This window comes from Eptatretus burgeri, chromosome 3, assembly GCF_056783735.1.
Source record: "Eptatretus burgeri isolate ZD-2024b chromosome 3, Ebu_testis_v1, whole genome shotgun sequence".
NCBI classification, from domain to species: Eukaryota; Metazoa; Chordata; class Myxini; order Myxiniformes; family Myxinidae; genus Eptatretus; species Eptatretus burgeri.
Window position 1 is genome coordinate 14,097,769 of NC_140963.1, and position 72,089 is coordinate 14,169,857.

The 72,089-nt window shown below is 43.8% G+C and overlaps 1 long non-coding RNA gene across 2 annotated transcripts; it reads left to right on the top strand.

The window, feature by feature from the left end:
• The first annotated feature begins 3,991 nt into the window (after positions 1-3,991).
• LOC147029428 (uncharacterized) lies at positions 3,992-43,386 on the top strand. 2 transcript variants are annotated; one of them, XR_015055902.1, is made up of 4 exons: positions 3,992-4,228; positions 25,159-25,197; positions 39,215-39,330; positions 40,508-43,386. It is a non-coding gene; the product is annotated as an uncharacterized LOC147029428 (long non-coding RNA). The 2 variants fall into 2 exon arrangements; XR_015055901.1 differs by lacking the exons at positions 3,992-4,228; positions 25,159-25,197 and adding an exon at positions 26,799-27,124.
• The last annotated feature ends 28,703 nt before the right edge of the window (positions 43,387-72,089 follow it).

The following is a 72,089-nucleotide window of genomic DNA, read 5'->3' on the forward strand; positions in this document are numbered from 1 at the left end:
TGACGCCAACCCTGGTCGCCTCTTACGACACACAGGGATATGGTACACCTATTCTAACCGGGGCATACACCGGGACCAGTACAATGGCACTCATTTCGCCGACCTCGGAAGGATGGCAGGCTGAGTCAACCCCCTGGTGTTAATTCAGCAGCCAACGGGGCTTGAACTCAGGACCCTGGGATCCCAAGCCGCCACCCTAACCACTAAGCCAACACCAGGCTCCAGGTTAAAAGGGGAGACAAATAAATATACCTTGGGTTAAAAAGGGGATTTATTTTTTTAGGGGAAAAAAAAGAAAAATTTCATGGCTGAAAATCCCCCATTCATTTACATGGGGAAAAGTGAGCCAGAACCAGTATTCTTTCCCTACTCACGTCAGGTAAGCCATGGTTGGCAAATGTAGACATCAGTCTCTCAATGGTCGAGGTAGAAGTGGTGGTTGTAGAAATATGCAGGTCAATACACTTTGAATAAGCATCGATGATGACCATCAACATTTTGTTTCCAGGCAACAGACCAGCATAGTGAATGTGAATCCTGCTCCATGGGTGACAGGGGTATTCCCAAGGATGGAGTGGTGCTTCCTCCAGAGCTGGACGAGCACTTTGACATGACCCTCATGTCTGCACCGTTCGCGCAATCCATGCATGACCAAAAACGTAATTTTGAGCAAACTTCTTCATCTTGACAATGCCTGGATGGGTATCATGCAGCTGTTGAGATCGGTGGATCTTAAGGCAGTGGGTATCCTGACGTGGTTTCCCCAGGGAATGCATCCTTGCTGTAAATTTAACTCTGTCTTTCATGTGAAAAATGGACATAATTCTTCCTCAACAATGTCAGGCCACCACAACATCAAAAACATCAGTACCTTAGCCAGCACTGGATCTGCTTTGTTATGGGATGCAACTCGTGTTGGAAAGGAATTTCATAAGATATACCGTCTCTACTAGAATGGGGACATAGGCTGGAAACTCTTGAAGTGGAATGTGGCTCGTTGCATCCCCATGATACGAACAACTGCAGTCCTGGCTTGTACTTGAAATGACAATTATATGCCAACAGAGACAAGGCCCATTGCTGAATCCTTTGGATGGCATAGTTGGTATCGCTCGAGGGATGGCACACTTTGTGATGCAATGCTCTACCCGCGATGCATCAAGCTGACAGTTTATAGCTCAGCTGAGAATTGAACCCGGGATAGACATCTTAAAGGTGAGTTTGCAAACTCTGCACAATCCTGTCAAGACATCATCATAGTAAAGAGGTGAACAAGGGTTAAAATTTAGACACCCAAATTTCGCAATTTCTGACACATAAATTATCTCAAGGTTGACCTGTGTTCAGACCATGTAATATCATCACTGGTGAATACAATAAAGATCTTTTCTGATGACAAATCAATGCAGTTTGGCCTATAAAATATTCAAAGATCACAATTAACAGAGGAAAAATTATATCAGCAGGTGTTAAACAAGAGTGTGAATTGCTTTGCCATACATGTCCCCGACCGATGTGATATTTTCTAGGTCCAAAAAAGGGCATAACTGTGAGAAAAAAACTTAATGAAACGCCATGAAACTCCAAACTTGTTCTGTAACTTATTATAATGAAGCCATGTACCAAGTTTCAGTTGAATATGTTAAATGGTATGGGAAAAAAGTCTGAAAAACTACAGGTGTGACAGACAGACAGAGAGCAAACCTTTCGTCTGCTCTGGTGAACCGGTAGGGGACGAATTAATCAGGCAGTATGGAATTCAAAATGTTACAACTTAATGAAACATGCAAGTACTTTGGATGCAACATGCTGATAGTACCAAACATAAATAACTAAAATGATAGTTACAAAATAGATGAGGAAAGGCAAGAGATAAGGATCTATCTTAAAGTGTAAATTAATTGGATATCTTGAGTAATAAGTGTGTGTGTGTGTGTGTGTGTGTGTGTGTGTGTGTGTGTGTGTGTGTGTGTGTGTGTGTGTGTGTGTGTGTGTGTGTGTGTGTGTGTGTGTGTGTGTGTGTGTGTGTCCTCCATAACTCCAAAACCATAAAACCGAACAGCCTGAAACTTTGTATGCATACCAAGAAAACTCCAAGGAAGTGCAAGAGTGAAAATTGGATGTTTGGGTTAATTAAATCACCCCTTTTGAAGATAATTAGTGACCTTATTTAATTATAATGAACGCAGTGAGCTTCATACTTAACGCATACACATGAGAGAATAGGAAACAACAACAAAACAACAACAACACCCCTGGCAATGTGGAATCCGTGTCGTTGGCTATGACCCTTTTGCTTACGGTTTTTTTTAAAACGCTGTGCGGTGTATAAACACGATTGGGTTTTATTTCTATCTTGTGAATATTACTTAACGCGTGCACATGAGAGAATGGGAAACAACAACAACAACACAATACCCTGGCAATTTGGAATCCGTGTCGTTGCTTATGACCCTTTTGCTTCCGGTCGTTTTTAAACGCTGTGCGGTGTATAAACACGATTGGGTTTTATTTCTATCTTGTGAATATTACTTAACGCGTGCACATGAGAGAACGGGAAACAACAACAACACAATACCCTGGCAATTTGGAATCCATGTCGTTGCTTATGACCCTTTTGCTTCCGGTCGTTTTTAAACGCTGTGCGGTGTATAAACACGATTGGGTTTTATTTCTATCTTGTGAATATTACTTAACGCGTGCACATGAGAGAATAGGAAACAACAACACAATACCCTGGCAATTTTGAATCCGTGTCGTTGGCTATGACCCTTTTGCTTCTTTTTTTTTGCTTCTGGTTATTTTTTGTTTCCGGTTTTTGTCATGGGAAATGATGCATGTCGGGAGATAAAGGCATCATCGGAGACATGAAAGACCCAAATATCAGACATGGTGTATATTTCCTCCACTGATTTTAATAAAGATATCTCCCGCATCATCAAATAGCCTGGTGTTGGCGCAGTGGTTAGGGCAGCGGCTTGGGATCCAAAAGGTCCTGAGTTCAAGCCCCGTTGGGCCACTGAATTAATACACCAGGGGGTTGACTCAGCCTGTCATCCTTCCGTGGTCGGCGAAATGAGTACCAGTATACTGGGCTGGTGTATACCCCGGTTAAAATAGGTGTACCATATCCCTGTGTCGTAAGAGGCGACCAGGGTTGCGTCAGGAAGGGCATCCGGTGTAAAACGTGTGCCAAATCACGATGCGGATCATACGGATGATCTGCTGTGGCGACTCCTAACGGGAGCAGCCGAAAGTAGAAGAAGAAGAAGAAGATCTCCCCCATCATCAAAAAATAATTTTTAATCGTGATTTAAATTATTTGATCACTGATCCCGAATCCAGGCCGAAGTAACTGGAAATTGCGTATACAGTTGTGAACAAGTTATAGGTAAAGTCAGAAGCGAATGAAAGAACAATTTTACGTTCAATCTCGTATTCATGTTTTTCGATGAGATCCTGTTCTAGGCGGTGTAGTTGTCGTTGTGAAGGTAATGCTTCAGGATTTTTTTTTTCAGATGAGATCCTGTTCTAGGTGGTGTAGTTGTTGTTGTGAAGGTAATGTTGAGGTAATATTTATTTTTGCAGATGAGATCCTGTTCTCGGTGGTGTAGTTGTTGTTGTGAAGGTAATGTTGAGGTAATATTTATTTTTGCAGATGAGATCCTGTTCTAGGCGGTGTAGTTGTCGTTGTGAAGGTAATGTTGTGGAAATATTTTTTTTTAGATGAGATCCTGTTCTCGGCGGTGTAGTTGTCGTTGTGAAGGTAATGTTGAGGGAATATTAATTTTTTTAGATGAGTCCTGTTCAAGGCGGTGTAGTTGTTGTTGTGAAGATAATGTTGAGGAATTTTTTTTCTTTCAGATGAGATCCTGTTCTCAGCAGTGTAGTTGTTGTTGTGAAGGTAATGTTGAGGTAATAAAGATATCTCCCGCATCATCAAAAAATAATTTTTAATCGTGATTTACATTATTTATTCGCTGATCCCGAATTCAGGCCGAAGTAACCGGAAATTGCAGCATCGAATGCAAGAAGAATTCTACGTTCGCTTCTCGGCTTTCCCAATTACATATTATCCTTCATCAGGCGATCCTCGGCCACCTCGTTCTCTGGGTCTTCAGGCACTTCCTGGGTAACGTCGATGGGATCTGAAGCCGCCATGTTTTTTTTGGCCTACTCAACCATGCCTTGACTTGGAACAGGCCACAACGATTTCTTCACGATAAAGGTTTTTTTTCACTTCCCTCACTCATATTATCGAATGCCTGTTCATCATAGCTACGAATCACTGGGTACATTGCAATGCTTATAGGCACCCGGAGATGGCAGCGTTCGTTGCTTTATTTCATTTCCACAGGATCACCATGAGTATCTCTTAAACTAAGGAGAATTACAAAATTTAACCTCCAGAATCGAATTTGCAAGCAGTTTCCACTGCCAAAAGAAGTGTTCATTTGTCCAATTCGGACATGTTTGATATTTCAGGTGTCTCTGGGAGGTGTTTAATATGACAGTTCGGTGATCAAGAGAGTCGTTCTTTATCAACCGTTTTGTTTGAGTGCTTCAGCCACTTGGCGAGCTCTCCACAATATTCGCCTTGTCACTGACTACTCTATACCTTGGGTAAATTCGCTGGGGTCTGAAGCCGCTATGTTTTTTACCCTGCTCAACCATTCCTTGATTTGGAACAGGCCACAACGATTTCTTAACGATGAAGTTTTTGTTTTTTTTCACTTTTCCCACTCATACAGAATTCCTGCTCATCATAGCTATGAATCGCTGTATACATGACTCTTGTAAATACTTTAGTTTTCAAATTAGTAGCTTGGAGCGATTTCATGTATTGGATGACACCATTTTCCACGATCAACTCTCACAGACTAATTCAAGTATATCATCGAAATAATATTGAATTGGCAAAGCCGAGAAGCGAACCTAGAATTCTTCTTACATTCGCTTCTGACTTTACATAAAACTTGTTCACAACTGTATACTTGCCAACTATACCGTGGTACGTGGAAACCCCGCGCAGCTGATGATTTTGACGCAATTTCCAGTTACTTCGGCCTGGATTCGGCATCAGCGAACAAATAATCTAAATCACGATTAAAAAAATTTTTTGATGATGCGGGAGATATCTTTATTAAAATTAACTTTGGGGAAAAAAAAATAATTGAATAAATAAATAAATAAATGATCACTTCTGGTCAGGAATAAAAGAATAAAAGAAAAGGTTGACTCAGCCTGTCATCCTTCCGAGGTCAGCGAAATGAGTACCAGTGTACTGGTCCTGGTGTATGCCCCGGTTAGAATAGGTGTGTCATAAGAGGCGACCAGGGTTGGCGTCAGGAAGGGCATCCGGCCATAAAACATTGCCTCAAGAAAAAGCCCAACCCCTGCACAGCAGGGAAAAATGGCTGTAAAAATGGTTATTTTTTTATTATGATATATATATATATATATATATATATATATATATATATATATATATACTGAACAAAAATATAAACGCACCAACCGAAATATCTAAGTCAAGATTGACATTATGGGAAAATGGTCAAACCGATGATATGTTTGAGCAATGGTTCCTTTGTTTTGCTCAAGACAGATGTTCCCATTGAAATTGACCACTCTGAGTGTGTGGACTCACACGTTGAGTAATCCTTCCCATGAGCACCATGGGGCTTGACAGAGCGATGGTCAGTGAGCGTGACCAGGACACAAACACTCCCTATAGCTTGCCCTATAAAAGGCCTCCCCAAAATGTGGACTGGTGCCAAATGTCAACATGCCATTGGCATGCTGAATGCTGGGACGTCAGTACGGGCCGTTGCAGCACACTTCAATGTCCACCACTCCACCATTAGCCGCCTGAGAACGCGCCTCAGAGAGACTGGAAGCACCGTGAACCGCCCACATGCCCGGCGACCACGTGTGACCACCGCCGGTCAGGATCGTCACATGAGGCTGCAACATCTCCGGGATCGACTCCGACCGGCCACGAGGACTGCCGATGAGACTGTCGGGCTGCATAACAGGCGCATTTCAGCCCAGACGGTGCGTAACCGCTTGAGGGAGGCCAAGCTTGAGGGAGGCCAACACCCGCTACTGACTGTGTGAACTCTGACAGTGACACCTCGGTTGTGTCGGCTGTTGTAGCGCAAAGACTGTCGCTAGAATTCTCAAGGAACTCTTTGAAATTTAATGCTCAATTGTCATGGATTCGATAACCAAATTGTTGTGAAGATTTAGTATTAATGAGTTCGAGGTAAAATAGTAACAATCGCTTGGTGCGTTTATATTTTTGTTCAGTATATATACTAACCCAGCATGCATCATGCATCAATGAAGCTTGTAAATACTCGCCCTAACAGCTTGCAAAATAAAGATAGTAAAAGAAAAACGGCGAACTGAAGATTCACAGCCCTGCACACGAATAATTATAATTTCCCATTAAACATCGGTGGGGAAATCTAACAACACAGACTTATCGACATAACTGATGTGAGGACCTATATGGTGTCCTGTGAATTTCCACATCCGTCACAATATATATATATATATATATATATATATATATATATATATATATATATATATATATATATATATATATATATATATATATATATATATTGTGTGTGTACGTATATATTTGCATTATCATTTGTCGGTGCATAACATTGTATAATGGTCACCTTGGAATGGTTGATGTTAAATCTGGTGGATGGAATCTCATCATTCACTGGATTCCACCCAACAAGACATGTAGCTATATTGGAATTTCTCAGAAGTGTGACTCCTCCCCTGTGAATGCCATCATCTCTGCCTGAGTGGAGAAGGGTGTTTCCTTGGACAATCTCTCTCCCTGTACCAGTCCATATAACCTCACTGAGACCAACAACATCAAGGTGATAATTGCTGAAGATTTTACATAGTTTGCTGACCTTTAGAAAGATCGCTTCGAAATATAAGCTCCCATTTTAGCAGATTTTTTGTACATCAAAAAATATGTAGGCTATATTTATAAAAAAAATATATATATATTTCCAAAGTTCATTTAAACCTAAAATTTTATACAATTCCATTGCCGTACGAGACTTAACGAAGGAAAGTACCAAAGGAGAGTCACATGTGAGCAGCTGAGTGCATCATAGCATTCTCTTTTGCCTTTGCCAAAGGAGAGACATTTTGGGGTTGTGCAAATAGCTGAGCTGAACATGCAAACAGGTGTGTGTGTGTGTGTGTGTGTGTGTGTGTGTGTGTATATATATATATATTGTTGTGGTTACCAAATTCGCAAACCACCATTCAGGTCCCTTAGGTGAGGTATCTCGGTAAGTACATGTGTAGTTAGGCCCAAACCCGTTGTCTAGTGGGAATACATGTCATTTATGCGTGCTGCGACTCTTCAGGATAGCCGTTTTTCTTTTGCTATCTTTATTTTGGACCAACCGCCATGATTACCACCACAATCACAACATCAACCACCAACCACAACGCCGCTTCACCACAACCGCCACGACCTTCCCGTCACACCTCGCAACCGTCGCATCGCCACCGTTCTTGCCCCGCTGTGGGTACCGGTGTTGGACTCGTGCAGGGCGCGCGCCGAACAGCGTGTACAAAATCACGGATTTTGTGCTTCAAAAACGGATCAAAAACGACACACGCCCACTTTTTGCCGTCCAATCGGTGAGCGAGGGGCGAATTGGCCCTGCCCCCAGGGCGATCAATATATGCAAATTTATGGATCAAAAAGCCTTCACGCCCACTTTTTCTCGGGCCAATGGGGAGCGAGGTGAAAGGTCGAAGGGAGGGGGTCAAAGATGAGAGGGCGAAGCTACGGGGCTGATAAAAGGACCGTGTTAGTCAGTCCAGTAGAGTCCAGAGGCGGAGAGTAGGAGAGTCCAGAGGCGGAGAGGAGAGTAGGAGAGTCGGAAACAGAGAGTCAAGACTTCGCGGGCGGTGGAGTTGGCAAGAAGGAGCTGGTCGTCGTGTGCATTGGAGTCGGAACGGAGGGGACGGAGCTGTGGAAAGGCAGCGACACCAGACGAGGGGGTGCTCGCGTCGGGAGCTGCACCCCAGGGAGGCCGACAGCGCGACCTGGCCGAGGTGGAGACGCTCGTCGCGGGATAATAAAAATCCTCTATACCCCGAGCATCAGCAACCCCCTCCTGTTTCCCCCCGCGCTGAGATAGTGCGACCAAGGGGGCCCCTTTCCCACCCCCTACCAGACACTGTCCGCGAGGCCCGCGGAGTTGAGGCGCCATCGCCGCTCCGCGTCTCATCACCAGACGGGTAGGCGCGACCCGGTCTCGGCCTCAGGCCCGCCTCATCCTTGAGGGTATTCTTTCCTTGGTTTTGGGTATGTGTTGTCGGCGCCGTCTGTGAAGTAGAATTGTATAAGTGTTGCCGTGTGCTCGGTAGTCGGTATTAGCTCTGCATTGTGTTTCTCTTTTATAATTGCTTTTTGTGTAAATTGAATTGTGTTTTTCTTTTCTGTGTGCTTTTGGTGGAATTGAATATGTGTGCTTCCCGTGTGCCGCGAATAAATGTGCTTTGTGTTGAACTGTTTCCGGCTTCGCTTCGTCTTTTCCTCTATTGAATCCCCATCTTGCTTCACGTAAAGGGTTGGTGGTGGGCTGAATACGCCCGATAATTAATCGAACCGTCGAGGTCGACGATAACACCGCTCGGTTATTCTGATAGTACGGAACGGGTCGCTTAAGTGGCCCGTGTCCGAAGTCGACCTGCGGCGAGGTGCGATCGCCCGGTCTACCCTCCGCGTGGGTACTTAGGTAGGTCGAATTTGGCGAGCAACCCTATCCCACGCGGGGGCTGATTGGCTCGATCGCGGTGAGACCGAAAGGTCCACCCGTGACTGGTTCCCGGCGTTAGTCCGAGAGGGTCACGACTGGATTGTCCGTCCGGTGGGCGACGTGCCGCGATTCGAGTTACGTGGCCGTCAGCACGCCGGCGGGCGCGAATCCGCAACAATATATATATATATATATATATATATATATATATATATATATATATATATATATATATATATATATATATATATATATATATATATATCCAAAGAACCAATCGGCAGAGCAGCTGGAAAAAGTGCTCTTCAGAATTGAATGTACTCGCAAATGACATAGCTGAATCATGAAACATTGAAAATTGCTATCGATCCAAATCCGAAAGGAACAGGATGAATTATGTGAAATTAAATTGGAAAACTGAAGGGAATCTAATGCCTTAACATAAAAATATGGAATAGATTATGACATGTAGACTCACTGAGGAAACCTTCAATATATTCCATGAATACAGCGAATTGTAAAGCTCAAAGATGTAAACCTGAATGTGAAGATCACTTTTGGTCACAATGGTTGTCTATATATTCATACACTTTGGCTCCAAGACAAACGTACATGGTCAAACAAAGCTTGTTTAATTAATAAACATCCACATTGGCCCTTAGGCCAAAGCTCATGGTTATAAAATACACATACATATCCTATTCCTTGGGGTCAAAATTAATGATCATACAATAAAAGCTTTGTGTTTATGGACCACTCTGTCATCAGTATGGAGTGGGTTTTTCCCCACGAGATGAGCTGTCAGGCTTTCCCGTGAGGGACTATGTACAAATAGCACCTCCTTAGGCCAGGGTCACATTTGCTCTACGGCGAGGATACGGCGGCCGTATGTCCTCTGATTTGACAAACGTGTGGCGGCCGCAGAGAAACTGAGGTGGCCTCAGGGAGGCCCTATGCCGTTTGGCTATATTTTACAGGCTGTAGGGGCGCCGTGGAATTATAGCGCGGAGTTATAATTTTTTTTCATTTGTACGTTCGCCGTAGCAATTCGACAAGCCAAGCTATGATGTAGATGTGTTCCACGTCGACCGTACGTAGGGCGTACGGTGGGCTTGCATTATTTGTGCGGCTGCCGTAAGCTCTTCTCAATGAAAAATGAATTTTCCCAACCCCCCAAAAATTACGGCGGCCGCACTATTTCCATGGTGGCCTTGCGGTCTGTGTGACCACCTGCGGGCAACGTAGGGTCGACACACGGTTCCCCTACGCCCACGATGTACCTACGTAAGGCCTCCGTGGCAGTCTGCATCGACCGTGCGTCCACCGTGCACTACCGCAAGAGATCGGAGTATAGGTGTTTGCCTCTACAGTGGTGCCCCCAGAATCCCAATTTAATTCGTTCCAGGAGGCTGTTCGGATTCCAAAAATATTTTCCCAATAAGAAATAATGGAGTGAATTAATCCGTTCGTGGACCCAAAGAAAACTCACTTTCAAGACACTTGAAACTGAAATTCCCCATGTTTAAGGTAAAATAAGATGAGTAAATGACCTTCGGTGGCGGTGTATTGTATGTAAACTGGTACAATCACCACATCCAAAGGTCCACACAGGCTCGAGCTCCGTCCTGGGTTCCGATCACGCGCGCACTCTGCGAGAGCGCTGCCCCCAGGGCAGCTCATCGAACATGATGCCCGCAGAACCACAATCGCTTTCATCAAATGCATCGGGCTGACGTAATCATGGATATTCCAAAGTACAACTGGTTTTGCTGTGAAATTCAATCCTTGCCTGACAGTCCGTCACACCACGTGATCGGATTGCTTTTTTGTTATTAATTAAAACACAAGATGACGAAAAATACAAACATCACAAATGAAGGTGAAAACACGAGGTAAGGCCTAAGTCACATTTGGCTCGGCAGCCGGAGGGTCTACAAAATGTATGGGCACTAGCAATTATAAAGCGGCCGCAGTATTTCCACGGTCACACAATGTAGCAGTCACATATGTTTTTATTTTTTGGTGAGACGCACGGGGTATTTATAAATTGTGGAGACCGAAAACGTGGGAGTGCCGTACGGTCTTTGATTTGATGTCGCACGGTGACCTTCTGGCGTTCCTGCGGCGGGCATAGAATTTTCAAGGCAGACGCAAGGTGCCACCACGCAATGCCTGATCCACGAGAACATATCGGGCCCAATACATTTTTGAAATATCAGGCGATGTATCATTTTTGTCCCCATCTCTCAATGGTGAAGAATGACTTTAGAAATTAAATAATTCTCGTATCCAGATCCGGATTTGGATCTTTACCAAAATCGAATCAGTTTGTCCTTGGCACACACCGAATCTGTCCTCAAAATTTCATCTGGATCCGTCCACAACTTTTTGAGATATCCTGCACACAAACAGACAGACAAAGGGGTGAAAACATAACCTCCTTCACCTTCGGTGGTGGAGGTAACAACGCACAAGTCCAACCAATATACATTACTGCACTTGAAAAATCTTTGATTTTCGCCAGTAAATACGGTCAGATACTGGTGCTCATGAAATCAGTCCCTGCCACCTTGCACTTCTCGCTTCACAAAAGGACCTCAAAAACAAAAGGCTTCGAGCTTATTAATTGGCCAACCAATTCAGTGACCCGATGTGCAGATTCTGTTTAAATTTCAAGTAAATTGGATGAAAATTGACGATTTTATGTGACCTTGACCGATTGACTCCAAAACAATAAGCTTCTAGCTTGTGACTACCTCCACCAGGTGGTTAGGTTTTATGAAGATCGGAATAGCATTGTGACCTCAAGGTGACAGACAGACACACGAACAGAATAACAGACGAGACCAACCAATATACAGTACCTGTGAATCTTCGATGAGGAAATTAATAAACATCCAAATGCAATAGTGTTACGTTTGAGGGGGGGGGGTATGCATTCAAAGGGTAATTAGGATGTTTAATTAGGTATGCCATGCTGTTCGAGTTTACCAGGATCTCGATGTAATAAGTAGTAATTCAGTGGTGATAAGTTGTCTAGTAAATGTTCATTTCTTCAAGGGGGAAATGATAAATGTCACGTAATTAGATAGGGACACGGGATAGGGTAAGTGTGTTTGCGTAAACCCCTTTTGGTATTCTCTGAAGACTGGCCATGACGTCACAGGACAGTGCAACGGATGGCTCCGCCCCGTGATCACGATTGGCGGAAGGCGATGGCGGTGGGCCAATAAACGGCTCGATTGGGAGTGACGAGGACGAAGGATAAAAAGGTTCTGTTCGGGGTCGAAAAGGAAGAAAAAGAAGAAGAAGAAGAAGAAGAAGAAGAAGATTACTACAACCAGAACGCTCGTGTTTTTTTGGTGTGGAAGCTGTGGCGGCAGAGAGTGTCCTGGCTGCTGTGCTGAGTCGATCGTGCTCTTGATCGTGTCTGGGAGCCTTCCCGAGCCTCGTGCCTCACCTCGGTTGGCTCTGGGGTTCTGCTGACTCGGAGTGCGGGGTCGGGCAGCGGGTGGACCTGCCTCCCTTTCCTGCTCGCGGCTTGGCGCCGGAGCTGGTTCCCTGGCGGCTGTGGGCGGACTTGGGCCAGGACCAGGAGGTCGACAGCACCGCGGTTTCTCCTGCCCCCCTGACGAGAGCAAGGCCAGCTCGTCCGATGCCGATCCAGGGACAGTTGCGTCCACACCACGGTCCAGCCTGACCACCAGAAATAGCTACGTTTTGTGTGTGTGTGTGTGTGTGTGTGTGTGTGTGTGTGTGTGTGTGTGTGTGTGTGTGTGTGTGTGTGTGTGTGTGTGTGTGTGTGTGTGTGTGTGTGTGTGTGTGTGTGTGTGTGTGTGTGTGCTTCGCGCCTTAGAAAGTTTGAGATCTCTATATTCATTGGAATTGTCTGTGTTTTCCCCACGCCCGATCCCACACCATCCCGTCGAATCGCCCCGGATCCCTCTTCTTGCCGAGTCTTGTTATTTCTAGTAATAATAAAAAAGGAATAAACATCATCAACTCAGTGAAAAGTGACTCGTGCCACCTTCCTCGTCCCGTTTGCGGTAGAGAGATTAGAACCGCCATGTTTGGGTTATAAACAAATAAATCGCCTCCATCGTTTCGGCTCATTCTACGTTGGCGGGACTGTTCAAGTCCCGTGAACGTCACAATACTGTACACTCTCCTCTGGCGAGGGTAATAAATGTTGTATCCACTGATATGAATGATTTCCCCTTATTGATGAATCATACGCATTATCGCTGTTTGGTATATTCATTGTAAACATTTGAATTATGTCTTATTACTTGTCGGTTGTCGATGGCATTGAATCCACTCTTGAATCCTGCTAGTTCCTTTAGCTGGGTGGGGTCTAGTTATCTCACCTGGAACGTAGTTCTGGGGAGCTTATGGGATGGCACGTCGTCCGTCCGTCTGTCCACAAATACTTTCAACTTCTTCTCTGAAACTACACGTATGACTGTGATGAAACTTTACCGCAACATTCATCACCGTGTATGTACCAAATTTTGTTCATGGCATTAAAAAAAATCCAGCCCAAAGAGGGTCTACGGGGATTGCCCCCCAAAATATGTATTTGCTTTCTTCTCAGAAACTGCACACACACTTTCGATAAAACTTTGACCACAACCTTCATCACTCATGATGTACCAAAGATTGTTCACGCCATAAAAAATGTGAGGTCTGAGGGGGTTTACGGGGGGATTGCCCCCTTAAATTAGGTATTTGCTTCGTTATTAAACTACACACACAATTCTGATGAAACTTGACCACAACCTTCACCACCCATGATGTACTAAATTTTGTTGACGACATTAAAAAAAAAATTGTTGTCCAAGAGATTGTACTTGGGGGTTGTTGCCAAATTTGTATTTGCTTTCTTCTTTGAAACGACACACAATTTCGATGAAACTTGACCACAACCTTCATCACCCGTGATGTACCAAAGTTTGTTCATGGCATGAAAAAAAAAATCCATCGGTATTTACTTTCTTCTCCATTATATATTTTGTGGGTCATCCATGCCTATTCGTGGTTCCCTGGTTATGTTATCCAGCCACTACCAGGGGTATTGCCCTGATGATTGTTTCTTGTAGCCTGGTTATAAGTTATTTGATAATTATTTATTGATAGCAGGCGGCAAGCAATTAGGATAGAATGTCTGACATCTTTTTAAAAACAAGAATGGCCACACTGTGGTCACAAACTGCGACAAAATTGGAAACTTCACATCAGCCCTGCGATTTCTCCATGTGAGGTCCACTGTATTTTTTTTTTCCTCACCACTCTTAAATCTACTTCCAAATGATAACAATCGATGGACTGTACTGTTGAGATTTTAGGAATATAATCGCTTTCCGAAAATGTGATGTTGAAGGTTTACGTTTCGAGCAGTGTGTAAATGCAATCCAGTACCACACGCTACAATTTTCACCAATTTTGTTTATGTCGTTTTTATTGTGCAAGAAGTGAATGCAAAAACTGTCTCTCTGATAAAGGTAAACAAAATAGTCATTAGTTAACCATCATCACACCATTTAAAAGCCTTTTTCCCTGAACAGGAGTCAGCTATTTGCAGGCTCCAATCATGGTACCCTTTCTTGTGGCAATGTTTTTACAGCCGGATGCCCTTCCTGATGCCAACCCTTTAGTCGCCTTCGCCACGCAGGGATAATTACCAGTATACTGGTGCTCATTTTGCCGACCTTCGGAAGGATGACAAGCTTAGTCACCCCCCCTGATGCTAACTCAGCGGCCAGCGGGGCTCGAACTCAGGACCCTGAGGATCCAAGCCACCACCCTAACCACTAAGCCCAAGTCAAAAACGAAAATCCGACGGCGCTCACTTACACTTCCTCACTCATGGGCGGTCTGTCGGCGACTGGCAGCTTCTGCAGGAGGGAAAATATTCACGCATACGGATTAGGATCGCCTACATCCGTGCACCAAACCACGCCTCCCTAGCTTCATTTATTTACGCACGAAAAATTAAGGTTGGATACTTTTTGAACACACCTCGTATACACTCCTGATTCCTTCTTCCATAATGAATAACCTTACAATTTTCCTCATTAAAGGGAAGATGCCAGAGTCTTGACCATTTGATGGCCTCATCGATATTCTGGAGGGTTACTGCATCACCACTCCAAATCATGTAGTATCGTCTGCGAACAACTTTAAACTGGACTGAACTGATTCAGGAAGATCATTTATGAAGACGATTAACAATGTCGGACCTAGTACGCTGCCCTGTGGTATTCCACTTGTCACTGGAACACTTGTTTTTCTTTTCTGATCTCTGAACTATCACCCTCAGACTCTGGAAGCCCGAAGAAGATGAGATTACTCTTTCTTCGTTTCCTCTCATTCAATTCATCCATCTTGGTAGTAACCAACCTCTCTATCACCTCATTTGCAGAGGTTCTGGCGAGTGCTTGGTCTGCAGCTGAAAACACTCACATTTCTGATCTTCTCAAGTTCCTTCCTCATCTCACTATATCTCTCATCACACTTGTCACTGCTCTTCTTCATTTCGGATCTCAAACTCTTAACTTCTCCGTCAAGCTTGGTCTGCTGGGTTTGAAGAGTGTTCATGAAGCGTAGTAAGTTCTCCACACTCTTATTGCATGTTCTGCAGTACCAATGTAGACTGCTCTCCCAATTGTCAAATTCACTGATGATCTCATATACAACCTCTTGGACATTCTGGCATGCAGCATGAAACCAGAATCTACACAGTTCACATTCAATGGTGCAATCATCCTCCTCAACAACAGCATTGCAACTGCCACACAATGAGTCATTCTTACTTTGTGACGTTTCCTTCTCAGCATTCATGTTAGTAATGGTATTAACTTTATCCTTCCTTCCTGAACAAACAGCGAATGCGTGGAAGTGGAAACCAAAGTCAAACACAAGGGAAAACATGATCTGGCAGACCATGTCCATCTTCCTTTGGTCTTCACGATTCCTTCAAGGTATGGTATGTTGCACTTGAGTGTCTAACTCTACATGTAACGTTGTACACCGTGTCGCTCACGTGACTCTCAAAGGTTGTTGTGTACGTGCTGCACACATGACTTTCAAGCACAGATGCACACCATATCAAGATGGAACAAGAGCAGAGGAGTCCTCATTCTGCCTCAAGACCACCAAGTAGCCGTCTCGTCTGAGCAACCTTGCTTGTACTGTGTTCATGCTTCTCACTCTTTCAGGTTTGACACATTATCCATCTTTTAATCCCTCTGGCGTCCATCTATCAATCCATCTTTCAACCATTTTTAACTCCAGTTACCCATCCATTGCCAGTCCCTCGCCCTTTAACTTCCAAAAGGTAACTCACAAACTCTTCAGTGCTCACAATCCTGCCATTTTTTGCCTTTCAAACCCCACAATTCCCATGGGAAACTTTCCTCACCTGAATCCACACGTTTGTTCCTCCATGTCAAACTCCTCTCGTCATTCTTACACCTCCCAACAATACCGTACATGGATTACATGATTTAAAAAGCTTCGATGGACTGGGCTACACCTGGAACAGTGGAACGTATGACGTCAAGATGTACCAGGAAGCAAGTACAGTGGGTTTTAACTTTTAACCTTCAGCATCCGACATCATCAGCTTTGTACAAGCAATCACATTCTTCTTTGCCCTCGTGGTTGGTTTTAAAGCAATTTGTTATTTAGATGAATCGGATGTGCTTTAGAAATCCTGCGCAGGGTCATTGATTTGTGATGGCGTTACTGGTACAGCCTTCCGATAGTCATACCGGTATGGCTATAGCGATGGATTCTGACCTGTGTCGATTACCAACACTGATCTCGCTTTAAAAACAAAATCATTTGAAATAGAAGTTGAAGTTGGAAGTAAAATAACCGTTCTCATCATGGGGGAAAAAAAACCCTGTGTGGGAATACTTTGAAAAATTAGTCAATGATGTGTACATCATATATGAATATGTAATGTTATTGTGTATTTTTGGAAATTGCATTAAAAAAATTATTATTTTAAAAATAATATCGATATTACTGGTATGACCCTGGCAGCTACATTAGTTCAAAAAAAACCTTCAAAAATCTTCTCTGAAGTGGCTGAACAGATCAAGGAGAAACTTTACACGTCTGACCACCATTCCATGAGGAACAGATTTGTAAAGGAATAATTGATAGGTCACATGGTTTGGCAGCCAAATTGGATTGAAAAAAAAAATTAAATTATGTTTTCTCTGGAACTGCTTAATCAATCGACATGAAGCTTCACAATTATTATCTAGTATTAATGCGGAATACAAGTTTTAAATTTCAACTTCATCAGACACATGGTCTGGCAGCTGGGATTATTTGATTTTTTGATCTGGGTTCTTTTTTGAGTTTTTATTTTTGAATAAGGCTCACTCCGCTGTGCCTGGGTGGGTTTGAGAGTGGAGGAGTAGCAGCCGAAATGTGAATCCTATCTCGGTTCCTCATGATGACTACATCTTTGATTTTTCCTTGTTTGGGTTCCTTCTGATGACTCCAATGCAGTACTGTACCTATTTGATCTGAATTGAATTTATTTTAATCCCATTCTAAACACCACATAAAACAAGTTCTGGCAATGGTCTGCAATCTCTGATTGTTCTTTCTAGTTTTCAATTGTTTTTCTTTTCAAACTGGCACTTGAATGATCTGATGTCCTCAGTGGTATGCTTCTGCACTATTTTGCAAATTTTTACGAACTCATTTCTTGAATTTGTAATGTCAGACCTTATCGTTGATCTCTTTCTCATATTTTCCGTCTTTCTGTGATTTTTCTGGTCGTGTTGAAACTCGTTTTCCACTCATTTGGTTTGCTGGATCTTTTAATATTGTGAACCATTCTTTGGTACATTTTATTTACCTCTATGAAATGAGAGCGAGAGATGAACCTTCAGAGTTTAGGCTTTATTCCATTTGATTGGAGCCGCTTCTGTGGGCACACCAGGAAATACAGGTTCAGCTAGGAGTACATAAGCAGTAACGTATACATGTGCAGTTAACCATTGCAGACAATCCGCGTAAGCACGGAGTTCGATATAATCTCCATTCTCACCAGTCAATGAGCACCTTCAGTTAACGAGCATCAAGTGAACAGCCGATGTCAATAGCAATGCCCCGGGGACAATCACTCGTGCCGCAGAGACATCCCCTTATACGCGAGACGCACAACATGTGATCCCGCGTCATGTCCCTCAATTCACGTTAATTCACCACATTCTCCCCACCTTTAAAATGTAACTAGGGGCCCATCTTACACACCATAATTGCTTTAGCACTATAGGAGTATACATTTCAAGCAACGCGGACTAATAGATCTACAGAAGCATACATGCCAAGCAGTGATTATTTTGAGTTGTAGGAGCATGGAAATGAGCATCGATATATGATATAATGGGTATATAGGAGCAAGAGCAGCGAGAATGCTGAAAATGACCCTTACAGATTGAGTCGTAGAGGTGGTCTTATTCGTCGACCTCTCCGGGAGTAAACGGCAGTTTCACTTGAGGGAGACTCCCGATCCTCTTGGTGAGCCTCGACTTGTGCCGGGGATGACTCCTCGATCGCTCTCGGGTGGAACGCGGCAGCCCCGTCGCCTGGCGGAGTTCCTGGGGGGGGAAATGTCAGAAGGAGGAGTGCCAGAAGGTGGTGTACCAGCGGGAGGAGTACCTGAGGGAGCCAGATGGCGAACCGACACAGTGGTCTCCCTGCCATCCGGGAGCCTGACATGAGCATACTCTGGATTAGTGTCAATGAGTTCGACCCCCTCCACCAGCGGTTCATACTTGCTTTGTCGTACCGGGCGTTTCATGAACACTGTACCGGGATGGGTCAGCCAGTTGGGCACCGTTTGACCGTCAACATAACGTCGTTGGTGAGTAAACATACGTTCGTGAGGAGTGGCATTTGTGGACGTGCAGAGCAAAGAGCGTATGGAATTCAGAGCGTCAGGAAGAGTAACCTCCCATCGCTCGGGGCCCAGTCCTCTCGATTTCAGCGCCAGAGTTACGGCTTTCCAAATTACTCCATTATACCGTTCCACCTGCCCGTTTCCCTGTGGGTTGTAACCCGTCGTTCGACTAGTTGCTATGCCGTGCTCTAATAGGAACTGTTTTAGCCCGGCCGACATGAAACACGGCCCTCTGTCTGAATGTATGTACGAAGGTCTCCCAAACATAGCGAAGAGGTCAGAGAGACATTTTACGACAGTGCCCGAGGTCATATCCGAGCACGGAAACGCGAAAGGGAACCTTGAATATTCATCAACAACGGTGAATATGTATCTGTTGTCTGTTTCGGTCGGTAGGGCCCTTGAAGTCGATGTTTAGTCTCTCGAAGGGGGAAGTAGCCTTGATCAGTCTGCCAGATGCCGCGCCATAGAATCTGGGCTTTAGTTCAGCACAAACAGGGCATGAAGCATTCATTTGTTTAATATCTTCAACAGAATAGGGAAGATTTTGTCTGCGTACGAAATGTGCCATCCTGGTTACCCCTGGGTGGCACAGAGACACATGGAGGTCTTGCAAAGCCTGACTGATTGTTGCCGAACTGTAGACCCGGGAGAAGGTATCTGCAGCAGGGTTTTCTTTCCCGGGCCGGTAAACAATGTCGTATCTGTAGCAAGCTAGGTCTATCCGCCATCTCATAATTTTTTCATTCTTAATTTTCCCGTTATTTTTCACATCAAACATGAAAGCCACGGATCGTTGGTCCGTAACGAGCGTGAAGTGGTTTCCCAGTAAATAATGTCTCCATTTCCGCAGCGCTTCAACGATGGCGTACGCTTCCTTCTCTATTGCCGAGTGTCTCTGCTCGCTTCTAGAGAGAGTTCTCGAGAAGAACGCGACCGGCCGCCCAGACTGATTAAGTGTAGCAGCTATGGCGTGATTTGAAGCGTCGGTCTCCACCACGAAGGGCACCGAGCTGTCGATCGATAAAACCACGGACTTACTGATATCATCCTTGAGATTGTGGAAAGCTTTTACGACAGCGGCATCTGGTGGAAAGTTTTTGCAATGCACTAGGGGATGTATTTTCTCGGAGTATTGCGAAATCCATCTCGCATAGTAAGCGAACATCCCGATCACCCGGCGCATTGTTTGCAAGTCCTGAGGTGGTGGAAGCTCACGGAGCGGGCGCAATCGCTCAGGATCAGGCTTAATTGTGCCGCCGGCTATTGTGTAGCCGAGAAGGTCAATTGACCTTGCCGAGAATACGCATTTCTCGTAGTTGAGAGTCAGATTATATTTTCTAGCAATGCTCAAGAATCTGTCCAGATTCCTATCATGTTCCCTCTGATCCCTACCGCACACTGTGACATTATCCACGTAAACAAAAGTGTCTTCGAGGTTTTCATCTGAGATGATGTCGTCCATAACCCGTTGGAAGCAAGCTACTCCATTCGTGACACCGAATGGTATCCTTCTGAACTGGTAGAGGCGCCGCCCCTGCCTGGAATGCAGTGTACGGTTTGTCTTCCTCTCGGATGGGAATTTGATGATAGGCGCTTCGCAAGTCGATGGTACTGAATACCTTATAATTGGCCACGCGTTCGACCATCTCATCTATGCGCGGCAGGGGGTAGGCGTCGAGTTGGGTGAAGCGATTGACCGTTTGGGAATAATCGACAACCATCCATTTCTTATGGTTCTGACTGCTGGTTACTAACACCTGTGCGCGCCATGGCGAATCGCTCGGTTCTATAATTCCCTCCTCCAGTAATCGCTTGGTTTCCGAAGTGATGAAATTCATGTCAGCAGTGGTATATCGCCGCGATTTGATCGCTATCGGTTTGCAGACCGGCGACAAGTTAGCGAACAGCTGGGGGGACGTCACCTCCGCGGTGGTCAACGCATTTAAAATTAGACGAGGCTTGCTTCCTCCAAAGGGTATTTCGACGCTCGTGTGCTGCTTGAGGACATTATGACCCAGAATTACGTCTGTGCACAAATCACGAAGCACCAGCACCTTTACATCCCGATGCGTGTACCCTTTTACGTCCAATTCAACATTGCAGTACCCTCGTACGCGGGATTGTAGTGAGGTGGCGGCCATGCATACCGTATTGTCAGTCGGGTGGATTACCCATTTCCTGCCCTTCACTAGCGAGCTGTTGACGAAACTTTCAGAGCTACCGGTATCAATCAGTGCCTCAGCCATATGCCCGTTAATTCGTACGTTGATGATAGCCTTGGATAGATTCCCCGGGGAGGCTGCAGTCAATTTATTTTGCGAGTAGAGAGCCGCAGAAGTGGGTTTATTTCTCCTTAGAGTAGATTTACATACCCTGGCATAATGCCCTTTCTTGTCGCAATTCATGCATGTGGCATCTCTGGCTGGACATTTTTGACGAGGATGCCTTTTGTACCCACAAAAGAAGCATTTACCAACCGGAGCAGTTGCTGAGGAGTTTGACGAGGTCTGTGTATCCGGCTCCTCGGGTGTTTCTCCATCCCCTATGTCTGGCTGTGTCTGTGCCAGTGGGGTTCCTTGGGTTCCCATCGTAGCAGCGTTCATGAGCAGCATCGGTGTCCCAAATGACTCAGATTGCTGCTGAGCCGTATCCATCGCTCGAGCCTGATCGACTACCTTGTCAAGAGTGGGTTGCGCTTTCTCTAGTAAGCGTTGCCGTATGTGGGCTGATCTGAGTCCTTGGATGAATGCCTCCCGGGTCGCTTCCTTTCGGTGTTCCTCGGCGCTTACCGCCCGGAAGCTGCCGTCTTTTCCCAGCTGATTCAGAGCTTGCAGGAACTGATCGATTGTCTCCCGGCTGCTTGCTTGCGTGTGTTGAGAAGATGTCGTATGTATACCTCGTTCTTGGGCTTCACGTAGAGCGCCTGCAGCACGTCGATCGCTGCTTTCTCGTAAGTGTCGCACCCCGAGAAGAGCCTGTACACGCCGGGCGAGACATGATTCACGAGAGCGGCAAATTTGTCAGCTCCCTCCGCGATGATGGTCAGATAGTGTGAGAAGGAACAGAACCAATGTGACCATTTCATTTCTGCGTCAGTCGCGTTTGGGTCTGCGTCGAACCTCTCTGGTTTGTAGATCTTGTCCATCTTTGGTTGAGAGAGCCGAGAAAATTAAATGGAATAAATTGAAATGAGAGCGAGAGATGAACCTTCAGAGTTTAGGCTTTATTCCATTTGATTGGAGCCGCTTCTGTGGGCACACCGGGAAATACAGGTTCAGCTAGGAGTACATAAGCAGTAACGTATACATGTGCAGTTAACCATTGCAGACAATCCGCGTAAGCACGGAGTTCGATATAATCTCCATTCTCACCAGTCAATGAGCACCTTCAGTTAACGAGCATCAAGTGAACAGCCGATGTCAATAGCAATGCCCCGGGGACAATCACTCGTGCCGCAGAGACATCCCCTTATACGCGAGACGCACAACATGTGATCCCGCGTCATGTCCCTCAATTCACGTTAATTCACCACACTCTATTTTTTTTTTCTTCTTGAAGTGCACCATTTTGTTTTTTTGAGTTCAAATTGGAATAAAGTTGTTTGGTTTCCAATTGGATTGAGATAAGTTGAATCAGACTTTGGCTTCACTGATTCTATCCTTTCCAAGTGTGTATTTGAGTGGAATTTTCACCGGACTTGTCTGTGGTTGTGAAAGTTGTTCAAAAGAGAAACATTGTATATCGGGTGCTTCTTCTTTTGAGAATGTGTAGTCTATTTCATTGTTCACTCTGATGGGCCTTTCACAGTATATTTCCTGTGGGCTTATTTCTAGAAAAAGGATTGTCAAGAAAAACTGGTTCTTGTCTGTTAACTCGTCTCTTCTGTTTCCTCTCATTTTGGGTGTCACAACCAAATTTGCTGACAGATATCTCATCGGCTTACCGTGTTCCTACTTTGAAGTCTCCCACAATAATCTTGAAGTTGAAATTTCTCAATACATGCATGTGCTCTACTTCTTCAAATCAATCCATGATTTAATCGTCAGATTAGTTTGATATTGGAGCGTACGGGTAATCTTGAATTACCTGGAGCTCATACTTCAACTTGAGTTTAATCACAGGTTTTGCTACTCTGTCAGAAGTAATTTCCATCTCCACAATGTTATTATTTAGTCCCCAGATTGTGAATGATGAATCCAACGCCTCGTGATTATCCATTGATGTTTCCTCTGTAATAGAAGATACGCCATTCTTGAGTTACAATGGTACTTCAACTTTGCACCTTTCTGCACTGAAGTCTCACATCCCAGTTGATTCTCCATGAACTGCCAGGGAAGCCAAAAATGCATTTGTTGATTGATTCTTTTCCTCAGGGGGTGAGCTGATGATGCTGCAAGAAAAAAAAATGCTTCCAAAGCCATGTAAGCTGACTGATGTTGCAGTTAGCAGTGTGGAAACTTACACTGCATTTGGTCGTGGGTGGTTATATTTTTTACCAACTGCAACTGAGCTAGTTTGTCCATGTGATGTTGATATTTATCATCCCGGCTGCAACTTAAGGTTCGTATTAACAGGAAATTTGCCCTGAAACAGGATGGATGTGTGGCACGCATTCTTGTATTTCCGAGACTTAACAACAACAATAACCACGTGTGACTCAAAGGGAATATGATGTCCCTGCGGTCATGTTTTTCAACTTAAATACTTTGAAATGACTGTTGTACCTTATGAGCTCCATTCCCCTAAGACACCCAAAGGAAGCTGATCAACCTTATGCAGTTGTATCTCCAACTGTTATCATAATATAAAGCAATACAAATATCATAGATACAAAGGTATCACTGAACAGAGTAATGCATGCTGAAGACATGGTTGGTTGTGGAGCGTGGGCCATCGAGAAAAATAATCATCTCTTAAAATTTGGTTTTGGATTCCAACACCAGATGCATAAATCTTCAAATTTTGATATAGTGTTCGAGGTTGACAGTTATTCCTCCATCAAATGACTCGTTATTAATTGTAATGGGGACTTTGCTAACAATGTTCACAGCCTCTCTGTGTCCCTTGTTTTGGGAGTACTATGGCATATAGTCCGATGGTACCGTACATCATTATGACTTGAGCAGTATTCTTCTTGAGGGCAATCCTAAATAGGTGACCATTAGTTATAACTGTTCATTTAACAAATTTATGCAAGAAATCAGACAAAAAAATTGCCTACATTGGATACCCCAGGATAGGTGACCAGATCTGCATAGATTTCCTCTCAGAGCCTCGTGATCCCCAGAGCTTCCAGGAGTCGAGGTGGCTCAGGACTTGTGGGCTGGCAGAAAACCACCACATTAGCTTCGCTCATCGAATCATAGACATCTACTTCAAAACCTAATAAAATACCAGTACCCTGGATAAAATACCAATACCCTCGACTTCAAGAATGCTGATTCACTGCCTGAATAAGAAAGCATTACATATCGCACAATGATACCATCAATAATTTGAGAATTGTCTGTTTGTGTGTTTGGACTTGTTTGACTTTTTAGCATTCATAAACCACTGGATGAAATGGGTTGAAAAATGATGGTTGTAACTCAAGGTGTACATGTGAATGTTTCAGATGATAAAAAATTTATAGTCCTGGGTTCAGGGTGGGGGGAAGTGGGAATGGCATGCAAATTCTCTCTCTGTAAAGGTGTAATTGTGGAGCGCTGCTCTCATTGAGGATGTGTATCACAAGTCGTAATAAAATACCAGTACCCAAATTCTCTACATGAAAACCATACACATCATAAAAGTGGGAGTATTATTATACTACTAGATGACCCGTGAACCCATTGGGTTCCCGTTGTGACAGTGGTTGATAAAAAAAATGTGATAGTTCCAGCAAACCATACCGCTGAGGTTGTTTGCATTGATCAAATACTCCCGAAGAGTACTTGACTGAATCGGGAATTTATGTTTTTTAATAAATTTTTTTCGTTGCCCGATTTGAATGAAACTTGATACTGCACACCGCAGGAGAATGGTGAGTAAGGTGGCCCTAAAATTTTTGCTCTATCATGTGCTGTTTTGGCTGTATTTTGGGGAACATATATATATATATATATATATATATATATATATATATATATATATATATATATATATATATATATATATATACACACACACACACACACAAGATGGGAGTTTTAGTAATATACGAGACGACCCGTGAACCTGTTGGGTTCCTGTTATGACAGCGGTTGATGAAAAAAAAATAAATAAATAAATAAAAAAAACATTTCAAGAAATAACAGGTAGCTCCAGCGAACTATACCACTGAGGTTGTTTGCATTGATCAAACATTTCCAAAGAGTACTTGACTGAATTGGGAATAGATTTTTTAATAATTTTTTTCGTTGCCAGATTTGAATGAACCTTGACACTGCACACCGCAGGCGAATGGTGAGTAATGTGGCCCTAAAATTTTTGTGCTATTGTGTACCGTTTTGGCTGTATTTTGGAGCATAAATACATACATACAAGATGAGAGTTTTAGTAATATATAGATAGATAGATCGATGATATAATAAGCCGGAGACATCATAAAAATGAGGGAATTACAGATGGGTTCCTTTTTTTTTTTTTTTTTTTCTCAATGATAAAGGCTCGACTCAGGGACTGAGTCCTCATCAAGGCCAGGCCTTAAATAAAAGAACGACATATATAGAAAAGTGAAGAAAGGGTGAAGGCAATTTCTCATGAGGCCGGCCCCCTTAACCTCCTCTGGTCCGAATCCTGCAGCCTGGGGATGAACTCCCACCAAGGCTACTCCACCACACTTTCCCATTTTAAATTTCCTGGCCTCGCATTTTCAAATGCGGCTGCATAAAATTACCCCATTAATACTGCCGTTTTTTACCCCCTCCTCCAGCCGCTGCTGGCATTGAGCTTCCTGCTTTTCCAACTTTCCTTCATGATCATGAGCCACCAGCTGTTTGTGATTCACAGCTCCTACAGAACACGAACAAGCACGTGCATCAACAAATTCCAATTGGGGCTCCAACTGACACAGGCCCACAGTGGCCTGTCTTTTTCTAAGTGTGCTACCGTTCAACTTCCTTCTTAGCTGCTGCCCTATGGCTGCCAAAGGACACCCCGCACAACCCCGGGCACGAACTTGACCCCGACAGAGCCCACCCTGAACACCTTAGGATCTGATGCGATCTCCGCCGACACTAGCTCACATACTACGACAGACGTAGCCTCACTCTCCAGCAAGAGCTCGGACCCACACCTCAGCAGTTTGGCCTTACTCCCACCATGAGCAGGCTCGCCCATCGCCCCACACTTCACAGGCTTGGACACCTGGCTCGCCGGCTCAGGTTTGGCCGCCTGTGCATGCTCCTGAGCTGGCGCCACGTCACACCCTGACGGTCCCCTACGTGCCAGAATTACCCCATGCCTGGTCTAAATGCACACCCACAAGTGCCACACTGCAACCACGGTGGTGGCCTCTCACACCGTGGAGCATGTACTACCTAACCCCTTCTATAACCTTCTTTCCCGTGGACAGGCTCTTTCTGGGGAAGAATGACACCCACACAAGCATGATGTTTTACCAGGCTATGACCCAACAAACAGGTCCCTGTGGAATTTTCCTTTGTCCCCCCAAAGTTAAACCAACCTGCCATTCCAGTTTTAATCTGTGCCCCGAGCTGCGCCGCTAACATTTCATTCATTTTATCAATTTGTTCATCCATCCGTTCACTTATTCGACCCTCCATTCGTTCATTATTTTTATTAATTTGTTCCATGAATTTTTCTAATATGGCCTGGATGGATTTCAGACCCGCTTATTGGCTGGACGGCTCAGGAATGGGGTAGGTTCCTACCCTAATAACCTCACTAATCCAAACCCGATCTCAAGGGGTGGAGCGGTGGATCGCCTGGGAGAGGCGGAGTGCCACCCCGAGAGGGGGCGGAGTCACAGACACCTCCCAAAAGGAGCGGAGCGTGCCCGAGAGGAAGGAGAGGGAGGAGTCAAAAATTGGCAGTTGGTGGGGAGGGAGGATTGGAGAAGGAGTTGAGAATGTGAGCGTTGGAGACAGCTGAGGAAAGAGTGGGTGTGAGGAAAATGAAGAGTTAGTCTTAGGCGAACACAACAAAGGGAGGAAAGGGTTGGTGAGAGTGAAAAGCCTGTGGAAAAAAAGAGGAGAGCTTTCATGGAGGAGGTCATCCTGCCTGCCTCTGCCTCTGATCGTAAACCCGGAGCCTGTTCGCCAAGAGCCTGTTCGTTATCTCCTGCCGATCTCTTCATCGTCCGCTGTCTGCTCGCCTCGTCTGTTCGCCTCCTCATCCATCATCATCTGCTCATCCTCGCTGCCACAAAGCTGAGTCCCCCCGGTTTTGTGCCCTCCCCGTCTGTGACTGAGTTCAGAGTGCGTCGCCTAGTTCTTCAGATTTATTTTAACCATTTTTACATAATTATTTATTTATTATTGATTCGGTATTTTCCTTTTCTTCCCCACTGCAGATGCAATTTCTCTGAAATTAGCATAATGGGTTTGAGGGTGATGAAACCAATAACAGAATGCTGATAATTAAAACTTGATATTAAAAGAAATGCATTAAATCTGAAATAGAAAATTATTCAAATATGATATGATTCTATGTGCTTAAACGTGTATCTATTTTTTTATTTTAATTAACGTAATCATATCTTCCCTTTGTATGGAAAGATCAACGTGACTATTAAAAAATGACATGAGCAGGCTGACTTTCCCGGTAAGCCATATTCAGCAAAAAGAAGTGCCGATTACTGAAATGTATTTACTTGCTAAAGGATTTTATTAAATGATAGATGTAAGGCACCAGCAAGCTGGATAGGGAATATGATTTCAGTACAACTGGAATGTGGTTCTAAGGAAATAGTAGGCCGCCCATCAGGCCTAAAGGTGCTTTTAAAAAGTGCCGTTGGCATTTTTAGATCCTCGTGGAGGATCTCTAAGTCCCCGTTGTTGTTCTTCATCTTCTTCTTGTGGACTTTTTTGTTTCACAGCCTACAGTTTTCATCGAAACTTCCTGAAACTTGGCATATATATGTAAAACTACCCTGCGCAGACAGTAACCATCTCAGATTTTGAAAATTCCTCAGAGAAAAAAAGGCCGTATCGTGGCGCGGATCGAGGTTGGCACCACGCACACTACCGCCGTAATTAAACAAGGACAAATGTGTCCAAGAGCAGCGTCCTAAAGGTTTTGTAGGCGAAAAAAAAAAAAAAAACAACTTCCGATATTTCATCACGTGCCTCGATTAAGCCAATAGCGAGACCCATCATACTGTATTTATGTATTTACGAAATATATAATGCATTTACGAAATTACAATGTATTAAATGGAATAATCTTTAAATCGTAACGTGAACTTTTCGAAACTTTAAAGCAAATGTCCGAATATATTTAAAAGTTCATGATAGACGCTCTCAAGAGGCACACTTAATGCGAGGATGTGTACAAGTGTTTAGTATTTAAGGAGATCCGGATCGTGTATATAAAGGAGCCGAGTCCTAATATTAAGGTTTTGTCTTCACAAGAAGAAGAAGAAGAACAACGCCGAACTCGCAATGAGCAGCGTTCGCTACGCGAGACACTGCTAATAACCTCATGTACAATTGCGGACCCACGCGCACTGTACGGGGCATGCCTAGTGCATCTCTTCATGCGGGTCTGCACATGGGGTTACAATAACGTCTTGCCATCGGTCTTCGTTCACAACAACGGCCACAAATGTCTCCCGCGGACGGCAGACATCCTCCCACACCTCTGCCTCGATACTGCTGCTTCCAAGCAGAGGCACGCTGTACGGCCCGGATCGCTAGGGCCGCACAGCATACGGACAAAGCAAGCGCATTCACCAGCGCTAACCGCGGGTTGCCGGGGGTGCCCGGGCGGGCATGCGGGGATGACGCGGCCCTCGGCCGGTCACCGGGGCACGCCCCGGAGTTTGGTGCAAGGCGATTCCGATTCTGCAGCTTAGCTATGGCTAGCCGGATCTACAGTGAAGCCGCTTCCAGTCATGGCTACCGGGCCGTGTGGTGGCCGGAGCCCAATAAGTGCGCCCGATTCGGGTGATGACATCGCTTCGGTGTAAAGCCCGCCCTGCACCGCAGGGTCTATAAAGGACGGGTCACGAGGCTGTCTCTGTTCCTGCTCGTCATTACCGCTCGTCTTGCTATTCTCTCAAGTCCGCATTCTTCACCGACTCACTGCTGACTACGCCTTCTTCACCGCCTCGTCGCTGACTCCACCCACCCACTTGACACTGTCTGCCACTCCACCTGCTCGCTTTCAACTCTGCCTACCCACTCACTGCTCGTTCCACCCAAAGTCCCTCCTTCACGCCTGACGGTCGTGCCCCTTCTCTGGATAGCCAAGCAAGAGACGGTGTGCCAGCTGTCAAGGAGGGATTGTTTAGTGGAGCATCCCCCCAAAACGTACTGGGTGGCGTGGTAAGTCAATCGCGCAAGGTATTGTGAGACCGTTAGCCTCATCGACTCTCCTTTTTCTTCTCATTAACTCCTCTTCATTGTGTGTGTGTGTGTGTGTGTGTGTGTGTGTGTGTGTGTGTGTGTGTGTGTGTGTGTGTGTGTGTGTGTGTGTGTGTGTGTGTGTGTGTGTGTGTGTGTGTGTGTGTGTAGGTGAGTGTGAGAGTGCGCGCGCGTGTGTGATGGCGCCTGTCCTCGCTTAAGTTAACATTGCAGAAGAATTATATGGGGCTAGGTCTGCTCTGTGTCTGCTTTTGTAAGTTGCTTGTTTTATTGTTGCACCTCACATTTCTTGCTATCTCCACTAACACACAACAATAAACTACGTTCACTGTGCCACATATTTTTCCTCGCCTGCCTGTAATAAATCCTTTTGTAGAAATGTTCCCAGCTCGTTTTTGTCCTTTCTTTCATTCATCCAACATGGTCTGTATCCTAGCCTAGCTAGAACTTTATTCCCAAGGATCTATACTTTTAGGCAGTACGTCCTTGGCAGTGTCACTCGGCTGCATCTGATCCGGTTCGGACAAGGCGGACTGAGGACGTGTCCCCCGGTAATTAGATCACGTGATTATTTTTAGGTAACCGGATAAACTGCAGACGGAGGACCTTAAGTCACGTGATTGAGTTATTGGCATTCATGGTCGGTTATCCGTGTGCGACGGCCTGCGATTCCGGGGAATCTGGTGGGAACCTGAGAAAGCTTCCTCCCCTTATGGTCATCTCACCCAGACCCCTGGTCCATAATATATATATATATATATATATATATATATATATATATATATATATATATATATATATATATATATATATATATATATATATATATATATATTGCGCTTCTGCAAAACCGCATGCCTCTAAGGCAATGGTACCCAACATACAGGGATCCCCATGCAGTTATCTCATTAGTTTTTGTGCAGTCAGACCTTTCCCTCATGTCTAATGGGTTAACGTGACGAAGTGCGTTGCGTGGGTCTTTTCGCGAGGTCTAATTATATCTCTATCTTCCATTCAATCCTGATTTTCATTCCAACCCTTTCCTTTTATCCATGTCACAAATTGAAGCAGGCACCGCACCCAGGAGACTGCCTGTGAAAATCACAATGACGAGGATGCTCCCCGGCGCGCGGGTGGCGCGCCCTTTCATTGAAATCTGCGCGCCGATTTACAATGGCTTCTCACCTTGCTCCACCTTTGCACACCAGAAGCTCACCACCTCGACCACCAACGTCTCCCGCACTCAGGAAAAATTACAACGCGCATCCACACACCTCTGCATCGAGGCAATTTGCCACCAAACGAGCGTGCTGTGCAGCCCAGGCCATTCGGACTGCGTGATGCGGGGACCGGCCAAACACATTAACAGCACCAACCGCTGCTTGATGGGGGTGCCCCAAATGGGCATGCAGGACTAACACGACCCTCGTCCATTCGGCAGAACACGGCCTGGGAATTCGGTACAGGGCTACTGGCCATGTCGTGCCGGATGTGCGAATGAGGCCGCTTGCAGCCCCAGGAGCCTGGCAGAGCGGGGCCGGGATCCAATGGAAGGGCACGATTAGGATGACGGTGTGTCGCTTCGGGTCGTCGCCCCACCCTTCGCCCTGGGCTTATAAAACGCACATCGAGAATTCATCCTCTCTCTCTTCTCTCTTCTCTCTTCTCTCTTCTCTCTTCTCTCTTCTCTCTTTTCTCTCTCTCTCTCTCTCTCTCTCTCTCTCTCTCTCTCTCTCTCTCTCCCTCTCCCTCTCTCTCTCCCACTCTCCCTCTCCCTCTCTCTCATCCTCCCCCTCTCCCTCTCTCTCGCCCTCTCCCTCTCCCTCTCTCACTCCCTCTCTCTCTCTCTCTCGCACTCTCTCTCTCTCTCCCAATCCCTCTCTCTCTCTCTCTCTCTCTCTCTCTCTCTCTCTCTCTCTCTCTCTTCTCCTCTCTCTCCTTCTCTCTCTCTCTCTCCTGCTCTCTCTCCTTCTCTCTCTCTCTCCTCCTCTCTCTCTCTCTCTCTCTCTCTCTCTCTCTCTCTCTCTCTCTCTCTCTCCTCTCTCTCTCTCTCTCTCTCTCTCTCTCTCTCTCTCTCTCTCTCTCTCTCTCTCTCTCTCTCTCTCTCTCTCTCTCTCTCTCTCTCTCTCTCTCTCTCTCTCTCTCTCTCTCTCTCTCTCTCTCTCTCTCTCTCTCTCTCTCTCTCTCTCTCTCTCTCTCTCTCTCCCTCTCTCTCTTTCTCTCTCTCCTCTCCCTCTCTCTCTCTCTCCCCTCTCTCTCTCTCCTCCCCTCTCTCTCTCTCTCTCTCTCTCCCTCTCTCTCTCTCCTCCCCTCTCTCTCTCCTCTCTCTCTCTCTCTCTCTCTCTCTCTCCTCCTCCCCTCTCTCTCTCTCTCCTCCTCTCTCTCTCTCTCTCCTCCTCCCCACTCTCTCTCTCCTCCCCCCCACTCTCTCTCTCTCCTCTCTCTCTCTCTCTCTCTCTCTCCTCCCCCTCTCTCTCTCTCTCTCCTCCCCTCTCTCTCTCTCTCTCTCCTCCTCCCCTCTCTCTCTCTCTCCTCTCTCTCTCTCTCTCTCTCTCTCTCTCTCTCTCTCTCTCTCTCTCTCTCTCTCTCTCTCTCTCTCTCTCTCTCTCTCTCTCTCTCTCTCTCTCTCTCTCTCTCTCTCTCTCTCTCCCCTCTCTCTCTCTCTCTCTCTCTCTCTCCCCTCTCTCTCTCTCTCTCTCTCTCCCCTCTCTCTCTCTCTCTCTCTCTCTCCCCCTCTCTCTCTCTCTCTCTCTCTCCTCCCCCTCTCTCTCTCTCTCTCCTCCCCCTCTCGCCTGCCTGCCTTGCCCATTTCTCCGCCTCTCTGCTCTGCCCTCTCTTCACTGCACCTCATTGTCTGCCTGTCACTGCATTTTCACTCGGGGTTTGTGTGCGGCAGACGTTCTGCTGGACCAGTGTGGAGCACACGTTTCCACAAGCCCTGGCGAAGTGATTAAGCAAGATATAACACGCCAATGCTTAAGGTGGGATCGCTCGAGTGGAGCGTTCCCCAAATGCGTTGCACGGTCGCCTGACCGTGCCAGGTATTGACAGGCCATTCGATCTCATCTGCTCTCCTTCCTTCTGGCAAACTAATCTTCATCGGGTCTGTGCATGTGTATGTGATGGTGCCTATCTTGGCTTAAATTAAGATCATAGAAGATATAACGGGATAAGTCTGCTCTGTGTCTGCTTTTGTAAATTGCTTGTGTTTTGTTGCACCCCACAAATTCCTTACTATCTCTGCTGTACATAATAATAAACCCCATTCACTGTGCCACATACCATTCCTCGCCAATTGTAAATATATGCTTTATCTGAAAATGTTCCCAGCTCGTTTTCATCTTTTCCTTCATTGGTCCAGCATGGTCCGTATCCTAGCTGAGCTGGGACATTATCCCCCAACGATCGTTTTCCTAGCCGGTATGTCCTTGGCAGTTACGCTTGGCTGCTTCTGATCCGGTAAGGTGATCCTGTTTGAACAAAGCATACCGAGGGCATGTCTCCTGGTAATTCGATCACGTGACCATTTTAGGTAACTGGTTTTCATTAGATAGAGGACTCAAAGTCACGTGGTTGAGTTATTGGCGTTCACTGTCGATTAGCGACCCGCCGTGTCATGGAGTTATCTGTGTGCGATGGCCTGTGATTCTGGAGTCTTGTGGGAACCCGAGGTAGCTTCCCCCCCACCCCCCTCATGGTCTTTTCGCCCTGACCCCGGGTCCGCAACAACAAATTTATATATACAGTATATGTATATGTATACGAGCAGGGATACCCGTGCTCTGCACAGGAATCCCGTGGATGACGGTGGGTCTGAAGGAGTACATGTCACAGTTAATTGTAAAATTGTAGAGGCTGCCACCATTATTATTTTTTTTCATCACCACTATAATATTATATTTTCCCCGCCATGTTTTATATGTAGAAGACTCGAGTTCAAAAATGTTAAGATTTATTGCCGCATCAGATAAAAAAACCATAATGCCTCAACAATGTGAGGCTGGTTTCATGTCATCATTTGCAACTTAATTAATTCTCATTCTCTAGCAAATTCCGTTGGTCCCATGTCAATCGGCTGAACTTGAAAAATTAACGTTACGCAATCAGGTGATGACGTCATAATTCGGAAACCGGGAGGTCGGAAGTCATTGTCTTCAATTGACTGTAGCATTATTTTTTCATTCTATTGCAAATGGCGTTGGCCCCATGTCAATCGTCTGAACTTGAAAAATTAACGTTACGAAATCAGGTGATGACGTCATAATTCGGAAACCGCAAGTTGGAAGTACAATTATTTTACATCGGGACAATCCCAGGTACATGTTCTGTCAGCATGTGAAATTTGGTGAGGATTAGTCAAGTACTTTTCGCGTGCATAGGTCACAGACAAACACACAGACAGACACACTTTCAACTTTATATATATATATATATATATATATATATATATATATATATATATATATATATATATATATATATATATATATATATGTATATGTATGTATATGTATATGTATGTATATGTATATATATGTATATATATGTATATATATATATATGTATATATATATATATGTATATATATGTATATATATGTATATATATATATATATATATATGTATATATATGTATATATATATATATATATATATATATATATGTACAGTAATCCCCCATTTTTTGCAGGGGTTACGTTCCAAACCTCCCCGCGCTAAGTGAAAATCCGCGATGAATGGACACCTCCCCAAAAAATCGACTCGTCTGGTCTGGTCGGTTTGGGAGTGATTGGGTTTGAGGTGCCTGAGATCGACTAGTCTGGCCTGGTCGGTTTTGAGGTGCTGGGTATGAGCAGTGCTCGTCCAACGGCGGCAAACCTTTTTCCTTCCCGAAGCATATATCGAGCACCTTTTCCTTAACCTTCTCCTGGAGCATCCCAGGACCTTCCTCTGGCGCTTCGGTTCCTTGCCAGAATCCTTAGAAGGTTCAGGACGTTTGGGCAGCATCGTGGGGCTTGGAGAAAAAAACGTAGAAAATATTCGAAGTTCACAAGCGAAACTTTGTCTCGCGAGTTGTGTGACTGGTCGAGCACCACGCGTTATAATTTATTGCTTAAATAATTTCTATTTTATATATTATTACCGCGCTGTACCCGGGGAATCCGCAGAAAAAAATTAGTTACGTTCCAAGGGAAAACCCGCGATGAACCGGGGGCGCGATAGGTGAACCGCGATGAAGCAGGGGTTGACTGTATGTATATATATATATATATATATATATATATATATATATATATATATATATATATATATATATATATATATATATATATATATATATATATATATATACACGAGGTGTGTTCAAAAAGTATCCAACCTTAATTTTTCGTGCGTAAACAAATGAAGCTAGGGAGGCGTGGTTTGGTGCATGTATGTAGGCTATCCTAATCCGTATGTGTGAATATTTTCCCACCTGCAGAAGCTGTCAGTCACCGACAGACCGCCGATGAGTGAGGAAGTGGAAGTGAGCGCCGTCGGATTTTCGTTTTTGACAAAATGACGGAAAAACTTGAACAACGCTACTGCATCAAATTTTGTGTAAAGCTTGGCGATTCCCAAGTGGAAACGATCCGCAAAATTCAACAGGCCTTCGAGAACGAAGCAAGGGGCACCACACAGATAAAAGAGTGGTACAACCACTTCAAAGATGGTCGCGCATCAGTGGAAAGTGAAGCACGTTCTGGTAGGCCCTCAACATCCCGAAATGAGATCGTCATTGACCAAATGAGGACCTTGCTGATGCAGGATCATCAAATCACGATCAGAGAACTTGCAGACGAGGCGGGCGTCAGCATTGAATCCGTTCATTCCATTCTGACTGAGGATTTGGGCTTCAGGAGAATCTCAGCGAAGTTCGTGCCAAAGCCGCTAACGATCGAGCAGAAGCAACTCCATTTGGAGATCACACAGGACATGCTGGAGACTCTGAACAGCGATCCCAACTTCTTCAACACAGTGATCACTGGCGATGAGACCACACTGATCCGTCATTTTGTCAAAAACGAAAATCCGATGGCGCTCACTTACACTTCCTCACTCATCGGCGGTCTGTCAGTGACTGACAGCTTCTGCAGGTGGGAAAATATTCACGCATACGGATTAGGATCGCCTACATACGTGCACCAAACCATGCCTCCCTAGCTTCATTTGTTTACGCACGAAAAATTAAGGTTGGATACTTTTTGAACACACCTAGTGTATATATATATATATATATATATATATATATATATATATATATATATATATATATATATATATATATATATATATATATGTCGTCATTAATTTGGGAATGAAAACTTTTGAACCAAAAACCATGAAGAAGTTCTACATTCATAAAACTATGACAAATGACAGGCAGTATGAGTTGGTAATTATTCCATATCTGTACAAATTCAAAACGATATGCCTCAAAAAAATACTTGTACCAGCTTTGGACCTTGGAACTGCGGGCAGAGACCCTCTTGGCCTGGAACTATTTTCGGTTTCTTCCCATACTCTGCCTTCACTGGAATGATATGCTATGTCTTGTCTCAAACACTGGTACCAGAAGCAGGATATGAGTTCTTCAGGCCAACCGCAAAAGAAGAAGAGAAGAAAGGGCTTCAGCCACAATGAGGACAAAGGAGCCAACCATTCAGGGGAGGACGAATTTTCAGATTGAGATTGCGCATTGTGCAAGACCAGATTTCAGCTACTTCTGACAGTCATGATGAAGTTCACCTACCTGAATCCCAGACAGAAACTGATTTGGCCATCAATGAATGACACAAACACAAATGGACATTGTTGTAAAATTAAAGGCCCTGAATGAATATCACTGAATATTCACTACTTGTGAGGTCTTTAAAATACTTTTAATTATACAATGTCAAGGCTTGTATAAGAGCTAAGACACAGAATGTATAACAAGGGGAGCATGCAATAAGAGGGTCGTGAGAGGGAAGCACAAAACAGTGGGGATCAGAGACGTTTGGAGATCTGTGGAAGGGAGAGGGGGTGGGGTACACTGGGTAAATAAGATGGAAACTACTGGAACTTTCAGGAAGCAAAGCAGGGAATTTGAAGGAGGTGGGTGTGGGTGGATTAACAGGTGGAGAAAAGATCATTGTTTTGGATGGGAGAAGATAAGAGATGGCGGTGAACAGCTGTTTTGAATACCTGGCGGGAAGAGTGGGATTGAAGAGAGTGTAGGAGTTTGTTCCAAAAGGTGGGGAAAAAAGAGGAATGAAAGAATGAAGGTGAGCAGTGATTCTTCATTTTGGAAATTTTACCAGAAGGGGGTTGTGAGCGGACCTTGAGCACCCTGTGGAAATATGGGTGGGAAATATAGCAGACAGAGTGGGAGGAGAGTTGCTTGGTGCGGGCAAGGCCAGAGAGGAGACGGTAGAAGACAGAAAGACCACCAACCTGCCTGCATTGAATGAGTGTGAGACCCAAAGATTCCGCCTCATCACAGAAGATACCAATGATCCTGAATGCCTTCGTTTCCACAGCGTGAAGCCGAGAAAGGTGAGAGGCGAGAGCACCAGCCAGAGAGGAGAGCAGTACTCCATCAGGCTGTGCATGAAGGCTTTGTATGTGGTCAGGGACTCAGGTATGCCAAGGAAGGACTTTGCACGACAGTGGATGCCCAGTCGGCGACTGGCTTTGGAAGCCAGCTTGGAGATGCGGCTTTCCCAGGAAAGATTGTGGCAGGTCGTGAGACCCAAAAGTTTGGATGAAAACACTTCTTCAAGAGGATTGTTGAGAAAGTACATTGGGGGAGGGGGGGTGTTCCAGACAGTCCTTTCGGAGAGACATAGTGAGAATGTGAGATTTGTCAAGATTGAAAGACATGTTCCAAGTGTTGGACCAGTTTGTGATTTTATCCAGAAAGTGAAGAGGCTGCTTCTTGCCGATCAGAGGGATTATGGATGGTATGGCAGAGAGTGGAGTCATCAGCAAAGAGATATAGAGGATTTTCCAGAGAGTCTGAGAGATCACTGAAGAAACCCAGAAAAATAACAGTTCCCAGAACACTGCCTTGAGTAACTCCATCCTGGACAGGAAGAGGGGATGAGAGAACTCCATTCAGGGCCATATGTTGGCTGTGACAGGAGAGGAAGTCTGCGACCCATGAGTGGAGATGGCCTTGGATACCATAGGAAGAGTTTGGTGAGCAGGGCAGGGTGCCAGACCGCATCGAAGGCACGCGATATGTCAAGGGAGATGGGTCTGATTTCATGTTTGGCATTGATGATCTCCATCCATTGTTGGAAGAGCAGAAGTAGCATATCCAGGGCAGTTACCTGGTCTGAATCCAAATTGATGTTCTGAATTCAAGCCATTGGAAAAGAGGAAGGATTTATTGTCAGAAGCGATGATGGATTCCATCACCTTGCTTATGATTGGGAGAAGGCTGATTGGTCTGCAGTTGCTGGGATCTGTTTTTGCAACTTTTTTTTGTGCAGAGCAGTAATGTGACCTTCAGCAGTAATTTCCAAGCAGATGGCAGATGACCTTGAGAAAATGAGAGGGTGAATAGAACAGAGAGAGGGTGAGCAAGAGCAGTGGACCACGTTTTAAGGACACATGGGCCGATGCCGTCTGGACCGGTTGCAGATTCTGAGTCGAGGTTTGACAGGAAACTCTCCGCCTTGTCAGGAGAAAAGGACACAGAGTCCAGGGACAGCTGTGTGCGACTGAGTAAGGTGGGTACAGAAAGCGATGGGTTTGGGACACAATATTTAGAAGCAAACGCTGAGTTTAGGCATTCACTCTTTTCACGTGCAGTGTCAGCTGTGTGGCCATTTGGGGTATGAGGGGGGAATATCCACCAGAAACAGACTTAACTAGATGCCACCATGACTTGGAGGAGGGAGACTGGTTTGAGAGTTCAGACTTGACATTAGAAAGATGTTGTTTCCTGGCTCTCCTGAGGGTCAACACACACTTGTTCCAAGCTTTGTGGCAGGAACTGAGATTGCCTTCGGTTGGATTGGCATTCCATGAGGGGAAAGCAAGTTGTTTCAGGACAACTGCCTCGCTACAAGCTTCGGTGTACCATGCGTGCGAGGAAGGGTAGGACAACTGAAGATGAGATGGGATAAATCTGTGCATCAGAGAGAGAGCAAGTTTCTTTGAAAGAACTCCCAGGACGAATTGATGTCTGAAGAAGTAGAGATGGGAGACTCATCTAGAAGTTTGATGGCTGCTTGCAATCCCTGCCAGTCATCGGTCCTGAGTGAAATTCCAGACTCGACAGAACTCAGGTGGTTCTCTAATTACAACCAGAGAGATGTCTACTTTGACAAGCATGTGGTCAGATGAATCGATTGGGGGTCATTCCATGTCAAATCATCAAAGAATCTGCCGTCATATCTCAGATTTTTGTAAAACTTTGGGAACCAATTGGGACCCATGAAAAACGGCAAGAACTCAAATATTTTTGCTAACAGCCTCTTAATTAGTGAGATACAGACTAACGAACTTTGGACTAATTAGCACGACGTTGCGAATTCAAATGGCCATATCTCTAAAAGTATAACACCTAGAGAGCTGCTTTTGGTGTCATTTTAAAGGTATTTTCATGCCCTATGAATTTGTCTGGGCAACATTTTCCAACCTCCAACCACAAAAAAGTTATCACAAAATATAAACTTCAATCGTGAATCCCCAAAAAATGTATCCTTCAAATTTCCTCAAATTCATCCCAGAGGTACCTTATGATGTCAAGAAGCTTCCACATAAGTTTTGTGATTGGCACTCCAATAGTTTCTGAGATATGAGCAATAATGTACATGTATGTATGGCATTTCGGTTCGAAAAATCAGCATTTGTAATGTATTATACAATCATTCTAACCTAGCCATGACGGAACACAGGGAACGACCATCAATTGCTTTGAAGTATCATATACTTTCATTTTCAACTGGGCCTGAGGGGAAGAAACAAGTGCTGCTGTTGCTGCATTGAAGAGGAAATTGAAAGCCTCAGTCAGGTTAGTGAACACTGTGTACTTGAACTCACTTATTGATTGTATAGCATTTTGGACGCCATATTGGATTTGAGATCAAATGTAGAGTGGCCCCTCAGCTAAATTGAAAGGGCATCAGCTAAGGATAACGGAACCACTGAGAAAACCTTGGCACAAAAAAAATGCTTTTTTCTGGGCTGGAACCTGTCTCTATTAGATGTTCCGCCAGAATTATGGGAAAAAGAGACGACTAAACCATGCAAGAAATGTGTCTGTTCAGATGATTTGGAAACCAGCTGAAAACAAAATAAAAATCTAGTGTCTTGACATGTTCACAAGTGACACCTCAGCTAATCTAAGCTAGACAACAGAAAAGACTGCAAAACAGCTGTTTGATACATCAGACGTTGACCACAGATGGCCAAAGAGACCAGAAAGCTATTAGAAGTCATATGGCACATTTATCAATCAAGATAGTAAGAAAGCAACAACACTTTCACAGGACATTGGAGAAGCTGTCCTTGCCCTTTATCAGGATGATTTCTTATGAATGTGTCCTGGACAAAAGGAATATATGACAGTATAGAAAGTAACTGAGAAATGTATCACAAGCAGAAGAGGATCCAGCTTACTCACCTTAAGGAGCTGTGCATCTGATTCAAGTGGAGTCCAGATAATTTATGCTTTTGCATTGGTTGTTGAAATTTGGTGATCATGCACCCTGCTGGTGTATTCATTTGAGAATGAAGGGAACACATCAAGGACCTTATGCATGAGTGATCCATTCGAACACAAATGGTTGCTGTTTATGTCACAAAGACAACCTACAAGGTTACAATGAAGGTTATAGTACTCGATTCCCATTCAAGAGACTGCACGATCCACAGGTATGAGAGAGATCCAGGAATAAAGGTAGAAATTGAATGCCTACGGGTCGTGCTTGCAAACATTGTAATGTATAACGAAGCCGAGCTTTGTTTAAAGCAGTTGATTCACAAATGCCGCACATCTGTCATCACAAGAACAGAGAGTGTGAAAGACATTGTACAAGAACTGGCAACTCGAGTTGATAATTTGACAACTCATCATTACATTCTCAAAGCATTGGCTGCATTTCTGCATGAGTACAGGGAACAGTTGCCAAGTGACACGGTGCTTGTGATTCTTTATTTTGCTGTGAACTACTTCTTTCTCTTTCCAGATGGTGGCCAAGATTATCACTGCGACAACAACTCGGCAACTCTTCTCCCATTCCATTTAAACTTGTGATGGTTTATCTATTTACAGGAAGTTGACCAGTTATAATGCCTCAGCATTTGTTTAGTTTTGATTGCCTCAAATATGATCGAAGCACCATGTACAGTTTCATAAAGGCAAGGCATAAGGAACAATTACTGCTTCATATTAGTTGACATTGACAGCAAAATGTTCATTGTAAGAATATCAGCAAATGTTCAAAAATCCTGCAACATCACAGAATGCCGATGCCATTGCACAAATCAATCAGCCAGGACAGTGTGAGGTTGCCATTATGACCAGGAGTGGGATGCCGAACAAACTAGAGAGTTCATAGAACGCCTTACCCCATGCGGTCTTGAGAAAAAGGACAAGGGCAGGGTTGGCGAGCGGAAAATTTGATTGGTCGAGATGATGTAAAATTCTGTAATATTTTGTCCAATTACTGCGAAAGGAAAGGTTTTTGAAAGTGCCAATGAGGTGATTTTCTGTTCTACAGCGACAAGTCTATAATTCAATTGAAATAAAATAAAGATTTTAAAAGGTGAAAAAAAAAATCCGCACCTGTGTCCGAAGGAAGCAGTTTTAATTTGGAATTTTGATATGAAATAGGCAAAGCCTAAAAACGAACAAAACCCATTAGAATTATCCTTTAGAACCCTTTAGAATTGCCCTTTAAAATTACCCTTTAGAACCCATTAGAACCCTTTAGAATTTCCATTTAGAAACTATTAGAGTTTACCGATTAGAGAGAAATTTAGACAACAGAGACACTCATGTCCTACTACGTACGTACTTTAATAGGCATTCTTATTTTTCAAGCAAATAAACTCGGTTTTTATGTATCGATAATTACATTGATTTGACATTATAGTCCCTTTTCAAGAAACAACACCACAATGAATCTTAAAGAAGTCGAATGAACTCTGTGTTTGCTTAGTTATGCAAACTAAGGATAAAAAGAAACTAAGAAAAATTCGAGGAATGAATGATATACGTCTGATGTCATTCCAGCTTTAGTACTTCATTCTCTCAAAGACGAACAGTCATTGAAGTTATGCGTCTCGCATGGCGAAACACGACGTGGAATCGACAATGACTGAACGAACATCGGCTGAGCTGAATATATGAGTGAACTGAATGTTTGTACCTGAGCTTGTTTATTGTCATGGCAAAACAAGGTGTCAGAACAACCTTGTATTTTATCACCAATGTTAATGGAAACCCAGAATCTCGTAAAAGGAATGCTTTCCTTGAAATGAGGACATCTATGCCTTTGCTGCTTCCTGTAAGAACTTCAAACTGGATCGTCTTATTCCTCGGCCTTTCAGGAATACCATGATGCCATTTGTTAAACATTCCTTTGGTCTCTGCTGGAGGTTTTGAAGAATCATGGCAACACCATTTGCTTCGAGCTCCAGCTTCTGAGATGGCATGCCAGAAAGGACGAAATGATGTTATTTTGGAATTTTCAACTTGTAATCATTATTCTCAACTCTGTTTGCATTTGAGTAACCCTTTAAACTCCAGGATAAGTCTTTACAAACATACAATAAATAGCATAAACATTTTCGTTTAAAGCTGTTAAGATAGATATTTTAATGAGAAAATATGGTTTGGAATATCCTGTGTCTAAGTAAGGAGAAACTTCGTCAATAGCTTGTGAATATTTGATACCAAATATGGAGAAGGGATGTATATAACATGTGGTTGAGCTGGATCAACTGATTAATGCTTTGCATTGGCGATTGAAGGGTAAATGTGGAGAATTCAACTTTTTCATGAAGTGGTCTCATTTGTGGTCTCAATGTCAAGGCAACTTTGTAAAATGGCTCCATAAAAGGCTTCTTTCAATGGAGCTTTTGATGATGGCTGCGTCACGACCATGCCACACAACAGGAACGATTTTTGCTGTGACTCTCCTGGAAAAAACAGGTCTTGCATGCTTCGATCAATGCATTCGATACCCAGATGGTTACTTGCCATAATTCCATCCTGCACCCTGACTCTTGCATGTCTAATGAGATCTGCTAAAGCAGTTTGGCCTTTGCTTCATGTGCACATCGATGTATAGAATTTGGGAATGGGGATTTTAAACTACTGTGAGATGTCCTTCCTCCATCAAGTTTTTCTGCTACAAGTCCTGCAGGAACAACTGCTGAAGCAATGTATCCCTTAGCCCTAATTGCATGTAGAACATTAGCAAGCAGAATAGTTTTTCGACAACCTGTTGGGGAATTGATTGCTGGGAAAAACAAAAGTTTTTTAAATTTCAGATCTTGAAAAGAAGTAGTTCCTAGAATATGGTGGAGTAGTTATCGTAGATAATGATGCTCACCCTGAGTGTGGTTGTAGGATACAAGTGGTTGTAATTATTTTCAACCATGATGTCAACATTGTGTAATTGTTTGTTGATTCAACATTTTCTCAATGACCTTCCTTAAAAGGTCCTCGTTTGCTATTTTTCTTCATTCACAGCTGAAAGGACAATCAAAGGATGCCTTCCATGTTATGGAAACTTGAACACAGATCAATTAGCTATGGAGTCTGTGAGTCATCTTGAGATGCCATCATTCACAATTTCCTCTTTGTTATACCTTCATTTTTATATTGGCTTCCTTTATTTTCTTCTTGAACATCTGCAGAAGCTATGTCAGGATATTTTCTGTATAATTGTACTGTATAGGTGTTCCCTGTTCCTGACACTACCATAGACTTCAGCGTTGATACATTAGATAGAAGATGACCTTGGGCAAATTATACAGTTTATGACCAGAATGAATCGACAGAATGTTTGTGAAGTACATGTTGTCTTTTTCATTAAAATTCATCAGCCAAGCAACAGGTACTTTTGCTAATTTATATTCTTATGGATTTCAGAATCGGATCCGACGAATGCACTCAACATCCAAGTCCTCAGAGAGTTATTTACATAAATGCATGTTCAGAATAGACGCATCCCCTTGTCTGGTGGGATTCTAACTCTTTGATGCATTGGAGAAGGGCATAGAACAGATTCCCTTTCTTATGGGATAACCTTTTCCTCTTTACAACATGTTCATGCACGTGGAAGACAGCTGTTAGCCCAATGGAGGCTCATTCTACCCCTTTCCATCAGGACACATTGGCTTGAAAATAGACGATTTATTTACACTTTGGACTTCCAGGACATTTGATTAAACACACTGCGGGCTTTTCCTGAACAGTTTTTCTGAAGGTCAAATATGGCTGTGGATCATTTACCTTAGGACCATCTTCTTTCATCGACGTTCGACACCCACCCCTCTTTCATTGGCGTTGACATCCGCCTTTTTCCGTTGGCACCTGGCAGCCCGTTGGACAGCTCCATGTATGCTGGTTAGCTCCTGCTTATGTCAGGCCGAACAGGGAGGCGATGGCTGTTGTTGATGTTTTGTGAGCGCTTAACGCCCCTGCTCGGTTATTCCGGCAAATGGCCGGTTTCTGGCACTCGTCCAGCACCCCAAACATGGTGTCGTAGGCCAGGCCTGTGTTAATTGGGGATTGCATCTCACTCGATGGTGAGGAAGGGATGATCGCGAGATTGACGGTTGGAGGTCATGTGCAGCGATGTGCCAATAGGCAAGCTGGATTTGGCTGAAGTCTGCTTGAGGCTTCGTCCACACTGGTCTCCTATAAAAAGGACGGAAGGACCGCCTTCCTGATGGTTGGTGATCGCTGCTGACAGCTCCTTACAGCTCCTGACCATTGGTTACAGCTCCTGATAGCTCTTGTTGGTCCGTGACGGTTCCTTACAGCTCCTGACCGTTGGTTACAGCTCCTTACCATTGGTTACAGCTATCTGTTGGTTACAGCTCCTGATAGCTCCTGACCGTTGGTGACTTCCTTACTACTGCTGACCGTTTGTTACAGCTCCTTACAGCTGCTCGTTGGTTACGGCTCCTGATAGCTCCTGACCGTTGGTGACGGTTGGACCTTTCCTGCTGGTGCTGCTCAGTACCTTCTCTTGGCGTACCTGATTCTTGGCATCCCTGGTTCTAGGGGGTGACGATGTAATGATGATTGGTGTTTGAGCCTGTTTGCGGGTGGGTGCACGGCGAGGCAGCGGACCAAGACACGTTCACACATTTTGTGACATTTTATCAGACGCACGATGACTTCTGCCTGGGTAAGCCGAGACCAGATTTCTTTCCCCCCGAATCATCTGCTGGGTTCCCATGTGTTGTGTTTAATTGTTAAGTAAGGCATAGTGATAAGCATCTGCTCATTGTCTTTTTCTATCAATGCCCGTTGAATTCTTCATTTGTTTGATATTATTTTAATTGATTTGAATTCATCCATTTACACCACAAGGAAATAAAAAGTTCTTCAGTTTATTTATTTTCCTTAATAATAATAATAATAATGTTCAATGAGGTGACGTCTAGCAGATCACGCGATGGAACCGTCCAATCAGGAGGCGAGTGGCGATAAAAGAAGCCGCTCCGACCTCAGGAGAGTAGAGATTGATCGTGGCGACTGCAGAGCGTCTGAGTCTTGGTGGCGATTGGCTTCGTCTGCAGTATTGGTGGCGATTGGCTTCGTCCGCGGTCGTGGTGGCTTGGTCTCGTTTGTGGGCCGTGGACTTCGGCCGTCGGTTTGAGTCCCACCGTGGTGGTTTGGAGTCGGTGTGACTGCACGAGGTGGGAAGGTACCCCGGCCCGGCTCTACCGAATAAAGACCCATGGGGTCCAGTTTCTTTTCTGTGTGTGTGTGTGTGTGTGTGTGTGTGTGTGTGTGTGTGTGTGTGTGTGTGTGTGTGTGTGTGTGTGTGTGTGTGTGTGTGTGTGTGTGTGTGTGTGTGTGTGTGTGTGTGTGTGTGTCCATGGGCCCTGTCTGAAAGTGGAATCGTTAGGTGCCTTGTTCATTGTACATTACATTTTCTTTATTCGTGATAACTCTGCTCTGTTTCTCCCTTCCCGATTATTGCCGATTGTAAAATAAACCCCCGTGTTAAATGTTCCAGTTCGAAGCCTGTCGTTTCTTCCATTTACCCAGCACAGTGCTGGTTTGAGTAATAGTAAGGCCGTTGGTGCCGTAAATTGTTCATTGGGACCGGCACGGCTCTGGTAACTCCGCTCGGTTACACTGGACCGAGGTCGCTAGAGCGACCCAGTTCGACAAAGCACGTCGAGGGTGTGGTTTTCCCCAGTAGTTGGACGACGTGGGTACTTAGGTATATTGAAATTAGGCAATTGACCCTATCCCACGCCGTCAAAATATTGGTGACCATGGTCCGCGAAGGGACCCGTGACCTTTCGGACTTATCCGAGAGTCACGACCTAAATTCCGGGTGTTCGGTGGGAAGCGGCTCTACTGCTCCACCTGGTGGCCATCCTTCGCCACCGAACCCTGGCCCACAACAATATATCCTTTGATCTGTGGCATCCATGACGTGTTGGAGAAGAGCAAGTCACTCACTGTTCATTACACTGCTTATCTGGATTTGGTTGTTCAGTGCATTGCCTTTGTTGTAAACATGTATTGACGAAATTATGAAGGCTGGCCATGTGTCGTGAAAATATTGCACAAATAATCCGATTTATCCATCAAGTCTGCATATGAAACGGCCTTGACTTGGTAATAGAAAACCACGGATAATAAGTACTCTTGCTCTTCCATGATTCTCATTCTTGTAGATAATTTTTTTGCAAGAGCAGAGTTGTAATTTATAATGTTTCGTCTGAAATGTTTGGCTTGTGGATCATCTTGGATAGAAATGTCTTTCAGAGCATCAATCGGTGGCTTTATAAGTGGCAAACTGGTCACTCCACAAGAACAGAGTGCACTTGTAATATTGACACGCAATTGACCACATTGTATCTTTTTCTCCAAAATATGAGAATGCTTTTCAGGCTGCATGCTGGTTAGTCAAATATATATCTTGCGCTGAGGAAGACCAAGAAGTAAGCCGATTTGGCCTAAAGCTTGTCACCAATAAAGATCATCCAGCGACTACGTCCGTAACTGATTTAACTTCTTCTGGTTATGAATTTTATACAAATGAGGCACCCTGCCCCTAGCATGGAGTTTTTGCTATTTCTCATTGTTATCTATAATAAGTATAACAAGTGTCAGTCCATCAGTGTGTCTCCTCCCTAACTCTAAAACCATGAAATCTAGCGACCCCAAACTTCACATGTATATGAAGGGAACTCCAAGGTCATGCATGAACGAAATTTGGGTGTTTGGGTTCATTTATACACCCTTTCTGAAGATAATTATTAATGGCCTGATTTACATATCCTTTATCAAGGCGTCATGCTTGGTCAGCCTCGATGTAAGCTCTCTTTCAGCTATCTGGGGTGTTAATTCAGCATTTTCTTTGGCCTGCTTGACAATGCCTTGACTTGGAACAGGCTGCAATGGTTTCTTAACGATAAAGTGATCAATTTTTTTTCCACTTTCCTCACTCATCTCATCGAATGCCTGATCTTCGCACCGACCAATCATTGAATTCATCACAATGCTTATAAATGCCAGACGCCAGTGTTTATGACTTTATTTCATTCCCCAAATGCGATAAGCTCGAGAATCTCTTAACCTGAGTCAAATTTCAAAATTTAAACTTCTGAGATATCTGGAGTGTCAAACAATGTGCAAATTGGACAAACTAACACATTTTTTTTTGTATCAGTTAGAACTGCTGCGAAGGTCAATTCTGCAGCTTAAATTTTGAAATTCCGCTCAGGCGAAGGGATTATAGAGCTGACCGCAATTCAGCTGTAATGCTCATAAATGTCCAGAGTTCTATTTGCACATTATTTAAAGATCCCCTGACACGCAAAAGTACTGAAATGTCATTTATATATGTCCTATCAGAGTTTTTCATCGTGATTTCAGATCTGACAATTTTTTTCACAATACTCATTCTGTAAAATGTAAAGTTAAAAATTCTCCTGAAAGGGGCGTAACCCACATGACTTCAACGACAGGATGACAAAGGATGCACATAAATTACTCGGGTTGGTGGTCTACGTGATTCTATTGGCTTCCTGTGTGTTTCCACATTCGATTGGTCGACTCAATTGCTTCGTTCATTTCTGCTTTAAAAAAAATCGAACATTTGGTTTTGAACAATGGATGACATGGACTTTCATTTGTCTGGTAACGACAGTGAGTGTGAGAGAAATGAAGGATTTTGGTCTGAATCACATGGAGGATTGTCGGATAACGTAGTCGCGGGAGGTGAAGTTCAGGCAGCTGGAAATGGAATACGGCCTTACCAGTTCGAGCCCGAAGCAGGACAAGCAGAGGAAAATGGCAATGAAATTCCTGGAGTTCATGATGATCGGGAGGACATCGAAGGAAGACTTGGCAATAACAACTGGTTAGACTAAATCCTATTCGCAATTCAATAATGTAAATTCGACTTGCATACTGCTCGATATCAGAAATATTTTAGTGAGGTGACGTGACCAGAGCAGCGGACATGTTTCTCCGCGGCGAATTAATCACAAACAAGGCCGGTGCGTGTCATCGGCCGTATCTCTCCGCGCATAAAATGAAGCAACCTCGCTGTGTCCGGATACGATGAAAACTTGTGTGCAGAACACACCTTGTGACACAATTGTCTCGACTAGTCCGATAAATCTGACGTTCTGTTGCATTTTTATTTATTTTATTCCTACTGTTGTCATGTAGTGCCAGTAGAAAAAATAAGCCCGGTGTTGGCTTTGTGGTGAGTGTGGTGGCTTGGGATCCTAGGGTCCTGAGTTCAAGCCTCGTTGGCCACTGAATTAAAATACACCAGGAGGTTGACTCAGCCTGTCATCCTTCAGAGGTCGGCAAAATGAGCACCAGTGTACTGGTAAGGGGGACACTGCATCAGCGGCATCGCCGCGTCCCAACCAATGATGCAACCAGCAGAGAGGTAGAGAGAGAGAGAGAGAGAGAGAGATAGAGAGAGAGAGAGACTGAAGAAAAGAGAATAATAAAAGAAAGCTACAGCACATCAGATTTATCGGCCAAGTCGGACGGACGACGGATTTATCGGACTTGTCTAGACCAGTGTTTCTCAACCGGGGTTCCCCGGAACACTCGGGTTCCGCAAGAGGTCGCTAGGGGTTCTGCGAGAAACAGTAATAGCGAGCGCAGTGATCTTCATACTTAACGCATGCACATGAGAGAATAGGAAGAAGAAGAAGAAGAAACAACAACAAACCCCCCCCCCCCTGGCAATTTGGAATCCGTGTCGTTGGCTATGACTCTTGCTTCCGTTTTTTTTTTTTTTAAACGTGTAGTGTATAAACACGATTGGGTTTTATTTCTATCTTGTGAATACCACTTAACGCGTGCACATGAGAGAATAGGAAACAACAACAACACAATACCCTGGCAATTTGGAATCCATGTCGTTGGCTATGACCCTTTTTCTTCCGTTTTTTATTTTTTTTTTGCTTCTGGTTTTCTTTGTTTCCGGTTTTTGTCATGGGGAATGATGCATGCTGGGAGATAAAGGCATCGTCGGAGATATGAAAGACCCAAATATCAGACATGGTTTATATTCCCTCCACTGATTTTAATAAAGATATCTCCCACATCATCAAAAAATAATTTTAAATCGTGATTTACGTTATTTGATCACTGATCCCGAATCCAGGCCAAAGTAACCGGAAATTGCGTATACAGTTGTGAACAAGTTATCGGTAAAGTCAGACGCAAATGTAAGAAGAATACTACGTTCGTTTCTGGTATTTATTTTTTCAGATGAGATCCTGTTCTAGGCGGTGTAGTTGTGAAGGTAATGTTGAGGTAATATTAATTTTTTTTTCGATGAGATCCTGTTCTAGGCGGTGTAGTTGTTGTGAAGGAAATGTTGAGGTAATATTAATTTTTTTAGATGAGATCCTGTTCTAGGCGGTGTAGTTGTCGTTGTGAAGGTAATGTTGAGGATTTTTTTTTTCAGATGAGATCCTGTTCTAGACGGTGTAGTTGTTGTTGTGAAGGTAATGTTAAGGTAATATTTATTTTTTCATAGCAAAAAGACTTTAATATGATATATTTAAGAAGAATTCTACGTTCGCTTCTGGGCTTTGCCTATTCCATATTAAATAGGCTAATGTATTTTTGAGTAGTTTTTGTTTGATTTAATATTCGTAATTTTACTATACACGTACGGCGTATTGTTGGAAACTCCTTGGTTATTATAATAGAGGCTTCAACCTCTTGTATTATTTACAATTATAACAACCATAGGGAATGTATTTTACGATGTCTATATGGTGCCAGTGTGAAACCGCCCTCACTGGTTAGTGGACGTCCTGTACGTGGCGGATTCGTGGATCATTGAGTGACTGACTCAAGTACGGGACGCATGCACGGTGTCCATCTATCTTCTCTGTGCTTCCTCACGTGAACACACTCTCTCTCTCTCTCTCTCTCTCTCTCTCTCTCTCTCTCTCTCTCTCTCTCTCTCTCTCTCTCTCTCTCTCTCTCTCTCTCTCTCTCTCTCTCTCTCTGTCTGTCTGTCTGTCTGTCTGTCTGTCTGTCTGTCTGTCTGTCTGTCTGTCTGTCTGTCTGTCTGTCTGTCTGTCTGTCTCTCTCTCTCTCTCTCTCTCTCTCTCTCTCTCTCTCTCTCTCTCTCTCTCTCTCTCTCTCTCTCTCTCTCTCTCTCTCTCTCTCTCTCTCTCTCTCTCTCTCTCTCTCTCTCTCTCTCTCTCTCTCTCTCTCTCTCTCTCTCTCTCTCTCTCTCTCTCTCTCTCTCTCTCTCTCTCTCTCTCTCTCTCTCTCTCTCTCTCTCTCTCTCTCTCTCTCTCCTTCAGCTTTATTTGTTTAAGTTTTGTTGATAAAGTTACATGAGGTGTGTTTTTTTTTAATTGTCAAACAGACTCAGGGTTGACGAACACTTTCAAAAATGACGTTTTCAAACAAAACAAAAAAAAAAATGTTTTTTGTGAATTAAAACCTCAGTGTGAGGTCTAATAAACGAGCAGTATGTTTGTTTTTTTTCATTGCCAATACATTTGACAAAAAGGGGGTCATTTTTTCTTTAAACTAGGTATCCGAAAAAAAGATTATATTTACCACGTGAACTACGATAAAAATATAAAAGAGCTAGATATTAATAACGGTATATAATATTTTTTATGCAGGGGTTCCCTGAGACATGAAAACTATTTCAAGGGTTCCACAAGGGTAAAAAGGTTGAGAAACGCTGGTCTAGACTCGAGCGATCTCGAGTCGATCCACTCTGTGCGAGTTTCTGTATGTGACGTCAATGCTGCGATTCGCTGAAGTCAATTTTTTTAGCGGCGGGGTATAACAAGTTGTGAAAGGCACCAGAAATGATCAAAATATTGCTCTAATTATCCCATTTTTGATTTTTTTTTTCAAAAACATGGGTGATTTCTTCACTAGGAAGGTCAAGTTAATATATAAATAACCAGAAAGTTTTGCATGTCAGGGGACCTTTAAGACTCGGATGATGGTTGTGTCTGGCCGGTGGTTATCTCCGGATGTGTCCAGGTGGAGTTTATCCATGGGCAGTGTTTGTCGCTAGACGTGTTCGGGTGGAGTTTATCCATGGATGGTGTTTGTCTCCGGACGTGTTCGGGCGGTGTTTGTCTCCGGACGTGTCCGGGCGGTGTCTGGGTCCATGCGGTGTCTGTCTCCGGATGTGTATGTGTCCGGGCGGTGTCTGTCTCCGGATGTGTATGTGTCCGGGCGGTGTCTGTCTCCGGACGTTTTTTTTTTTTTAATCTCTGGGTGGTGTTTGTGTTGAACCACCGATCACCCTTCACTTAAGCATGAGGACGTCGATATACTTGAGAGAAAAATGTTTACTAACTATCAAGCATGTACGCACATGGAGAATAGACTCCAGGAACGCCAATTTGCAATTGAGGAACCTTGGAGAGTGCTCTGCCAGAATAGCCGAGTCACTCCCTTATATATGTTTATCTTTGCCACGTTGGCTTATTCCAGCACCCAATAGCCCTTCTTTTCATCAAAGGACCAGCTAGTTTATGTCCTTTCAATACCAGTATATTAAGTAGATTAGCAGGATCTGAGCTTTTCTCACAATGTTCCTGTGGATCATTCAAGTATGACCACATTTCTTATCTTACAGGCCTCCCTTTCTGTGAAATGGCAAAAGCAGGAATATATTTTTAACTGTTGGCGAGTGGATTTTGCTGGGAAGAAACAAAAACTTTCAAAGGTTCAAATCCCAACATTTGTAGTATAACGGTAGAAAATGTATTTCCGACATTATTTTGTTTCCATCTTCACTGTTATTCTATGCAGAATCATTTTGATGATACGGCATGAATCGTAATTAACGATCCACCACACGTCTGCCTTCCCTTCCCATCACCTTAAGCTTACCTCGTGTTAAACCCCCTCCCCCTCCATCCCCATTCAACTCCTTGGATGTTTATATGCATTGCAGCTGAAATGTGATAAGCTCTAGAATCTCTTAACCTGAACCTAATTTCACAATTTAAACTGTGGAATTGGAATTTGTAGCAGTTTTGACTGCAACAAAAGTTCATTTGATAAATATGTACATTGTTTTGTACTCCAGACATCACCCGATGGTGTTTAGTGTGACCCAGGCAGCCATTACTTATTAACCGTTTTTTTGGATGTGCTTGCTTAAGTGCTTATCGTGATGGGAGGAGTCAATTCCAAAGTACTTGTTTCCAACCATGGAATCAAAATTCATTGAGTCGTGAACTGGAATTGACATCAATTCCGAGTAATTCCAACTTCAGAGAAATAAGGTTTTTTTCTGTTGTTTTTTTTTTTCTTCTCGTCCTGTTTGGGTATGTTCTGGTTACACATGGCCTGGTAATGTTATAACTGAAAAGGAACACCCCCCTGGGGTGTCCCATTTGCAATATAGCAGGAAAAGCAAATAACTTGCAAACAAAACATGCCCCAAGGCCGTGTTCCTTTTAAATGAATAGCAAGGCATTTGGAGTTAGCAGGTAAAGCGTGCTGATTACTTTTCTGATGGACCAGTGGTAATATGTCGATTGATAAAGTTTCGACAACATGTTGTTCAAAATGTCCAGAAGTGCAGTTTGGAACTATTTTGGGAAGGTTAAAGAAGACAGTTCGAAAGTTGCATGCTCACTTTGTTCAATAGACATTGCTCATCACTGTAATGCATCCAATATGCTAAATCATTTGAAAATCAAACACAAGAGTGAGTACCTGTCAGTGATGTTTGTGGATTCAAAGAAACCAAAGTCTGCAACAGCAACAAGTTCGCTTTTGCAATCGACGATTGAAAGCACTTTCACCCCTGTAATGCCCTGCCTTCCCTTCCCCTCATACTGCCTTCCTTTCCCCTCCCCTCACACTTCCTTCACCCCCCCTCACACTGCCTTCCCTCTGCCTACCCCTTCTCTTTCCCTACCCCTCCTCACTCCTCGCTCTCCCTCCCCCCTCTCCATTTCCCCTTCCCCCTCCTCCCTCCCCCCCAACTCTATCTTTCCTCCACCCCTCTGTTCTCCCCCCCCGTTATCCCACCCTTCTCTTTGTCCCCCCCCCTTTCACATTCCCATCAGTGGTGTCAACGAATATAACCTTCCTATAATTCATGGACTGGTGTGTGTTTGTCACACTATCCGTCCTTCAGATCTGTGCCGATTACATCCAGACTTGCTACTTCAGATCAGCATGACCCCAATTAATGTATTCCAGGGTGTTTTTGGCTTTTCTTCTGGTCATGGAGGGGGAGGAGTAGGGGTGGGGGGAGTGGAAATGCAAATTCTCCATGTAAATGTGTATCATGCAGCGTATCATTTACATGTGTATCATGTAAATGTGTATCACCAACCTGAAAGGGTTGGTGAGCACTTGTGCATTCCCTGGGCATTTTCCCTAAAATGGTTGGTTAGCACTCGGCTCTGACGAGCGGAGCATAGCAAAAACTTTTGCTGGTGGGTTGTGCTTGGGCTCATGGTTTGGGACCTTGCAACACGACATCCCAAATGCGCTGCACGGATCGCTGAAGTACTCTGGGTGGTTCACCCTGGGCTGGCCTCTTGGGCTAGATTCCGTGGTCTACTCCCATATGCTCCTCGTCAATTGGGCGGCAATGGGTTTATACCCCATGGGGGCCTGGTCTCACGAAAGGCTGGATGTGTCACTGACAGCCAAACCAGGCAGGCCTTGGCTTTGCTTGCTTATGGCTCCCAGTGGGATGCCAATTTGGCTTACTTGTCCTGGCCCAGGCCTGCATTGCCTGGCAGTAGGGGTGGGGTGGAGTGGAGGGCCATGGAAGAGTTTGACTTCGCCAATGGACTCCCCCACTCCTATTTGATCACACATCTGCCCCGCACTCCCTTCGGCGGTTCAGTTCCATGCATCCCGGGGATGCCAGATGACCTGCCAGGCCGCGGACTACATCCTAACGATGGGTGCAGATCCTGTGAAGCACTCGTGAATTTTCCAGGAACTGTCATTGGGTGCATCACGAGGCAGCTGCAGCCGTTCCGGATCGATTGGAAATTGGCAAGGGGAATTGATCTCCAAGCACCAATCTTCCGGATCTTGGAGTGCCTTTGCAGCCTCGAGACCCGTGCGGTAGTTTGGGCCAGGCCCGATCTCGGTGCCGGCTTGTTGATGGAGAAGGGAGGAGTTCCTAGCCCCATCTCCATGTGGGAATGGGATGGGGAGGTTGGGGGGGGGGTCGGCTCGGTGCTGCTTCGTGGTGGCACTGGGATGAACCTGAATGTCCTCATTCGCTCCCAAAAATATTAATTTTTTTAACCCAGGTTCCATGCACATTTACCAGGTGGGAGAGGGTATCACAAGTCCCGACCCTTTACAGTATTCCTGTCCCCATGTTTTCCAGTGCAGTGAGGTGTGTTTTGAATTTTAAGCAGTGGGCATGCTTTTGCCCTTATAATCCCCTGGTGGGTGCAGTGCTTGGGAGTGGATCTGGTGGAGCGATGGGTGTTTTCCAGCAACCTCATTGGTTGATGGATGATTACCCTGGCCTGAGCTCTGCCATGCGGGGATTCAGCAGCGGAAATGGCCTCAGTGATTGAGCTCCGACATTAACATGGTGTCGCGGTATTTGGTTGTGCTCTCCGGCCATGAACACGTTGTGATTGTCAATGGCAAAGGTAAACGAGCTTTGGTTGTGGTTCAATGGTGTGGTGATTTATAAAAAGGCATTGTGGTGGTGTATGAAACGTTGTAACATTGGGGTTTGAGTTTGGTGAAGTTTGAGATGGAACGTCTGTTGGATAATGGCGCACAATTTGAATGGGAAATGGCACGTGTATGCAAATGGCCTGCCCCGATTGCGATTGTCCTTGGTGTGCATGCATCCGTGAAGGAAGGAGAGGTTCACATGTACACCAAAGCAAAATAATGTAAAGAATGAAAGATGGGTAAAGAATGGAAAGACAAACATGACCTAAAGCCCATGCAACGCATATTGTCCCAAAAACCCACTACACATAAGGGAAGGGATATCTAAAATGAAAACAACTAAATAACTGTCTTGGGAACCGCGATGACATGTGCCATTGCCTCGGGAGAGTGCTTTTTTCGCAGAACCGCGACAGTACTACATATAGTTTTTGGCTTATCTCTCAATGGTGAAGCAAAGTTTTAAAAATTATAGTATACAGATCCAAATCTTCATCAAAATCGAACCAGTTGGTCCCTGTCACTCACCTACCCTATCCAACTAGTTTTGCCTAAATCCGTCCATAACTTTTTGAGATATCATGCAATATCATTTCTTGTCCTATCATTCAATGGTGAAGAATCACTTTAAAATTCCAGTGTCCAGATCCAGATCTTTAACAAAATCGAATCATTTTGTCCTTATCACACACCTAACCCGTCCACCTAGTTTTATGTCCATTTGTCCATAACTTACTGAGATATCCTGCTCACAGACAGACAGACGGATGAAAACATCACCTTTATATATTTATTTTTTTGCTTGACCAGGAGAAAACTTTTAATATACTGGCCATTTAGACATGAATCCAGTTTATATTTTACACCATTTTGGTTTTGCAAGATCTTTTGTTTCTTATGTCTCATGCTTGTGCAATCGTGTATTTAGCTGAATCAAAGTGAATAATAGTTTATGGCCACTATTTTTGGTCTCGGGAGGAGTTCACCAGGGCTTTCCTCGATCAGACATCCTCTACTCTCTTTGTATAATTCATCTTGTGCTTTGATTCGTCTCTGTGCCCGTTTTCCAGGATTTCTTCTCTTGCCTTTGGTAAAGAAAACCGGTGGTCATTTTGACCTCTGCAGATGATGTTTGTGTGGTTGTATGCCATGTTGAGGGTATCACTACCTGGTTTCCTTATAGAAATTCTGTTTGGCTTGCACAATGAGGATTAGTCTTTTTAAAATATGCCAATTCTTTGTATGGGTATGTATGGATGAAACATATAGAATCGACTTGGCCGATATCCACTAAATTTTGCATGCGTTCGGGATTTCCAGGGTCAAGTCATGGGCATTAAACAAATAAATCCACCCCATGCCCACCACGAAGGTTGTGAAAATATTTGCAATTTCTGCCTGCAAACATGGCATACTACAAGTCGTGTAACCACTGACCCCTGCCATAGGAGGGTGTATTGAGATTGGGGAAACGATGACAGACATGGCATAGTCCAAGTGATTCACAGATTGGCCCATTATATTTTGCTCCTGGAGGGAGCACGTATTACAAGTTGGTATAAAAGGCACGGTTTTATGTGTTGGCTATACACCATCTGTTGTCTTATCGACCATCCCTTCTGAAAGATTGCTTACAAGAGGAGAGAGAGAGCATACAAAATTTTGGAGTGCACCTTGGCCCTCCAGCTTTTATGGCTCGGAATTGGGATAACCTGATAAACAAGATTGATTTAAGCTGCTATATAAGTGGAGAAGATAATATCCGCACAGTCCTTCAGGGGTTGTTCCTTGATGATCAATAATTTGGTGGCTCCATTGTGGCACAACATGATTGTGTTGCATCCTCCTGACACACCATCCCCACATATGAAAGCATCCCCACATCTTTCTTTGAATATATATATATATATTTTTTAGATTTTGTTTTTTAGAGCAATGTGTGGTATTAAAGCTATGGATTGTTCATGCCGTCCCAACATATGAAGTCTACCGACTTGCGGATGATGGTAAATTTCTTAAAAGACCTAGCATAGATTAGCTTCAGGATATTTTAGTAACTCACTGTTCATGCTCTTTAGTGTTTGATTCGTGTGGAAAGGTGGTTTCTTGTGATTTGAAAAATATTGGTAATAGTGATATTCAGGATGTCGTAAAAATGGGAGCGAAATATAGTAAAGTAGTGACCTGGTCATGGAGTTGCAATAACTCTTCTATTGTTCCATCCTCCACTGAACGTGGTGAAGCCCTATCATTTAATGGTGAAGAATGACTTAAAACATTCTCGGGGCTGGATCCAGATCCAGATTTTCACCAAAAACTCAATCAATTCTTCCTTGTCATACACATAACCTGTCCACCAAGTTTCATCTGAATCCGTCCACAACTTTTTGAGATATCGTGCTTCATATAGTTTTAAGCCCCATCATCTCTCAAGGGTGAAGAGTCGCTTGAAAAATTTTGAGTGTCTGGATCTTCAACAAAATCGAATCACTTTGTCCTTGTCACACATACAACCGCTCCACCAAATTTCATCTGAATCCGTCCACAACTTTTTGAGATATCCTGTTCACAGACAGGCAAACAGACAGACACGCTGAAAACATCACGTCCGTCAGCCTTCGGTGGCAGAGGTAAAAATCAAAAAGACTTGTATGGATGGAATCCCTAAAAAAACAACGAAATAAGGTAGAAATGAATGACAAAGTTGAAATGACACCACAATACAACACCACGATTCTTTTCGGATTGCCATCATTAAATCATTTGACATTTTCGTCATCGGTGGCAATAATAACGAATTGTATGAAGGTGTCTATTAGCGGTAGTTGTAGATTTGTAGTTTGGGTTGGTGGAATTGTGTATTTTATCTGTTGTTTGGATTGAGATGGAAAAATGTCAAAAGATGTCATGATGGCAATCTGTAAATGGATTGCGGTGTTGTGGTGCCATCTTTACATCATCATTCCTTGTCATTCCTTCCTACCGTGTTTGGTTGTATTTTCGGCTGGGATGGGCTTAATGACACACACTCGATGTATTTGGGATGTATTTTGGGCATACAGCCTAGCCTCGGATGGTTCCATTCTCCCGGATTTAAACTGCAACTTCAAAGTTGCTACAACAAGCCTATGGTCAGTATTGAGGAACTGAGCACTCCAGTAGACTCTACAGTTCTGGATTATCCTCCACCAACCATGAACGAGCACATGGTCAATCTCGTTTGCCACACCACTGGCGTTGGATTACCAAGTCCAGAAATGAGCCTGTGGGCACTGAAACCATGAATCAGCCACCCTTAGTCTATGACTTCTTACAAAATCAAGAAACTTAGTGCTATTCTGGTTCACAGTTCCTGACCCATGAGAACCAACACACGTCTCATAACCATCCCTATCAGTTCCAGTTGATGGATTGAAATCTCCCCCCCCCCCAAGCCGAGAAGAGTATCTCACCTGGGGCACTGATCAACCACAGACTCGAGCGTGGCATAGAATGCATCCTTCACGGTGAGATCACTCGCCTCAGTCGGAGCATATATAGAGACCAGGGAAACGACTCCCAAGGAGTGACGAATCCTTAGTCTCATAATATGCTCATTGATCAGTGTTACTTCAATATTATCATTGGACTAAGCTTATTGGACACAATTACAGGAACTCCTTGGGCATGGTAATAATCTGTTTATACACCAGGATGACAGTTTATAGTTAGCTTGGGATTATTAAACCATATGTCCAAAACTAACCCTAACAGTCTTTAATTTGACTGCAATATCCACTCCCATCGGGAGTGGCACTTTGCCCCTACATATTTATATTGAGACTTAAAGTCTTACCCCCCCCCCAACCATAACCACCAGTTTTCTACTCATTCCATTCAGTTGTTCAGTAATGCATATACTGCAAGTCCAACAAACATAAACAAACACACTTCTCAAACGGTTGTACAATTATTATTGTGACCACCTCGTGCATGCGGAACGAAAAACGGGATTATGCAATTGGTTCATGTCCGTCCATCTGTCTTATCTGTTTATGATCGTGAGTTTATGATCAAGGAACAACTTATTTTGAACACTAATCGGAACATGAATCAGAAGACAAGTTTTCCGTTTCACAGGACTTTGGCTCTGAATTTGTCTCAATTGTACATGCTTGGAGAGGAGTGAGATATTTTAACTCTCTCTGCCTGTCTGGCAGTTAAATAAAATTGAAAATCATTCCAAACAAAAAAAAACTTACTGTTTTTAAGGATGTTATAAAGGACACAAAAAACAGGCATGAATAATTAATGTAATTTATTTGCTGGGGTGATGTAATCGACGGTCGAAAATGGCGGTAAAACCCAGAGTTAATTTATTTATATGCCTTTAAACCTTCATTTACATTGAATCACATGCTTGAACACTAGATAACACAAATCACATCCATAATACTTCCAAGAAAATCCAGTTTTGCAATACTTGGACATGTTCTATAGGGTTGTGCAAAAGGGTGGTGAATAACACTGCTTCGTTGCACTAAACCTCCGGATTTTTTTTTTTAACGATGTTTAAAATAATTATTTTATTACAAATGAAGTATATACAGTACTTAAACACTGCATGGGGTATCACGTTCGATAAACTCTCTCATTTGTATTATTAGTTCAGAATTTTTTGTGATAGCTTTGTGTCGGAGACAATTACACCAATAACATGAAAACTTCACAGGGTTGTTGCAAGTCTTGAGATCAGGTGCATACCTTCCAATGAAGCTGATTGGTCTAAAATAGAGTTCCCATATACTAGGAGTGGTGACATGATGCGTCCCACAAATTTCTGGTCATGTGCTTCATGGGTGCCATTTTATTTACATCAGTGTCTCATGAAATGAGCACACGATAGCTCATCATTGTTTTTAAAGCAACGGCATGCTGAGCCATTGGTGCACCGATCGATTTGAAAAGGGTTTCAAAATGTGCAGATTCCCTGCAGATGCCAGAGTTTTTAAAAAAAACAATTGGGAAAATAATGCTCGTCATTTGAGATGGAAAACGTGATTTTGGGGTGGTTTCTATGCCTGGTTTTGGCTTAATGGCTAGGGTGGTGGGCTTTGGATCCGAGAATCCTGAGTTCAAATCCCACTCATCTGTTGAATTAATACCAGGCGGGGTTGACTTGCCTGTCATCCTTCTGAGGTCAGCAAAATGAGTGCCAGCATGCTGGTATCTTGTGTTGGAGTGGCAACCCGTGCAGGATTGTACCCAATAGCCAAGGAGACTGCTAAGGCAGCACCAACGCTCTGCACAGAGTCTGGTCCCAATGGATGGGGTGGTTTCTGTGCCAGGTAAGTTCGAGGCCCTGTGTGTACATTTATGTGTCATGTTGTAATGATATTGTAGTTGGCAGTTGGGTATAACTCGAAAAATACAAAACTCATCATGGAAACGTGTATGGATAATTTGACATATCAAGGATATCCTGGAAAAATGACTTGTTAAAGTAAACACATTGTGTGTGTGTGTGTGTGTGTGTGTGTGTGTGTGTGTGTGTGTGTGTGTGTGTGTGTGTGTGTGTGTGTGTGTGTGTGTGTGTGTGTGTGTGTGTGTGTGTGTGTGTGTGACATAAGTTTGTTTGTTTGTTTATTTATTTGAATTGCTCAAAGTGTTGCAGTTAACATTGGTTAACAACATGTCATGGTCCACGATGTGGTTAATTCCAAAATAATTTCGGATCCATTTGCCTTCGACCTTGCCTTGCCACCTTGTAACAAAATCGTTAATTGTATTGAAGGTTTGTTGCCTCCAAACAACTTGGTGGAGGAATCAGAAGAGTGGGAGAAAAAGGGAGAAAACGAGAAGAGTAAATAGTCTTTAAACTCTGAACGAACTGTCAGGAAAGGGAAACTATGGAAGATGAGAGAGTTAATGGGGATATAAAAGAATAATGGATATTACTTTCACATGCATGTTTTCAATGGCAGAGTACATTTGTTAAAAATAAAAAAGATGAAGAGTTGGGGGGGGGGAAGAATCTATTCACTTTTGTCTCATTTTCATTTTAATGCAGCCCTCTTTTATTCCTTCTTTGTTCTTTCTGAATTTTTTATTTCCTGTTCCGTTCAATTTCAAATAAAAACTTACCTGTCCATATCTTCTCATGTGCCAGCAGGATGGCTTTGAGGTACACATACTCATCTCTAATCTGTCCAGCCTGAGTTAGTATCCCGATCCAGATATAAACTGTCATCACAGTGTTTCATTGGCAGGGTGATTTATCAATATGTGTACTCTCCCTTGGATGGACGTTAAGCCAGGTGTCCTGTCTGCTCGCATTTGTGGACATTAAAGATCCCATGGCGTCCTTCGTGAAGAGAGGCAAGCTATCGCTGGCATTGGGAACACATTACAAATGTCTACCCTGACTAACTGCTGGGAAGGTAATGACAAACCATCCAGGAAACACCCTTAACAAGCAGCCAAGGACCTGCCTTCAGGCAGAGCACACAGTCATTCATCAATCTCAAAGCTTCTTTCTTAGATTTATTTATTTATTTATTTTAAAACTCACAATTGCTATCTTTTCTAATTCTCTTCTCTCCCTCCATTCCAGTCTTTCACTTTCCTTCCACTTCCTTCAAAAATCTGCATTCTGTCACTGCCAATATGTTTCTTCGATTCGCTCGCTCTGTTCACCTCAAATTAAGCACTCCTCGATGTGAACTTTTACTCGCGCATTATACTTAATTTTGCTACAGTTTCTGCAATATGTTTTAATGTTAAATCAATCCTGTCTGATTGTATGCTTATTCTGACTTGTTAACATAACAAAAAAAAATAAAGGGGCAATACCCCTGTGGCTCATCTGGTGCAATAGTGACACTGAGGAGGAAGTCAACATGGGACGGAATCGACAAAATGTACCAATCGACGAATGTTGTAGCAAATACCTATTTTGGAGGGCAACCCTGCCCCCCTGCCCCCCCCGCAAACTCCCATAGACTCCGATAAAAAATTTTTATTATAACTTTTTTTTTTAATACCATGAACAAACTTTGGTACATCACTGGTGATGAAGGTTGTGGTCGTTTCATCCAAATTTATGTGTAGTTTTAGAGAAGAAAGCAAATACATTTTTTTGGGGGGGGGAGAACTTCCCGTATACCTCCTTCGACCCGATTTTATTTCATTATCTTGCCAAAAGTTTTTGCAAGATATGTTAGTCAGCTTGTATGTTTTTTTTTGTTTGTCTGTAATCACATATAAAAATTTCTGCAGAGCACAGTTATCATTGGAAATTTTTGAAACTTCGCATATCAGAGTCCTATAGAGGTCCCTTTCAGTGCACAAAATTTTGAAGGTCAAAGGTCAAGGTCACTTTGTCGCAAATCAGGGGAGTCGACGAAACCCTTATTTTTTGAGTAATTTTGATCGGATCGTCTTCAAACTTCATGGGAATATAGTTCATGGTCTGGCGCTCAGCTGATTAATTTTTGGTGGCGATTGGCCTTGACCTTCATGGTTAGCGCCTAAGGTCAAACATATTTGACCTCAAGGTCAAATTTTCAAGTTTTAGGAACCATATCGTGTCGAACCTCAAATTGAAAACCTCGATGAGTGCTTTCTAGATATGTCAAGCTTGAGACATTATGACGTCATTTGGTGACTTTATGAGGCAAACGCATATTTTTCATGGTTACTCTGTGGAACGATTCTCATCGGAACCTCTCGTAGGCAGATATTCCTCAAGGAGTCGCTCCTGGTGGATAGCAGCTCTGTTCACCTCAGTGTGACCTTGAAGAAGTCACACGTGGTCACCTTTTGGCATTGGTTTATTTTACTTTTTAATGCTGTGAACAAGCTTTGGTACATACTGGGTGATGAAGATTGTGGTCATATTTCATCGGAATTGCATGTGTAGTTTCTGAGAAGAAAGGAAGTACCTATTTTTTTTGGGGGGGGAGGGCAACCCCCCCGTAGATCCCCTTGGGGCTCTATTTTTTTTTTTTTAAATGCTATGAACAAGCTTTAGTACATACCGGGTGAGGAAGGTTGTAGTTAAGTTTCATCAAAATCGTGTGTGTAGTTTGAGAGATGAAGTTGGAAGTGTTTGTGGACAGACGACGCGCCATCCCAAAAGCTCCCCGGAATGACGCGTCAGGTGAGCTCATAAAGTATGAAGTAATTATAATGTCTCTTTTTGACGCAGAGAAAGACGACTTGATTGGAAAACTGACATTCTGCTTCACACACAATGTGAACGGATTCTGTGTGCTGCCACTCGAAGGAAACAAACTGGCGTCAAATTGCAAGGTTGCACTACTCTTTGTGTATCGGTAGGGTTGGGTAAATAGTGGTTTTTTCGGTTAAGTGTCTTCGCATAGCATTTTCTTTGGCCATTTTCAATGCTGAATCTGAAAACGTTGGAATTTTTTTACCTCTGATGATTTTTGACCCCCCCCCCCGGAACTTTAATTTATTAAAAATGGCGACAAAAAATGATATTTTTATGAATTTCTGACCAAGAGACAATACGGCTTGTAATATATCACTTTATAGGTTTTTCCAATTAGGAAATACGAAAATGACACTTATGCAACGATTTGATGATGTTTAAAACAATTTTTGAAAACCGCACAATATTTTGCTAAAATTGAACTGTTTTTGTCATTCTCAGATCAACGTAAGACCGAGATCACACCAGTGCCGCCAACAAAAGTTCATTAATGTTATCCTGCACGGATTCATCGGGTTTGATAGCATTCTTTATAGAGTTGTGTAGCTCGGTCAAACTGAATTTTTGAGTGCGGAATTTCCCTGCTCCATCCTTCACACGTCTTTGTTGGCGTATGTCTGGGGGCTACAGGTCAGGGTCAGGTCAGGTAAGGGAGCATGTGCCAGAACAGCGCATCGCTGCGTCCACTTTCCACCGGTACTCCAGGGGCCTCCGTCTGGCCATCCCCCAGGCAGATGCCAGGCCCATCCCCATCTCCTTGAGATGATGGTCAACCTGCTGCAACCACGAGGCACGTGGTCAGCCCATTGGCCTCCTCCACTCATGAGACTCGCTGAGAGAATCTGGTGAGCAGGATCAGCGTCAGGAAAACGAGCCACATGTCCATACAGCCGCAACTGATGCTCACGGACTATGCAGGTAACAAATCTCATCCGAGTCTCTCTCAGCAACCGCTCGTTGGACACAAAATCCGACCAGCAATAGCCAAGGATTCTCCGAAGAGACCTGGTACCAAAGGAATTAAATCTCTGTCTCAGATCCTTGGTCAGAGTCCAAGTCTCACATCCGTAGAGCAAGACTGGAAGTACCAAGGACCTGAAGACTCGGACTTTCGTCCTCCCGCACAGGTACCGGCAGCGCCACACCCCATGATGCAGTGAATCCATGACTCCCCAGGACCGACCCAGAAGTCTATTGACCTCTGACTCGCAGCCAGCAGAGACATGAATATCACTGCCAAGGTAAGTGAATCTCTCCATGACCTCAACATCCTCACCACAAACATACACAGACAGGACAGCAGCATCCAAGATGTCACCGAAAACCTGGATCTTGGTTTTGACCCAAGAATCCCATAATCCCAGCGGCTCCGACTCCTCATTCAGCACCTCGAGGGCCCCCAAAAGGATATCTAAAGTCTCCGCAAAGATGACTGCATCATCTGCAAAATCAAGGTCCGAGATCTTGACATTCCCACACGATGCACCACAGCTTGATCTCTCCGACATCCTCCCTAAAATCCAGTCCATACAAGTGCTGAAAAGTGTGGGGGCCAGTACACACCCCTGACGAACTCCAATAACAACTGGAAATAAGTCAGAGATGGTACCACCACACTTCACATCACTCTCAGTACCAGAGTAGAGTTCAGACATCAGATCGATCAGTTTTGGTTACACCCCACGAAGACCAAGAATCCTCCAGAGGACATCCCGATTCACTGAATCGAACGCTTTACAGAGATCAACATAGGCTGCAAGCAGCCCCTGCCGAAACTCTTGTTTGCGTTCGGTGAGGACACGAAGAGCAAGGATACGGTCAATGGTTGACCTCTTTGGTGTAAAGCCTGACTGCTCTGGACGCTGGTGCTCAAGCAGATGGTGGCGAACCCTATCAAGAATTATCCGAGCAAAGACCTTGCCTGGCACTGAGACAGCGTCACCCCTCGGTCGTTGTTGCAGTCTTGGCGATCACTCTTCCCTTTCCAGAGAGGAACAACAAGGCCCCTCTTCCAATCATTTGGGATGATGCCTGTGTTCCAGGCAGAGCACAAAACGGCATGCAACGACATGAGTGCAGCATTTCCACCAGCCTTGAGAAGTTCAGCATGGATGCCTCAGATCCCTGGAGCTTTGCGCCGTTTCAACGGGTTCACCGCAGCCCGTGTTTCCACAAACGAAGGTGGACCACAGTTGATTGGAGGGTCAGCAACAGGGATTGTAACACCACTGACGTCCAACTCGACAGCTGGGGGATCAGCCTGGTACACCCGCTCAAAGTAACCGGCCTAGCGGGCCTTCACTTCAGACTCCTCTGTCAAGAGCCTACCACTCTGCTCTAACTGCAGTGCTCCGAGGGATGGGCTTGGATGCGCCAATTCCCCTGTAAGCGGGATGAGAATCACCTGTCCACAGGTAATGCTCTACCCCCTCACAAATTCCTCGCACCTCGGCCTCCTTGTCCACCCTCAGTGCACATACAGTTTTACGCCTCAGCTCCCTGAACAGCTCAGCTCTGCCATTCAGCCTGGCCCTGCGACTCTGGTCAATGGTATCCAGTGTCCCTTGAGAGACAAAGTTCTTCTTTGCCCTGCGGTAAGTTCCAAGACATCCACCGGCAACATCAAGGACGGTGGTCTTGAAGGCACTCCACAACTCTTCAGGGCCCCCCAAAGCACTCAGACCCCCCAAGTGTCCACTCAGCCTGTTCGCAAACTCATCAGCGATTCTCTCATCCCTGAGCTTGCCAACATCCAGCTGAGGCTGGGATGGTGCCATTCTCCAGGATTTAAGGTGCAGCTTTAGAGTTGCTACAACAAGCCTGTGGTCCTGAAGCACTCCGGTAGACCCTGCAGTTCTGGATCATCCTCCAACGACATGGTCAATCTCCTTTGCCACACTGCCAGCGTTGGAATACCAAATCCAGCGATGAGCTTGTGGGCGCTGACACCATGAACCAGCCACCCTAAGTCCATGACTTCTTGCAAAGTCAAGGAACTGAGATTGGGGGGGGGAGACATACCACTGGGGCTACAGTTTAGCGTTAATATGTCACTTCCGCTAGAAGTTCTTTCTCCGATATTTTACACAGTAAATCGAGACTGTCTGGGGTCAAAGGTCCTTTGTGATTTTTGCAAGTTTGTATAGTATTCAATTGCCTAGTATTTTTCTTTTTCTTCAAGTCTTCCTTTTTCCTAAATTACTTGATTTCGGTCCTATGCAACATCCAATCAATTTGAAAATGTGATTAGCGTATTCCATGACCAAAAAAATATATGAAATGATATATTACAAGCCTTATTAGTCACATTAGATAAGGAAAACATGAAAAAGGTCAATTTTGGCCACCATTTTGAATAAATTAAGATTCCGGGGGTCAAAGGTCATCGGAGGTAATAAAAAAAAAAAGACCGGATTCGGATTCAGCATGAAAAACGGCCGTAGAAAATGCTATGCACAAAATTTCAATCATATTTACCCAACCCGAGTATGGCGACTCTAGTCAAAGGCTTGTCGGCCATTTTGCATCTTTGATTTTAATTACTGTTTTTCAAAAATCTTCATAATCGCTGATGTGATCAATTATAATCTTATCAGCATTATAGATGGACTGTTGTCTTCGACTTTGTGAAGGAGAGTTATTTCTTCGTTAATTTGCCAGCAGTGGTCAAACAAAATTGATGGTTTTTTTGAAATGGTGAAGTTGATGGGTTTTTATGGGGAAAATTGGTTTAAATAGGTTTTAGGCTATAATGATTATGATTTGATGGCTTGTGACCATAGTTTATGAATCATGATTCAGCAACTAATGTAGCCTTTAGAGCAACCGAGACATTAATGCTAATTTTTAAAAAAAATAAAAGAGCTTTTTTTTCGCCAGTTTAAGAAATGCTAAAGGTGAAGGTGTGTCACAGTTCTTTCATTGAACTCGAGCTGATGCCGCAACTGCTGCTGCTTTGAAGCCTTGTTCTTGCTCACAACTCGAGTTTTGTTATTTATTCAACCTTGTTATGATTTCATTAATCTGTATTTTTAGATCCTCGTGGAGGATCTCCAAGTCTTACTCACGTTGTTGTTCTTCATCTTCTTCTTGGGGACTTTTTTGTTTCACAGCCTACAGTTTTCATCGAAACTTTCTGAAACTTGGCATATATATGTAAAAATAACCTGCGCAGACAGTAACCATCTCCGATTTTGAAAATTCCTCCGAGAAAAAAAGGTTATGACGTCAAAATATCTCCGCTAATGGAAATCGCCTAAAAAATTATCTCCGAAACTAGGCAAGCTTTTTGAATTCTGTTTGCTGGAATCGAACAGGGCATTAGCAGAGATGAATTACCGAACATATGATGCATCACTATGACGTCATATCAATTTTTATGACGTCATTCCTCTTTTTTGCCATTTTTTGTGATACAACCCGGAGTTTTCATCGGATATTCGTGAAACTTGCCATGTATGTGCAGAAAGCCCACGTGCCGGTAGTAACCATCTCTGATTTTGGAAATTCTTCCCAGAAAAAAAGTTGACGTCATTATATCGCCGCTAATGGAAATCGCCTATACCATTATCTCCGAAACTAGGCAAGCTGTTTGAATTTTTTTTGCGTGAATCAAGCCGGGCATTAGCACAGATAATTTATCGCAAACCTGATACATCGCAATGATGCCATATTCGTTTTTATGACGTCATCATTAAAAGGACGAGGATCTTAGCTCATTTGAGCTTGTTACCCTGACGTTTGACTCTGTCAATAGGAGTGGTTTTCAAATTGTTTTATCCTCCTCACATTTACGTCATTGCTGTGATTGGTCTGCAGATTGGTCGTCAGACCGTCCACAAGATCAGTAACCAATCACAGCTTTAGCACTTCAGAGCTCCTGTCACTCATAGTTAGGCCACGCCCAGGCACGTGGTCAGTCCGTCTTCACCATTTAAGCAGTCACGCACAAAGGACATGTCTTCATTTGGACATGACTTCATTAAGATATGGATAGATTTGTGTTTCTGTCATCTTTAACTGCAATGCCACCTTACATTATGTCGTCAAGCAGACAGGAATTTGTATGTACAATTATTTTATCAAAGAAATCGACATCATGTCATACGAGGGGTGGGGGGGGGGGGTCGCGCATAGTCGCCATCTTGTTATGTTTGGTAATCAGCTATGGAAGTAATATCAACATCATTTGGTAATCAGCTTTCAGTCATCATCAGGGTCATTCATGGTATTCAGCTTATTTCTCTTTTCCAATTCATTCATTTCTTTCAAGCCAATCTTGTGACTTCCAACAGTCACTCCAACTGCCACCTTGGCAAGGAGTGTGACATCTAACAGTGTGGCTCCCTGTTGCTACATCCAATGGCTGGCTAGACCTTGTAGCATTAGCTTGCACTTCGTGTGTTGAAATAATTTCAGTTCCGATGTGATGATCCAGCCTGCTTGTATTTGTGAAGCAGTTTTTTTTCTTGCATGCGCACAGTCCATATCCGTGGGTTGTTCAAAAGGTGGGATCAGGAAAAGATACAACAGAACAAAACACAAAAATAAGTTTTTACCAAGTCATTACTTACATACATGTATTGATATAATGAAACAAAAATATGCTGGCAAGTCTTGGATTCTTCTAAGTATCTTATCTGTATAATTTTTCTGAATGGACCTAACCACCCTCCCTCCTTCGACCAACTTTCATTCCAGGAGCCTATATCATTGCAGTCAAAAAAGGAATTGTGGTTGAAGAATATAAGTGAACTTCATACAGATAAAAGGTTGCATAAAATCCTGTGGTGGTATATACTGCTGTTTGGACCTCACAAATATTGGGAGGTGGCTGGGGGGCTCTGGCTACTGTAAATATTGGCTCCAAAGGTCATCAGTCACTTTCTCGGGAGAGCAATACATTCCCCGCATGTGGGTCACGCCGTGTAGGCAGTCTGATGTGACTGAGCAGATCTGTATGCTGCATGTATGTAAATATATATTGTATGTATGGTATCGTATCTGTATGCTGGCTCTGATTTGAAACACCTGTGTCACCTAAATTGCACATGCACGTCATTGTAATGGGTCTCTTACCATGCGGGGGGTGTCTACCGGTAGTACCAATCCCAGCACAGTTGAATAAATGCAACTTCTTTCCTTAATAGATTTATAAACTGGGTGCACAGAGCAAAGTATGCAACAGTAAATCCCAAATACCCTCAATCGTAATGAAGGAATTAATTAACAAACACAAAACGGTCCACAAAACAAGTTCAACGGCAGGGTCGACAATTGCACAGCACAAGTAGATGTCTCAATATAACCTCAAGGTGGGGAGGGATGGGGAAACAAAATAAGAAAGAAATATTTGCAAGGATATAAAGAAGAGAGGGCGATACGGGAGGGAAGGAATTCAGGCTTCTCTGAGGTGACGTTCTGGGAGCTTCAGCCAAGCTGTAGGCCACAAAAATGGTGTCGTGCCGATCGACCATGACAACACAGCGTGTCCCGAGCACCTCCTTTTCCTCTTTCTCTCGCTCTCGCTTGCTCTCTCTCGCTCTCTCGCTCTCTCTCTCTCATTTTTTTTCCCACTGATAATGTTGCCTAAAACCACGTCCTCCTTACTTCGACAATGCATTTCCTTCCTGAGGTCTCACATGTACCGAGAGGCGAGACATGTCATGCCAAGCCACAAAATGGTGGCTTCTTCCAAGCTACCTTCTGTAATATGACGAATTTGAGTCTCAACTTATGAGATGAAGAGTTTTAATGAATAGCACAGCATGCAACGTCACTCAGCTTGGTCCGTCACCCAGGCTCCAGCCTTGCTTCAACCCCCCCCCCCTTTTCCTCCATGCATGCCATGCCCCTTTTCTTGGGCCTGCGCTCCACAGCTCATATGACACCTTCTTTCTTGTGGCATTGGGCATTCTCATGACACCTTCTTTCTTGTTTTCTTCTCCACCGCACATGTCACACCCCCATATGAGGAGGAGGAGATTTGGACCATCCTCTGTGCAGAGCGTTGGTGCTGCTTTAACAGTCTCCTTGACTATTGGGCACAATCCTGGACGGGTCGCCACTCAGACACAGTATATCAGCATGCTGGCACTCATTTTGCCGACCTCGGAAGGATGATAGGCTGAGTTAACGCCACTTGGTATTAATTCAACAGCTGAGCGGGATTTGAACACAGGACCCTAGGATCCAAAGCCTGCCACCTTAACCATTAAGACAACACCAGGCATTTGGCTTAATGCCAAATGTTGGCACTAAGCCAACATTAACCCCGTATACCTCTGGTCTAAACCCACTTTTCTTAACAACATCTCACTGCCGCTTCCCTCCCTCACGTGTTAAAAAGCATCGAAGGAGGCAAAGCTCCAGGAGTGAGTGAGATTGGGGGGGGGGGAGACATACCACTGGCACTGGCATGCACAGTGCCAGAATAATGAAAAGCAGCGTGAAAACCATGCGAGAACCATCGATATTACAGCATCAGATCTTTGAATACACTTGCAGAGTACCCGCCCTATGGGCGATCTTGTTCCAAGCATGCAACACGTTCTTCTGACGCATACCTTTATTTGGGGGGTGTATAGACAACTGACAGCTCTGTTGAGGCAAAAAAAAAACCTGGGGTATGTGCATGAAGCAAACACATACCTACTGCTAATAATTTAAAACACCTCATTGCAGTGGAAAACGTGGGGACAGACGTACTGCACTGTGAATGGCAGAGACTTGTCATACCCTCCCCTACCTGTAGGTGGCGCTACACGATACACATTCACATGGATAAGTTGTGTCCCCCCCCCCTTTCCTTCCCCCCATATCCTCATTCCCCAAAGACCACTGGCAAAGATAAAAACACCCTGATACATTAATTGAGGTCATGCTGATCCGATGTAGCAAGTCTGGATGGAATTGGTCCAGATCTGTAGGAGAAGTAGCGCAACAAACAAACACCGGTCCGTGAATTATCGTTTTGTATTTTTTGTATTTTTGTATTTTTAATATTTAAATGTTACTTTCAGGCCTTGTATTTACATAAAGCATCCAAACTGAGGCCGTCTATTGTTTTCAAAGGACAGATAACCGACAAAAACCATGTTATTTTAAAAAACATTCTTCTGTATTCTGACAAGTCACCATTTTTCTTTGCAAACAAATAACTTCCACTTGTATTTGTGTGATTTTTTTACTTTGTGAGTGACCTGGCAGTGAACTTTCCCTTCAAGTCTTAAACAAAAATCACACCACAAAATTTGTAACATGTTAAAATATCTGAAAGGTGGAGATGGTGGAGTTATGAATGGATTTATGATGTGGAAAAAGGGCGAAGTATCGAAGATCTCCACATACAGCTGTTTGTTTCCCCCCACCCCCTCACTCCCCCAAGACCACCAGCAAAGGCAAAAACACCCCGATACATTAATTGAGGTCATGCTGATCCTATGGAGCAAGTCTGGATGGAATTGGTCCAGAACTGTAGGAGGAGGAGCGCGACAAAAAAAATAAACAAACACCGATTCTTGGATTACACTGAGGATTCTTGGGAAATATTAATGCAAATGGTTTTGCTCATGGTTACTTGTGTGGTCTGCTTGCAAAAAAAATGTACAAACCTCAACAAAATAAATTTAATCTGTCTGTTTAGCCATTAAAATATTTGTCTGATTTACTTTGTAACTGGATTATTTGATGCCATGCTGTACTTGAAACAACACGACGAACTACTTCACTGACTGATGTCAGGAATTAACATTAAAGTTCCCAGTAGCAGATTTCACCCCACTGAAGCCGATGCCTCCATTATGACAGATGCTCTGAACATGTCACTTTTATGGCACAGGAGAGGAAGAATATAGAATGCATCTCACAATTGCAAGGTTTTTCATTTGTGTGCTTTGTTATTGCAATTTGTTAATTGTATTCATTAAAACAACCCTCTGCAAAGGTTGCAATGTTCAACTTGCTGAAACCAATGAGACTCGCTTCATGATAATTTGCTTTCCAGTCACAGCTTGGGTTACTGGCAAATGGCCGGGCTCTTATGGGTTCACTTTGTAGAAATTTGCTTCATACCATCATGTTTGCAGATCAAATACTTTGAGAAGTCTCTTGAAATGGTCATTCAAGAGGGTTGCTCATCTGAACCTCTGTAAGCCGATGTCACCACACTGCCTGTCTTAAGGAAGGTGGACCTTGGTAT